The 71,532-nt window shown below is 35.4% G+C and overlaps 7 protein-coding genes across 8 annotated transcripts; 2 read left to right on the top strand and 5 right to left on the bottom strand.

Annotated features, from left to right (window-relative positions):
- The first annotated feature begins 8,642 nt into the window (after positions 1–8,642).
- LOC142615406 (WD repeat-containing protein LWD1) lies at positions 8,643–12,209 on the top strand. Of its 2 annotated transcripts, none has more exons than XM_075788157.1 (2): positions 8,643–9,927; positions 11,723–12,209. In XM_075788157.1, exon 1 carries the CDS (start codon positions 8,874–8,876, stop codon positions 9,906–9,908), a length of 1,035 nt encoding a protein of 344 aa, XP_075644272.1. In that variant the 5' UTR covers positions 8,643–8,873; the 3' UTR covers positions 9,909–9,927; positions 11,723–12,209. The 2 variants fall into 2 exon arrangements, with proteins under 2 accessions (XP_075644272.1, XP_075644279.1); XM_075788164.1 differs by having other exon boundaries at positions 11,727–12,209.
- A 3,570-nt stretch (positions 12,210–15,779) lies between these two features.
- LOC142641415 (uncharacterized) lies at positions 15,780–16,994 on the bottom strand. The gene is made up of 3 exons (XM_075815853.1): positions 16,883–16,994; positions 16,683–16,761; positions 15,780–16,588 (listed from the first exon to the last, which is right to left on the bottom strand). Exons 1-3 carry the CDS (start codon positions 16,904–16,906, stop codon positions 15,954–15,956), a joined length of 738 nt encoding a protein of 245 aa, XP_075671968.1. The 5' UTR covers positions 16,907–16,994; the 3' UTR covers positions 15,780–15,953.
- Positions 16,995–21,502: 4,508 nt separating this feature from the next.
- On the bottom strand, positions 21,503–22,066 carry LOC142631428 (uncharacterized). The gene has a single exon (XM_075805594.1). The coding sequence runs from the start codon at positions 22,064–22,066 to the stop codon at positions 21,503–21,505; it is 564 nt and encodes a 187-aa protein (XP_075661709.1).
- Positions 22,067–28,911: 6,845 nt separating this feature from the next.
- On the top strand, positions 28,912–32,313 carry LOC142622237 (glyceraldehyde-3-phosphate dehydrogenase A, chloroplastic). Its single transcript, XM_075795683.1, has 5 exons — positions 28,912–29,271; positions 29,446–29,562; positions 30,612–30,913; positions 31,029–31,273; positions 31,627–32,313. The coding sequence occupies exons 1-5, from the start codon at positions 29,230–29,232 to the stop codon at positions 32,127–32,129; spliced, it is 1,209 nt and encodes a 402-aa protein (XP_075651798.1). The 5' UTR covers positions 28,912–29,229; the 3' UTR covers positions 32,130–32,313.
- A 2,925-nt stretch (positions 32,314–35,238) lies between these two features.
- LOC142621714 (xyloglucan endotransglucosylase protein 2-like) lies at positions 35,239–36,856 on the bottom strand. Its single transcript, XM_075795061.1, has 4 exons — positions 36,486–36,856; positions 36,301–36,401; positions 36,017–36,210; positions 35,239–35,737 (listed from the first exon to the last, which is right to left on the bottom strand). The coding sequence occupies exons 1-4, from the start codon at positions 36,670–36,672 to the stop codon at positions 35,338–35,340; spliced, it is 882 nt and encodes a 293-aa protein (XP_075651176.1). The 5' UTR covers positions 36,673–36,856; the 3' UTR covers positions 35,239–35,337.
- A 3,474-nt stretch (positions 36,857–40,330) lies between these two features.
- LOC142622238 (OVARIAN TUMOR DOMAIN-containing deubiquitinating enzyme 12) lies at positions 40,331–47,800 on the bottom strand. Its single transcript, XM_075795684.1, has 10 exons — positions 47,507–47,800; positions 46,349–46,596; positions 45,927–46,000; positions 43,950–44,004; positions 43,777–43,851; positions 42,249–42,322; positions 42,017–42,065; positions 41,526–41,610; positions 40,798–40,854; positions 40,331–40,686 (listed from the first exon to the last, which is right to left on the bottom strand). Exons 2-10 carry the CDS (start codon positions 46,523–46,525, stop codon positions 40,640–40,642), a joined length of 693 nt encoding a protein of 230 aa, XP_075651799.1. The 5' UTR covers positions 46,526–46,596; positions 47,507–47,800; the 3' UTR covers positions 40,331–40,639.
- A 6,717-nt stretch (positions 47,801–54,517) lies between these two features.
- Positions 54,518–58,133, bottom strand: LOC142628159 (DEAD-box ATP-dependent RNA helicase 41). Its single transcript, XM_075802184.1, has 3 exons — positions 58,000–58,133; positions 57,492–57,627; positions 54,518–56,992 (listed from the first exon to the last, which is right to left on the bottom strand). The coding sequence occupies exons 2-3, from the start codon at positions 57,559–57,561 to the stop codon at positions 55,449–55,451; spliced, it is 1,614 nt and encodes a 537-aa protein (XP_075658299.1). The 5' UTR covers positions 57,562–57,627; positions 58,000–58,133; the 3' UTR covers positions 54,518–55,448.
- Positions 58,134–71,532: the final 13,399 nt, after the last annotated feature.

Consider the following 71,532-nt stretch of genomic DNA (forward strand, 5'->3'; position numbering starts at 1 on the left):
TTTGAAATCCTCATACAGTGTTATACAAAAATAAATTGGGCCCCTACAAATTATAATGATTGCCCCTTCAAAAAATTTCACAGAACCTTCTTGCTGTCAATGGAAGAAAATTGGTTTAGCATAGTTGGATAAGCCACCTAATACATGAGTCTAAACTACTCTTAATTCAATTTAAATTATAATAAAAAAGAAAGTAACCAAGTGGCCCACCTACTTGCAGAACATGCCAAGAACTTGGAGTTTCCAAACTATTAAACAGAAGATAGTCTCTGGTTTTAGAGTTCCAATTAGCTATGAATATTCATCATCTTCACAATTAATGTTTTTTTTTTTTTACTGTTGTTTTGTTTAGTTTTCTCTTTACTCTGATTTTCGATAATGACTTTCCTTTACAAAAAAATGTCATGGAGATCTGTTCATTGTTAGTTTTTATGTTATTTCCCTTTAAAATATAACAATGACTGCATTTAACCATTTACAATTTCAATATTTAGTTAATTTCTCAAGTGGACTCCACCCAAACAATACACACACTTCTACCAAAATCTTTTTAATCCCTAATCTCCAGTTGTCTTTCTTTTTATTTTTTCTAAGAATAGAAAAATGACGTTGTTCCTATTGTTTTCAATTTTTAAATGCAATGATCGTTGCTCGAATTGGTGTGTTTTTCTTTTCATTCTTAGCCTTCAAATTCATTTATTCAAGTCCCATCATCGTCATTTTTTCACAAAATTTGATCATTTTCTCATATTTTCAATTTTTTTCCTCATATGTTTTTCTCTCATTATCATCATCTTATTTTTATATATTTTTAGTTGATTTTTTGTTTTCCTCTAGAATCCAGGTGCCTTATAAGTTGTACCAACATTGATATGTTAAATTTGGCTATTATATATAAAATATAATTACTGTAATAATTATGAGTTATGACTAGCATATAAATATATAATTCGGCCCCCCAAGTGAAAAATCCTGGCTACGCCTCTGTCAGGAGTACATATTTGAAAGCAGGAGGTATGCATGAAACTGCTATCATTGATATGCTGCCATCTAGTCCTACTATAACGCTGATTCACCAAGATAGAATGAAGCCTTTTAATACAATACAGGTTGAAAGGAATGAAAAAGAGGCAGGTTAAGACAGAACCTTATCCTAAGACGTTGGTTTTATACTAAAGCCCATACAGTTAGCTCTACTCTGCCAAGTAATATATCTGCAAGGTGCATTCTGTTCACTTAAACTCTATATGCTCTGAACATAAAGCTAAGAAAAGTAACTCTAAAGACAGCATTATATTATAAATCTAGGCCGTGTTTGATGAAAAAATCTACTGACAGTGAAGCCACGTTCAAAGATAACCATTATCACTGCCTCACATGCTGATGCTAGCCAGCCTAGCCTCCATTTTGAAGCACATTGTTCTTTGGATCCATGATGGTAACAGCAGTCATCATTTGGCGGACTCTCCTTTAATGAGTCAATACACAATTTGGTTCAGCAAATTAGTATAAGCCTAGCCACATCAAATTCAAAGAATAATGATAAACTAAATGATGGGTCAAATCCAATATTCAGCTGTATTTGAGGATTTCAGATACCTAATGTTAATCAAAACCTGAAATCATTAAATGCCTAATGTTTCCTATGTTTGATTGACATTAGGTATCTGATTTTACCAAAACAGTAAATTAGTATAGCCAATTAGCCATATCAATTTCAAAGAATAATGATAAACCAAATGATGGATCAAATCTAATTCAGCTATATTTGATGATTTCAGATACTTAATTTACTGAATGACAAAAACTTGAAGGCTTTGAATCAATACCTGTGTTTGATTGACATTAGGAGGGCGTTTGGATTCAACGTCCAGCGTCCACGTTTTGGATTTTTTTTTTCAGCGTGCCTGTCACTGTTCATTGGCCATGAACAGTGATTTTAGGCCAATGAACAGTAATTTTTGGTATGAACAGTACTTTTTACTCATTTAAAAAATTATTTTACTACAGTATTTTCAGTTTTTAGCAATAAGTTCTATCCAAACAGACTCTAATAATGATCTTAATAATGATTTAGATCCTAGTGTGTTGACTAATATTCTTGATGATGACATTAATTGCAGGAACGAAGACCATGCTGATGCGGAGTTGTCAGCCAAGAATAGTGGTGGACCCATTTTGGAAGGGACGTTGGACCAAGTCCCACGTACAAAGGCCCTTCTCCATAATGGGCTTATGACAAATAATCCAAGTCCTAGAACTTGGAAAAGAATTAACACAGGGCTGAAGACTTCATTTCCAAATACTGAGGAAACTCATGCTGGAAGCAAAAGAGAAGCCCAAGACCACGAACATATTGAACTAGATACTGTTCAAAAGAAGAAGAAAACGGACACTGAGGTGGCTGAAATAAGCAGGTTGATGGTTATGGAATTCACAGGAACAGCGGTGACTGTTGTGCAGCACCGCCGAGATCAATGAGTGTGATAAGTTGGAACTGTTGGGGGCTTGGGAACCTCCGAAAAGTTCGAGCACTCCAAGAGGTGATAGCCTCTAAAGATCCCAGCTTAGTTTTCCTTATGGAAACTAAGTTGTCCAAAGAAGATATGACAAGAAAGAAATACACGTTAGGATTCATGGAAGGATTGGTTGTAGGCAACAATGGAAGTAAGGGAGGGCTGGCATTGCTGTGGAAGAAAGATGCAATGGTTGACGTCCAAACTTTTGGTCCGTGGCACATAGACGTTGAGGTAGGTGGGACGGATGGCACTGGAAGGTGGTGGTTCACGGGGTTTTACAGGCAACTAGACAAGTAAAAGGGAGGAGACATGGCAGATTCTTGAGAGGTTGGGTTTTTCCAATTATCTTCCTTGGTTATGTATTGGAGACTATAATAAAATACTCAGTGATGATGAAAACTGGGTGGTAATCTGAGAGCCCCAAAACAAATGGAATGATTCAGAGAGGCAATAAATAGATGTTGCTTTAGAGACTTGGGTTACGTAGGACCACGGTTTACCTGGAACAAGGTTTTACGAATGGAGATAGTTGGTGGGTAAGGTTGGACCGTGCTTTGGCCACTCCGGAATGGAATTCTCGCTTTTTAAATGCGAAGTTGCACCACTTGTCCACCATAGCCTCAGACCATTGCATGCTCGCGTTAAGATGGGGTCAGAGTGTGAGATGAAGGAAAGCTGGCGAAATTTTTTTTAGATTTGAGGCCATGTGGCTCCACGACCCTCGTTGCGAGGAGGTAGTACGTGATGCATGGGAGAATGGTCTATGTACCTCCACGGGTCACCCACTGAAGAATTGTATTTCTTCATGTCAGGCTTATCTCACTCAGTGGAACAAAAGAAATTTGGTCATGTTGGCCACCAGATTAAATTGCTACGGAATAAACATCAGGTCCTAGAGGCTTCTCTAGAACACAACATGGACAATATTCGGCAGGTTAGGCTAGCTCTTAACTCTTGGCTAGACATGGAGGAGGTAATGTGGAAACAAAGATTGGGAAACAACTATCTGAAGGAGGGAGATAGGGATACAAGCTTCTTCCATACCAAGGCTTCTAACAAGAAACAATGAAACTGGGTTCAGGGTTTGGAGGATGAAGATGGTCTATGGCAGGAGGGGTTGGATAATATTGAGCATATCGCCACGAAGTATTTTTCTTCTCTGTTCACTTCTTCTCGGCCAAGAGAAATGGCAGAGCTCCTTGACGCACTCTTCCCTTCGGTCTCAGATGCAATGAACCAACTCCTAGCAAGAGACTTCCAAGCTTCAGAGATAGCCCTAGTAGTAAAGCAAATGCACCCTCACACTGCACCAGGACCTGATGGTTTGCCCCCTTTATTCTACCAAAGGTTTTGGTCCCTCACTAGCAATTATGTCACTCGAGCTACGCTGGACTTCCTTAATCATGGTATTGTTCCTCCAAACTATAATGACACCCATATCATTCTCATTCCTAAAGTTCAAAATCCTAGAAAAATCACTGATTACAGACCTATCAGTTTATGTAATGTGGCTTACAAAATAGCTTCTAAAGCAGTAGCTAATAGATTGAAAATTGTACTCTCTGTTATTGTTAGTGAGAACCAAAGTGCTTTCACAAAAGGGCGCTTTATAACTAATAATGTCTTGGTGGCTTTTGAAACTATGCATCATATTAGCCAAAAAAAGACTGGAAAAGTGGGCGAGATCGCGTTAAAATTAGATATGAGTAAGGCATATGATAGGATCGAATGGAACTGCTTAGAGAATATTATGAGAAAATTGGGTGTTCATCAGAAAATGATTGAGGTGATTATGAGATGTATAACAACAGTCACATATTCTATTCACATTAATGGGCAAACCTGAGGCAAAATTGTGCCCTCCAGGGGCCTTCGCCAAGGGGACCCGCTATCACCTTATTTATTTCTCTTTTGTGTAGAAGGCCTTTCAGCTCTCTTGCACCGTGCTGCAGAACGACGAGCCATCCATGGAATTGCAGTGTGCCAGAAAGCCCCAAGAATTTCCCACCTTTTCTTTGCTGATGACAGCTTGGTATTTTGTCAGGCGAAGCTGGAGGAATGTAATGAGCTCCAACGAATTTTCACCCTATATGAAGCAACGTTGGGCCAGCAACTTAATAAAGCCAAGACCGCTCTCTTCTTCGGTAATAATACACCACGTGCATTGCAGGAAGAGATCAAAAATAAATTTGGAGCCTAAGTCATCCGCCAACATGAAAAATACTTGGGCCTTCCGTCCTTGGTGGGCAGATCCAAAAAGAATACTTTCCATGACCTCAAGGATAAGCTTGGGAAGAAGCTTTCAGGTTGGAAGGAGAAGCTCTTGTCGAATGCAGGGAAAGAAATCCTAATAAAATCAGTAGGCCAAGCAATTCCTTCATATACTATGAGCTGCTTCAAGTTACCCGATTCATTATGCGATGAGCTAGCTGGGATGGTTCGCAAATTTTGGTGGGGGCAAAATAATGGGGTGGACAAGATGGCTTGGCTTAGTTGGGAGAAAATGTGCTCACCTAAGGAAAGTGGCGGAATGGGCTTCAGGGATTTAAAGGCTTTTAACTTGGCCTTATTAGCTAAGCAGGGGTGGCGGCTCCAAACATGCACTAGCTCCTTGTTTTGCCGTGTTTTTCAAGCAAAATATTTTCCTGAAGGAGACTTCCTTTCTGCAAATTTTGGCACAAAACCGTCGTACGCCTGGAGAAGTATATTTTCTGCGCAACAGATTATCCAAAAAGGAAGCTGCTGGAGGATAGGAAATGGGTCTAAGGTACGAGTCTGGGGTGACCGGTGGCTCCCCCTGTCATCTACCTACCGAGTTGTCACTCCTTGCCCAGATGGTGGAGATGACATGCTAGTGTCCGCACTTATTGACCAACAGAAAGGAGAGTGGGACTTAGAGACCATTCAACACACTTTCATGCCTATAGATGTAGATTCTATCCTATCTATTGCGCTCAGCCCAACTCTGTCTGAAGATCGCCTCATATGGGCTTCTACTCCTACGGGGAAATTTACAATGAAGTCAGCCTATAGAAGTGCATGGCAGGATAGGGGTGACCATGCAGCTGAGGAAAGCTCCAGCGCTACATGCGTGAAGGAATTTCGGAAGCTTATATGGTGCCTGCGGGTTCCAAATAAAATCCGGAGCTTCACGTGGGGGGCATGCAAGAACATCTTGCCCACGAAAGCTAATCTCTTTCGTCGACGAGTAGCACAAGACAGCATTTGCAAACCATGTGGAAATCCAGAGGAAACAACGGGACATGTACTTTGGCACTGTCAGCGTGCTAAGGAGGTGTGGAATGAGGTGGGCTTTGATAAGGATGATGTTATGGACAGCTGCCCAGAATTTTTGGATTTGTTGTGGTATGCCCGAAACGTAAAACAGTGGGTAGAGGAGGATATCGGGTTGATGGTCACGAGGGCGTGGGGTATTTGGATGAATCGGAATGAGGCCCGACACGGAAAAGGTAGGAAGCCGGCCTCTGTTCTTGCTAGGTGGACAAAAGGATACTTGGAGGAATATTCACTAGCTAACCATGTCATGCGACCTTACCGAGAACCAAGGGAAGAAATATGGCAACCTCCTAAACCTCCGTGGTACAAAGTGAATATGGACAGCGCTGTCTTCAAACAACAGAAGGAGGCTGGAGTTGGCTTAGTGATCCGGGATCACAAGGGTGCAGTTGTGGCGGCCTTAAGCAAGAAGCTGTCAGCCCCATTAGGTGCTCTTAAGGTAGAAGCAAAGGTGATGGAGGAAGCAGTCACATTTGCATGGGACATGGGGATCCGCGATTGCATCTTTGAGAGCGACGCACTAACAATAGTAAACGCAATGCTTCGCCTCACCGACCCACCTTCGTCCATAAATAATAACATAGCGGGTGCTTTCTCCAATCTTTATAGGTTTCGCGATGTCCAGTTTACCCATGTTCCACGTTCAGGGAATAAAGCAGCTCACACACTAGCACAATTTGCTAGAGGAATAGTGACCATGCAAGCTTGGGTTTAAGAAACATCGAGTTGTATTGGGAACCTGGTGTCCCAGGATGTAATGTTTTGTCATGTTGCTGAATAAAGTCATTTGTTTCCCATAAAAAAAAAAAAAGATAGAAATTGTGTATATGATTAAGATATCGTGGTGATTACAATGTACTAGATATATCCTTAATGTAGTGTCTGGTACGGGATAATATTTTAAGATTCTTAGGAATGTTTAAAGATTCTTATATTTAGTTACAAATCACACTAAGGAATCAAATGCTAAGAAAATCTGGATACCCCTCTAACTTCCTTTTAGTAGCAATTTGGATTCCCTTTAAAACGGGTGAGTATTCAGATTCCCAAACTTAAAAAAAAAAATTGTATTTTTAATAAATTGAAAATTTTAACTACTTTTTCTTATTGTTTAAGCAATTGAGATAAAATATAAAACAAATCATCAATATCTTTTCCTTTGTCTTTATCTCTTCTTGCCAAAACAACATTATTTCTTTCTGCCAAAACAACATAAATAAGATAGATAACTCTGTTGATATATTTATTAATAAAGTTCTATTTAGGTTTCGCGTGTGAGAAAAAAAAGTTTGAAGGGACCCTCCATTGTTGCAAAGTCTTCACTTTTATTGTTTTGTTCAACAAATTATTAATAGATCTATTTTCATGGAAATTTGTTAATGTATGATGTATCTAATGGACATATGACCACCATTGCATCTTGCTTCAAGAATGAGTTAGAGGAAGTTGAGAGCAGAATGAAAGTATTCAATGAACTATTGAAAATCGAAGGACTTTCTATATCAGAAAGAATCAAAGCTGGATAATTGCTTATGGTTGATACACGTAAATGTGATTATTTTTACTCATTATTTGGGGATGTTAGGTATGACTATGTTATTCAAGTGCTCACAATGCAGGGGTTACTATATTATATATGTAATAGACCACATTTGTTTCATTGCTACTTCTATGGTCTTATAGACCTAAATGTTGTCAAGTTGTTTTGTTATGGTTTAAACTCTTTTAAAATTATTATTTATACAACTAGTTAAGGGGTTTCTCCTGTTTGAATCAGATTTTTTGTTGTTGTTCTAAAATACCTCTACATTCTTATGTTTAAGTAGAGACAAAACTAGAGGACAATTCGGTAAAAATACAACCCTAACTTCTACTAAAACATTGCCTAAAAAAAGTGTCACTTTCCTATTGATTTTCAAATTTATTTATCCACTTATAAATTAGATTCTCAAACTAAAAATTATATATATAATAAAAAATATAGATTTTTTTTTGCTACTACCACTAAAAAAAAGAAAGAAAGCCTCATTGCACGCGTGAAGCACGTGTGATAAGGCTAGTTAAGAATAAAGCATTTGAGAATTTAAATAATTATTTTTGTATTGTACTTGTTATTTTGAAATGTTAGACTATAGTTTTAATGAATATGCAATAATTTATAATTTATATTTTGTTTTCCATTATTTATTTAGAGGAATATTAAAAAAAAAAAGACTTATATTGAATTTACAAATCTAATGATATAATGAGAAAAATAAATAATTTAGTTAAGATGCATAAAAATAAACCAAATATTATAATTTCACATTCCTTATGAATAGTTACATTTCTAGGCATTTAGATTGTAAGACATCACATCCTAGTAATTTGGATGCTAGAAGTAATGTGGATCAATATGTGTCTAAAAAGACTTCTCGGAGACTTGTGGATAACCATTACGTCAAGAGTGTGTGGTGGTGAAATTTTTTTTGTTAAATTAGGAAAAATTGATTGGGAAAGTATTTATGAAGGAAAATTTTAATTGATACTTTAAAGGCATTAATTTAGGAACTATTTTTAAAAACATTTTTATGAAAAAAGTGATAAAGTAATTAATTTTTTAGTCAGTTTTTATATTTCTCATAAAAGTAGTGTTAAAACATTCCTATAATAGTTTGTTGACAATTACTTAAAGGCACCCGTTAACATAATCCATTTATAAATTATCCATTTTATTTATTTGGTAATAAATATTTAAAATTATTTTATTTTATTTTATTTTGTACCTATCTTTTGGATAACATAACATTAATTGGTGAGGGAGGATGTTGAATGATCCACTTGTATGTTGTGGTCTTGTGGATAGGGATGGTCAAAATGGACGGCCCAGATTGAAGCGGACATTCCAGTAGACAGTAGTAGACTAAAATCGCAAGTCGCAACTCGCAAATTCGGGGAAGAAGGAAGGAAGAAAGGTGTGAAACCCTCACTGGTCATTCTCAGCTCAGACCACCCAACTTCATTCTTTCCTCCCCTCCCATCCTCCAAAAAAATACTCAAAAGTTGTCGCAAAAGAAAATGGGTGCGAGCAGCGATCCGACCCAAGACGGCTCCGACGAGCAACAAAAGCGGTCAGAAATATACACTTACGAGGCTCCATGGCACGTCTACGCCATGAACTGGAGCGTCCGCCGCGACAAGAAGTACCGTCTAGCCATCGCGAGCCTCCTCGAGCAGTTCCCCAACCGGGTCGAGATAGTCCAGCTCGACGACTCCAACGGCGAGATCCGATCCGACCCGAACCTCTCTTTCGAGCACCCGTACCCGCCTACGAAAACCATCTTCATCCCCGACAAGGAGTGCACCAAGCCCGACCTCCTCGCCACCTCCAGCGACTTCCTCCGCGTTTGGCGGATCTCCGACGACCGCGTCGAGCTCAAGAGCCTCCTTAACGGGAACAAGAACAGCGATTTCTGCGGGCCTTTGACCTCGTTCGATTGGAACGAGGCTGAGCCGAAGCGAATCGGGACTTCCAGCATTGACACCACGTGTACCATCTGGGACATCGAGCGCGAAGTTGTGGACACCCAACTCATCGCCCATGACAAAGAGGTGTACGATATTGCTTGGGGTGGTGTTGGGGTTTTCGCTTCTGTTTCAGCCGATGGGTCTGTTCGTGTTTTCGATCTTCGCGACAAGGAACACTCGACTATCATCTATGAAAGCTCTGAGCCCGACACGCCTTTGGTTCGACTAGGATGGAACAAGCAGGATCCTAGGTACATGGCCACTATTATCATGGACAGTGCTAAGGTTGTTGTGCTTGACATTCGCTTTCCTACGTTGCCTGTTGTGGAATTGCAGAGACACCAAGCTTCTGTCAATGCGATTGCTTGGGCTCCACATAGTTCTTGCCACATCTGTACGGCTGGGGATGATTCTCAGGCTTTGATTTGGGACTTGTCCTCTATGGGTCAGCCTGTCGAGGGTGGATTGGATCCCATTCTTGCTTACACTGCTGGGGCCGAGATTGAGCAGCTTCAGTGGTCGTCGTCTCAGCCTGATTGGGTTGCCATTGCTTTCTCCACCAAGCTTCAGATACTTAGGGTATGATGTTTATGATAATTGTGAGGTGAGGTGAGGTGAGTTTCGATTGAAACTATCTCTGCCCTTGTCTTAAAAAACTGTCTCTGTTCGTCTTTTCTAGATTCAACATTAATGATGACTGTAGTTTGTCTATTCCAAACCTTTTTTTTTTACCTATTGTGATGGTGTCTTTTAAAAGAAGTTTCCAAATGTGAGTTTCTGCCTGATGGTTACTGGACATTTATCCAAACAAAACACAATGAGGAGCTTACACCAATTCAAAACTTAGCAAGAATCTCTACGTTCTCATAACTCATAAATAGCTACACTTTTGTTTAAATGTTGCTTCAAAGATTATCATTGGGATTATCTCGGATGCAAGGAGCTATTTCCTTATAGCTCAACTGGTTCTAGGGTTCAAATCCCCCACCCCGAATTATCAAAAAAAAAAAAAATTTCGAGGCAAGGATTGGAGGAATTTTTAGACTTTTTAAGACATGGATGGGTTTCTGGAATGTTTTATGTTTTAAGGAATTATGATCAATTTGCATGTTTTCCTCTTGGGTATTTACTCCTTAGAATCTGAAGCTTTTGCCTTTTCTAGCACTTTGTGACATTGCTGAGATGATTTTAGATATATGTGCAGTAAGGGAAGTATCTAGTATTGGGTTGATTGTGAGCATATGACGAAGAATGTAAATTTCAGAAAACTTAGAGATAGCATCATTAGCTGACTACATGAGAGTCATTTACAATGGTTTTCTCATATGAAGATTTATGATAGGGAAACCTTGGGTCAATACTAGAACAAGTTGTTAGCTAAAATAACCTAATGAAGTAAAGGAAAAAACAATGTTTTAAGCAACTGATTCGATAACAGGAGTTGCTGAAATGGGGAGTCAATTGAAAATTCAAAATGGTGGTCATATGAAGTGAAGATTGATTAACGTGTTGATATGAGTGAGCAAGGAAAAGGTGGAGGCTGAAAATGGCCTGATGAATAAAATGGATCTATGTTGATCAATTTGCTTATATATAATATTGTGAAAACAATCAAGGATCTTCAGTTTTTTGAGTAATGATATTTTTACCTAAAAAACTATAATGGGTAACCATACTTCCTTGTGAATGCTGAAGACACTATTTCTTTAGATTTCTGGTCTCTTAAAATTATATATGTAAAATAAGAAGGGAGGGGATTTGTTCCTTACTCGGCAGCGGCTCTCTTCATGTTGAACAGCCATGTTTGCCATGTTTGTCTGTATCGCGTTCAACCATGACTTGTCTTACAAAACAAGCTGTCTTAGAGTTTATTGTGTTTATTTATCATGCTCCTCATCACGTTTCAGTGTCTAATGAGAGTATTTAATGGTTAATATGATTCTCGCATAATGACTTGTTTTATCATTATGTTCTGTCACTACCCTATTCGTAGAGGGCAATAACCATATTGGCAACTGCTAATGTTGACACAAGATCTCAAATTCTATGGCATTCCCACTCTATTACTCCAACACACTGCTTGCTTGACTAAGTTCAATAGTGCTGCACCTCTACACCCACTTAACTCAGACATTGGTAATAAATCACATCTTATATTTGTGCTTTTAATTAGATTTCCATATTCTTCTGCAATAAAGCTCCAAATTGGGAGGTAATGCAAAGATGAAATATTTTGGTGCAAATTTTTCACAATAACTTTAGGTTTGTGTTCAAGCAAAAAAGCTTAGGCTGTGCAATTAAATAATAATTAAGAACTACAAGAAGATGCTCAGTGCCATTGCATATCTTAAATAAGTTGCATAACTGGACACGCCTTTGGTTTGACTCGGATGGAACAGGCAGGATCCTAGGTACATGGCCACTATCATCATGGACAGTGCCAAGGTTGTTGTCCTTGACATTCGTTTTCCTACTTTACCTGTCGTACACCAAGCTTCTGTCAATGTGATTGCTTGGGCTCCACATAGTTCCTGTCATATCTGTACAGCTGGGGAAGATTCACAGGCTTTGATTCGGGACTTGTCCTCTATGAGACAGCCTGTTGAGGGTGCCTTGGATCCCATTCTTGCCTACACGGCTGGGGCTGAGATCAAGCAGCATTAGTGGTCATTGTCTCAGCTCGATTGGGTTGCCATTGCTTTCTCTACCAAGCTTCAGAGTTCAGATACTTAGGGTATGATGTCTGTCTACTCTTTTTTTTTTTTAATAATATTTATAATATTGTGAGGTGAGTTTGCAATGAAACCATCTCTGCGTTGTCTGGAAAATTGTCTCTGTTTGTCGTTTTTAGATTCAACATCAATGATAATTGTAGTTTGTCTATTCCAATGTTTTTTGTGATGATGTCTTTCAAGCTTCCAAATGTAAGTTTCTACCTGTTGGTGGCTGAACAAAACATAATCAGGAGCTTACATCAATTGAAAACTTTCAACGGAAGAATCTCTACATTCCTATATCTCATAAATAGCTATTCTTTTGTTTGAATGTTGCTTTGAAGATTATCATTGGGATTATTTCAGCTACAAGGAGTAGAGGAATTTTAGGACTTATAAGGACATGGAAGGGTTTTGCAATGTTACATGTTTTAGGAATTAGGATCTATTTAATTCTTTTCCTCTTGGGTGTTTACCCCTTATAATCCAAAGCGTTATTTTTTTCTAGCACTTTGTGACACTGCTGAGGTGGTATTAGAATAGGTGAGCAGTAAGGGAAGTATCTAGTATTGGGTTGGTTGTATGCATATGAAAAATAATGTAAATTTCAGAAAACATAGAGATAGTGTCATTAGCTGACTACATGATGGTCAATTACAATGGTTTTATTGTATGAAGTGAAGGTTTATGATAGGGTAACCTCGGGGCAATTCTAGAAAAACTTGGAAGATGAAAATAACCTAATGAAATTCAGGAAGGAACAAGGTCTTTTGTTACTGGTTAGATAACAGGAATTGCTGAAAAGTAGAGTCAATCGAAAATTCAAAATGGTTTTGTCATATGAAGTGAAGATTAATTACTGTGGCAGTATGAGTGAGCAATAACCTGTAAGGCAGTCTAGGAAAAGTTGGAGGCCGGAAGGGCCCATATGAATAAAAAGGATTTATGTTGATAAATTTGCTTATGTATATAATATTGCGACCAATAGAGCAAAATAGCAAGGAGTTCTGGATGGGCTCATCGCAGTTTTGAGCCAAGGCATTGTTTTCAGCTATATTTGTTGGCTGGACCTGTCACAATGCCCTTCAACTCTCCTGCTTTTCTAGGGGTGGTTTGTAATTTACGTGAACCTGATAAGTGGTAACATTGGTAAATATCAATGCTCACTCTGTGATCTAAATGCTCCAAAATAGACCTAACTCTGCAGTCTGTTAGATTTTTTTGTTGGATATCACTCGCTCTGGATTTTCATTCTCAAAATTGCATGCATTCTCAATTATGAAACCACTATGGGGATAATGAAAACAATCAAGGATCTTCAGGCTTTTGAGTAATGATATTTTTACCTGTACTTCCTTGTGAGTGCTGATGGCATTATTTATTTAGATTTCTGGTCTCTTGAATATTTAAAAGAAAAGGGAGGGGATTTGTTCCTTCCTTTTTCTGAACTCGGCAGCGTCTCTCTTCATGTCATACAATCATGTTTGCCATGTTTGTCTGTATCACATTCAACTATCACTTGTCTTAAAAAAACAAGCTGTCTTTGAGTTTCTTGTGTTTATTTATCATGCTCCTCATCACCGTTCAGTATCTGATGAGATTATTTAATGATTAATATGATTCTCGCATAATGACTTATTTTATGTTCTGTCATTATTCTTGCATAATCATTATTATGTTCTGTCAATACTCTTCTTATTTATTAAAAAAAAAAAAAAAACCTCAATTGGTAGAGGGCAATCAATATATTGGTTGCTAATGTTGATGCAATGTCTCAAATTTTATGTGATTCCCACTCTATTACTCTATACTTGAACACACTGCTCGCTTGACTCAGTTCCCGCTTAACTCAGACACTGGTAAAAAATCTCATGTTATATTAGTGTTTTTGGAATTCTTTGTGCTTTTTATAGTAGAAAGTCTGAATTTGTTTCTTAAAACTAAAAAAATCACAAAATATCTGGGAATACAGTGATATTATGGATTATTTTTAACCTTTTGAATTATACTAGAATAGGCTATGGTAAAACATGGACTTCACAAATGCGGTTGGTCCACATACCCTCTTCTAGTCCTATACTTCTTTATTAAAGGGCAAATGGAAATCATTATCATTGCGAATGTTCTGTGTTTTTGCAACCTTGCTTACCAATACCTATCTAATCCAATGGTGCTTATTTTTTGAGAACTCCAATGGTGCTTATTAAGAATATATCAATCCAAAAATCTTTATTTAATATATAGTCAAAAGCAGTTCTACCGTTGGGAATCGAAAGGCTCGGTCAATATTTTGAGTTCAACCCCATTGAAAGCACTGCATAAGCATTGTTCCACACACTGGCTTTTTTTTTTATAGATTTCCATATTCTCTTCTAATAAAGCGCCAAATTGGGAGGTAATGCGAAGATGAAATATTCGGGTGCAACTTTTTCCACAATAAGTTTAGGCTTTGTGTATCTCAAAAAAATAGTTTGGGCTTTGTGTTCAGAGAGGTGCTACGTCCACAACATTTTTACAACAAATCATAGGTGGTTAGTTGTTATTGGTTCAAATTTGAACCTAACACTAAAATTACTTTTTTGCCCCAACAATAACAACCAGTAACATTCTGCCACTTAAGATTTGTTGTAAAAATGTTGTGGACATATCATTTCTCTTGTGTTCAAGCCAAAAAAAAAGTTTAGGCTGTGTAATTAAATAATAATTCAGAACTAAAAGAAGATGCTCAGTTCCATTGAATATCTTAAATAAGGCCGGAAACTAGACACTATCTCAATAAAAATTGGTGCTGAAGAGTGAAATTAATTTAATATGTGTGTTTAATAAGACTTATGAGTCCTATTAACGGGTCCTTTTAAAATTGTTAATAAACTATTTTAAGAAAATATAGACATCACTTTTATGAGAAATATAAAAAGTCATCAAAAAATTAAATTTTTTTTTTTTTGGATAAGAAGTTTCTAAAAATATTTCTTAAACTAATGCTTTTAGGGCATCCGTCAACTCCCTTAAACCAATATAAGCTAAGCTTAATTGGTAAAGAGCCTTATTATCAAAAGGTTTGGAATTCAAACTGCATGTATACCAAAAATAAAAATCATGTCTGATGATAAGAATAATTATTATGAAGTGTATGCTAAGCTTACCAAATATAAGCTAACCAAACATGCTCTGAACGTATGCTTATGCGTCATAGTGCACTGATACAATTAGCTTGTCAATGGTATTGGCATCTACAACGCACATGCAAGTTGAATGGATAGTGGCAGTTTACTTGTGCCTTCTAAAAATATTCGTATTGCATACTTGAACCCAGTGAATCAAGAAATCCACTTTATTTTACTCATGTTACAATTACGTACGATTCCCCTTTCTTTGTCCTACGGATATTTTAGGTCAGCTTGCCTTATTACTTGTAGCATAACAGTTGTAATTGCATCCAATGGCATTGACTTTGGTCTTGGCCTAGTAGGCCCTTTCACACACTACCATCTCCCTCTCACTCTCTCTCTCTCTCTCTCTGATTCAGGGTGCATATAAATTGGCATTATCATGAACTTGAAGTTTAGTTCTTCTTCAAATCAGTCCCTCTTCCAAAATTGTATTTATTAAGATTAGAAGTGCAGTGAAAAGAAGGAATTAGTTAGTCAAGAATTCAGTATACCAATAGACTAATCTGCATAATTATATGGTTCTAATTACCCATGAAAGGGAGGTGCAAAATCTCATAAAGTAGACCACAAAAATGACTTGCCACCCTCTCTCTCTTACTCTTATATGTCTCATATTGTTATAGACTACAAAATGACTAGCGAACTTCCCACTTAAAATGAATACTAGAATCAAAAAAAGGAAAACCCTCTCCTTTCCAACTCTTTTGAGCCATAGTGATTGATTGTGCTGGAGGTCTCACAAGTCACATCACGGAGCATCCCACAGTATTATCATCACTGAAATAATCCCCAACTTCCGTTGCTGGTGTCTGGAATGGTGGTTGAGATATTGAGTATGAGTTGTAGAATTCCTGACCATTATAAGTTGGTGGGAAAGGAGCCATATAAGAAGGTATTACATAGTAGGGCATGGAGGTGACAGCAGAAGGCCCGACCATGTAAAAACATTGAGTCTGTGTCTTGACATTGCCACCATCATTCATCAGGATTGGATGATCGGTGCTATTTGTGTATGGTTGAGGATTTGAAGGAATTTCATTCTTAAGGACTTCAATACTAGAAATTTTTGCAGCACTCACCATTTCCTTCTGATCATTCTTTAATGTTTTGTTCTTGTTTCCATCCCCAGTATCTGTTCTCTCCCTAGTTTTATCAGTTATTGTGGCATGTGAATCTAGGCACTTGGCTTTTTGACACTCGGTTTTTGTCACTGCCACTTCTGATTCTTTCTTTGCCTTTCCAGCATTCTGATTCCCGGAATTCCACATTTCTGCTTGTTTTCCAACTTTCAGAAGCTTCTTGATTAAAACTTTTGAATCCACATTCCCTAGGACTGTCACTTTTGGCTGCAAAGGGTCGATTTCTGTCTTTAACACACCTGATAATATGTGTTTTTCTTTCATGATTAGCAGGAGGAGAAAAGCAAGGTAGTGTAAAGAACAAGAGAAATGTAAAGGCCTTGAATTTATTACCCTCAATGCCTTGTAACACCTTCTTTACTTTCTTCTTGCAACCATCACAGCAGTTGACAGAAACCTTCAACTCAACTTTCTGAAATAAAGTCAACGTAATTTGGTTTCAGACCGTACTAATTTAGAGTTATGAATAGAAAAAGAAGTGAACAAAAATAAAGAACTAGTAATAAATATTGAGCATGAACGCGCTTCAGCACCTTTAAGTCTACTTCCTTAGCCATGTTTCCTGGCTGCTCTGATTTCTGGAGGAAACAGAGATGTAAGGCTTGGATATATAGAAGAACTAAGGAGGAAAAAAGAAAACAAGAATGTGAAAACAAAAGGACCTTCTGCAATTAGCTGTTGGATCTGCAAGCTCTATTTATAAGCACAAAAAGAACGCAGGAACTGGAATCAACAATCACTATAGTGCACTGTGTTTAATGACCTTCGCTTTTTTCTGTATTATAATATACTGATTATGTTGTTCCAACGCAAAAGCATTTTTTTAGGGACAGCTTTCTCCTTAAGCAAAAGAAATTGCAATTTCACCCTTTGGGTGTCCACAAGTGCTCCCATTTCCTTTGGCCCTTTGTGCAGTGTTCCCCGTAACTATTGTAATTACTTCCATGAGGGGTAAGATCACACAGGCTCAGGATGGGTAGGCCCACGAGCAAGCGCAGGGCACTCGATTTGAGCAAACCTAGCCTCGTTGAACCAGCCCGACAGGTATGGTCAAAACTACAACCCTTGGCCAACTTGAAGGCATTCAACCAAACCCCAAAATTAGGGCAATCTACATTGGGTCCAATCCATAAAACCCTACACAGATGTAAACAATCGGCCTTATCAACCTAAAAAAGAGCGTGTTCAAATGACTATCTCTCTTCACATAAACATTTATTATAGTTCACCTATTGTTGTTTGTATTTAATTTAATGCAACAATAGTCCACCCCTTACTATAGCAGAGAAGGTGCCCTAAGGCCACATCATCAACCATCCTAAGAGGGTGACTTGATGTTCGAATCCCATCTTGACGGCATTGTGAAGCATCCACCGGCCTTCATTGGTAGAATCTTTATAAATACCCTACATAATCAAGAAGAAAGGGACTCCATCAACCTATATCTTTGTTATTTTTCTCTCAACTTGTTAATGATATGTTTGGTTGGGGTGAAAGAAGAGAGGATGGAAAATGAAGGAAGAAATTAAAATTTAGAAAATGCAATTCTCTATTATTTAGTTGGACTAAAAATGGAGAGGAAAGAAAGTGCGGTAAATATTGTTTCCAGTTTCCAGCCAGGTCCACCATTTCCCTTTCCTTCTAAATTGGGGGGGGGGGGGGGAAGAAGAAAAAGAAAACGACATTGTGAAGAAAAAGTAAAAAATTATTCTCATTTTTTCATCATTTTACTTTTAATAATAAGGGTATATAGTAATTTCTTATCTATTCTTCCACTTTTCTGCCCCTCTGCAAAACACACATAGTAGAAAATAGAAATATTTTCTATTCTCCTATTTTTCTATTCTACCAATATTTTATATCCTCTTAGTTTTTCATCCTCTAACCAAAAAAGAACTTGAATCTCTTCATTAACTTAAACATCTGAGTATCTCTAACCAATCTCATTGAAGGGAGGGAGGTTTGAACTACAAATATGGACCACAAGAAATAATATCATTACCATAGAACTATCCCATAAACTTAGGGACAGAGCTATAGTTGAACATGGGGGAGGGGGAGGAGGCATTGGCCCCCTAATTTTTAAAAAAAAAAAGAGTATATATATAATATAATATTTTTAGCAATTTATTTCAATAAAATTGCACAACAATATTATTGATATTTTTAAAAGTTATGAAAAAAATTAGTGCAACAACAAAAATGAAGCCCAAACATCACCCCCAAAACAAACACATGCAAAAAAAAAAAAAAAAAAAAAAAATCAAAGCCGATTCTAACTAGAGATCTAACTAGCCTAGGAGTAGAAGAACACCCAACTTATGACAAGACACACATATACTAAAAGGGAAAAAGAACACCTGTGTAAGACAACACCCATCCCCATGTGATGTTTTGTGTATTTTATTGTAGTTTTGTCTGTTAGTGTTTTTTATTTATTAGTGTCTTTTAAAAAATTTAAGAGATTTTTTTTTTGGGTAAATAATTAAAGAGATTAAATGCAACTTTGAAATTTATTGGTTAGTTGTTGAGTACTTGTGTGCATAGTGCTTGTTGAAGATTAAAAAAAATGGTGAGTTCCATTTTCATAAATAATTGCATTGTAATATTTTAAAAAACAATAAATTCTGTATTTTTCTTTATTGATGGTTTATTAAATGAATGTTTATTTGGAATTTCAATTTTTTTTTTTTTTGTTTATACTTCTGCTCCCTAAATTTAAGTCCTGGCTTTGTCCTGCATAAACCTGAGTAAGGATTAAATAGTTTGTCATATATATTAGTACATAATGAATGAAAGTGGTAACTATATTCATATAATCTTGTTCCAGCTTGCTCTGTTTCTTTATTCTAATTGATTGAGGGCTAAGTAATGACAAAAACGATTCCATAATCGTTTTTTTTTCCTCCCTTCTTTTGCTAGCATTGAAGCAACAATCATTCCTTCCTTTAGCTTTATTTATTTTATAATCACCAAATTGTACATCTCAATCAATCAAACACCTTCCTGTAAAAGAAAGAAGGGAATATGCTGTAGTCCTATGTTCGTGACTTGTGAGAGAAAATGATAGTACATTAGATTTATGGATGTATAATGTTAAGCTATAAATATAACACTAATAAAGAAATTAAAGAACAGATCCAACCTCCTTGAACTTGCACTCTAACAACAGTGAATAAACTGTTATGATTGCAAAGCATATATTGATTCCATATGACTAAGATTGGTATAGCTTTGAACCGCAATGGTACAGCTGTGTGTAGGAAACTAGGAATAGCTAAGCCCACTACGTTCAACAATATGCACTAGAATTGGAACAAAAGACCAGAAAATATATAAAAATGGAATAGATATTACATGCTTTCCATATGTCCATCTGGGGTTGCACACCTCTCCTTTGCCCTTGTTCGGATCCTCCACATACATGTACCTTTCTTTACTTCTGACTACAAAGAAGAAGAAGAACTATTTGCCTCTTAACTTAAAAAGTTTCAAAAGATACTTAGCTTTTCTACTACCATCTATGGCTGATTATTTTTAGTTTAGGAAATTGTCAAAAGTGTCTCTCTCACCCTTTGCCACAAACACTAGCTTGACTTGTATCTTTCTGGGTCCAAAGGGAGGGTTTGAATTGAGTTGTGCTAGGACCACCAAATATTGCACAACTTTGTGCCACAACTTGCCATGTGGCGAGTTGTGACTGAGGAAGGGGTGTTTGTGGGCTATGTGGAGACACACCTTTACCAATCACAACTCGTCACGTGGCGAGTTGTGGCACAAGGTTGCGCCATTTTTTGTAATTCCAGCATTTTCCTTTTGAATTTGAATCCTAGCCTTTAATGCATTAGTTTCGTACCATGAGAATGTTGGTACGTGTGTTCTCAGTGAATACAAATTTTTACCATTTGAAAATTTGTAAAATGATAATAAAATTAATATGGTGATTTTTTCCAATTAAACAAAAATTAATATGGTGAATGTGGTAAGTAAAGCCAATCTCTCGTGCAGCCAAATGGTTCTTTCATGGCTTGACAAGTGGCACTTTCATGCCTACCCACGCCAAAACCTCTCGTTGTGAATTTGTATGCATGAGGAATGAGGATGAGGTATTTCAAACATGTTGAGCTATTAGGTTTTTTATTACTTTGATTTTTTTTTTAATGAAAACATAATTCATTTGTCATCCAATTAAGCATTACCCTATTGGCCTATTTTATTCCAATTTCTTATCTATGTGTGGATTTTTAGTTTGAATTTTCTCCCTTGATATATTGTTTTGGCCAGGTTTAGCTTAAGCGTAGAATTGAATTTCTTATAATAGAGAATGAAATGTGATCTAAGAAGAAACATTTTAGAGTCGTTTAAGGTAAATTACCTTTTTTTTTCTTTGTAAAACCATGATGTTACTTAAAATATTGTCACCCTAAACTTTTAATCTTAACAATCAATTGTATAAATTGAGAAAATTTATTTTTAGAAGATAAATTGTGGAATTAGTTTCAATGTCTCCCTGCGGATAAGGTTTGTCTACCTTATGTTTTTCGTTACCTTAATATTTTTATGTTAAAGTTTGACTAGACTAAATTTAGTTAAATTTTATTCTCTTATGAGTTCTAGTTAGCTTAAGCAGTAATATCTCTTAAGGTTGAATAAGAGATTTTTTTTTTTGTTTTTTTTTTTTTGTTTTTGTTTTTTTGTTTGTTTTTTGGGATAGATATACAAACATACAACAAAAGACTTGATCAATTTTAAGTATACAACCTTCTCAAAAAAAAAAAAAAAAAAATTTAAGTATACAAAATATATGAACAATTGATTCAATGAATGGAAAATGTGAGAAGACAGAGAGAAATTGAAAATCTAATAGGAAAAAAAAATGATTTGTGGACATTTAATTGTAGTCTCAGTTATCTGTATATATAATAATAGGTGAAACTAAGAGAAACTGAAATCTTTTTTTTTTTTTTTTGATAGTGAAAACTCATAGCATTCTCATTACGTAGGACAAAAGTCCTCACAAATTACATCCAATTGACCTTGGTTTGCTATTATAGGGGGGTGTCTTCCACCCAAATATGACATTCTAGATTATTACTAGCTTCCCTAGCCATAATATGTGTAGCGTTGTTACACTGTCTGTGAACATGGCTAACCTACCAGAACCTGAAGGAACTCAACCCCATTCTTATCCCTTCCACCACCTTCATGATTGAACTTGGCCCTGATTCTGCCCTTGTGACTGCCTTGACTACCACCTGAGCATCACTTTCTAATTCCACTTCCCACAAACCAAGGTCCCGAGCCAAAGTAAGCCCCTCTTCCATAGCTATAGCTTCCACCTCCAAAGCTCCCAATGGAAGGGGCAAATTTTTGCTCAACGCTCCTATAATCTGACCACCTTTATTCCTGATGACCACCCTGATTCCACAGCTTTTCAAACCTATGAACACAGCCCCATCAACATTAATTTTGTACACCCCATGTCGAGGTGGACGCCATTTTGTTCTAACAGGGGCTAAACCGCGGCTAGGGGGCAGAAACTCATCTGCCACGTCCTTTGCATACTCTCTGGCTTCCATTGCAATTCTCTTTGGGTCTTTGCACCTCCCTTCATGCTTGAACACATTCCTATTGTTCCACACCATCCAAGCTGTGATGGCAAACAACTCCCAATCCGAGACACCATCCTTTTCTTTTAGCGTCCACCCACTTCTCATTTGCCACCATTCTATCTAGTTTAATGAGAGTCCTTTGCTCCCCTAATCTCCCATTGCACCAAGTAAATCTCTACCCCATAAAACCCAAATCATTAAGCCCACATGCATTTAAGCACTCGCTAAAACTCCTCATTTGATTTGCATCACGCTCCACCCAACCCAACTTCTCATATGGATGGGTGATTTTGTTAAAATCCCCAAAAACTATCCATGGTATATCACACTGATTTTTTAAGGAATTCAACAACTCCCAAGAAACATACCTTTTTCTTGCATTCGGATGCCCATAAAAGCCCGATGCCCTCCACGGCTTTGCCCACCATCGCCATAGACCACCACATCGATGTGGGAGTGAGAGAAGCTTTTGAACCTCACGTCCACCCCTTCTCACCACAGCATTGCCAGTCCTCCACTTCGACCATCACACGGCATCGTAATCCTTTGAGTGTACTCCATTTTCCTCTTCAAACCTTTGATTCTACTCGGACTCGCTTTGGTCTCCACAAGGAAAACCAAAACCGGGTTTTTGGATTTCACCTCATTGGTGAGATTCAGGATCGCCGAGGGTGACCTTAAACCCCGACAGTTCCATGCGAGCACACTTATGAGGCTTGGCGGTGCTGCTCCATAGCCACCACCTCACTGCCATCCCTCACTTCACTGTGTTCATGTGCCTTGCTATTCTCCTGGTGTTTTTTTCGTTTCTAAGTAGTAATGTTAGGTTCTAACTCTTGTAATGGACTCGGTCCATGTCTTTTTCCCAATCTTATTTCCTCCTTTGTTTCTTTAGTTTGACTTGCACCATGGGCCTCTCTAGCCATGCATTTCCAATGGCCACTTTTTGGGCCAAGTGTCTCCACAACCCAGCCCAAATTCTCATCGAAGAACATCGCCATTGGGCCAATTTCCTTATCCACACTCACTGGGCCCGCTTCATCTCTATTACCTTCCGCCTTTGGCACCATACGAAACTTAAAAGGTTTCTCTCCCTTAGGTTCTGTCCCTTTCTCCCACTGCATCACTTCCTCCGTTTGTTTTTGAGCCTAGAGCCTCTCCCTGTTTTCTTCTTCCAAATTGGAAATGATTCCATAAGGGTGCTCACTAAGGCTAGTCTCCTTTCCCTTTTCATGATCCTCCCTTTGTTTTCTGCTTTCCTGACCACCCTTGATATGCTCTTCCCCTCTGTCACTAGCTCCCAAGTATGGCAGCGGTGATTCCGTGACTTTTTGATGCTCAGGACTCTTCCCCGGCGTGTGCAGAGACTTTCTTTGACCCCCCACCACGTCCCTTGTCAGACCCCCCTTTGCATACCAGCCATCCTCTGTTTCGAGCAATACTAAGTCACCACCGCCTCTCCTCGGCACCTCACCCCTCAGCCACGCCCCATACTGTAACACTAGTAGCTCTGACAGAACTTCCACCCTCCCCTTCGGACAGTCCCGCAGCCTGTGACTGAGCATATCGCACCTGTAACAAAAGTTTGGAAGACGTTCATATTTGAAAGCTATCCACCGTTGTTCCCCACCCTCAATGGCTATCTTTTTCCCTTGTATCAGCTTTTTCGTGACATCAAGCTGCACCTTTACTCTGAGGCATTTTCCCTATTGGACACCCAATTCTGCGTCATCCATTTCCACAACCTCTCCTAACTTTGATCCGATTGCCCACCTTGTCTCTCTAGTCATATTTTTGAGAGGTAGATTGTGTATTTGCACCCAAAAGGGTGATTGCCATAGTTGGATGTCTTTTGGCACTTGTTCACCCTCAAACTCCTTCAAAAGAATAAGTTGTTTCTCGTAAGTCCACGGGCTCATATCCATAATCCTCTTCTTATCTCTTCCATCTCCAAACTCCACCAAGAACACCTCATCCCCAATCTCGTTTATTTGCATCCCTTTGTTTGATTTCCATAGCATTCTCATGTGTTTTTGACGGGCCTCAATGTTCATATATTTATGTGACAGAACCTTCATTACAATACAGTTCTTTCCAATCAACTTTGCTACCTTCGTGGTACTACTCCCTAGTGATATACTCTCATCTTCTTCCTCTGTAAAGGAAAGCTTCTTCCACAGTTCCTCTAGTTCGTCCTCCATCTCACCACCCCCTCTGCTGGTCTTACAGCCTGAAGACCACTCCACTCTTGCAAGGACGCAGCTTGCAAGACTCTAACAATTTCCATGCCCAACACACGGCACTCGAGAGCACCTTAGGTTGTGCGAGAGCACTACCAGACCGTATTTATTCCAAACTATACATGGCTTAGCCTAACTAGTCTATAGAGAAACTTAAATCAGAATTATAAATTAGAATTCTAATTTTGCGTCATGTGTCGTAAATTATTTATTCTTAAAGAGTTTTATTTCTTAATTTTAGAATCAAATGTGAGACCACATCATAAATATTTATCTAAATGAGTTATTAAGTACAAAACCAAAGAGTCTAGAATAAATGAATCGTAAAAAAAAAGTGTTTCACAATAATTAAGAAAAATGGACAATTTACATTTTATATCTAATAATATCCTTAAAATTTTTTTTAAAGAATTAACAAAATATAAAAATGACTATCAATAGTATTTAAATTATATATATAGAAATTATATTATGCGTCTTATTATATATCTTTAAGTATATTCATGCATATGCATGCGGTTACAAGTTAGTTACGTATAGTAGAGATGCATATAAATATATGGTATGAATTATTTTGTTATTGTTGTCTACTTGTTAAAAACTAGACACTAAAATGTTAATGAATAATATCTTACTTCAATAAAAAGCATGGCTTCAGATGTTCTTCTCTTTCTCTAATTGTCTAATTATTTAGATATTGTAGGACACGCAAGGAGAGTCCATCAAGAACATTTTCAAATTAGTGAGAAATTCACGAGGAGATGTTAGATGTCGGAGCACTTATGATATCTTACGTTGTACTTTATCTTGTATCGAAGGGGACAACACAATATTAGGAAAAAACCCGTCAGGTTTTATTTGTGCTATGAACTCAAGTGTTGCATATAATAATTATTTTTATGGTAGTTTTATTAAATTTTTATTTTACAATTTAAACTAATTTAATAATGATTAATGTATTTCATAATCATATTTTTATTTATTGTAAGTGTAATATAGGAACAATCATAAATCATAAATATAAATTTTATCGTACAAAAATGAAAATAATACAAATTTTCTCAGAAATTTAGAAGGCAAGTTAACGAAAATATTCATTTTATAATAAAATTTATTTATAACATTTTGTAAATCTTTAAAATGAATATAAAATTTAGAAATTCTTCTTTTAGTTTTAAATAAACTTTCTCAAACATTATTTTTTTGCCTACAATCCAAAACACTAAAAAGTGTAACTAAAAAAAATTAATAAAACTTAACAATGTTTAATTGGACAAATTAGGATAAAAATTTGTTATTGATAATCTATTAAAGTTATTTTCTTTGCAAATATTGTAATTTCTTCCACCCAAAACATATTATCAAATAAAAAATTATTAGAAGAATCTAAGAGTTAAATTTCTATACGTGCATTGTTATAAAACAACAACAACAACAACAACAACAATAATAATAATAATAGAGATAGGTTCAAGTTACACCTAGTGTAACTTTACAAAAGTTACACATTTTTTATACCGTAGATTTTTATAAGATCTAATGGTTGAAAAAAAAAAATCCTCAAATGCTATTCCTTTTCCCCTCATTACCTAATTAATACTACAATTTTTTTCTCTCTCCTTATTAAATTCTTTCCATACCTTTTTTTTTTAATTCCTTTTTCTTTCTATCCGTAGAGCATAATATCATTTTGGTGTGGGCAAAAACTTTAGTACAAATCTATTTGCAAGAAATTCAAATGGTACTAGATAAGTTAAGAGACATAATAAGTACAAATCTATTCACAAGAAATTCAAATGATCTAATCATGGCTATCCCTGAACTTGATTTTTTTTTTGTTGAGAAATTTTTAGGAATTCAGATACTAAATAGTACTTGCTCCTTTAAAATTTTATTTTGTTCTTTTCATTAATTTGCTTTATCCAAACAAACATGCTCTCAGTTAACATGTTGAAGAAGAAGAAGAAATTGGAACTGCAGGTTGCTAGGTCTGTCAAACGTAGAAAAGCTTCTGATGGTGTTGCCAAGGAGTCCAACCATGAAGAATCATCCAGTGAGGACGACAGTGATGATGATTTTGCAGTTGATTGGAGAGCCCAACACTTGTGAATGTGCTTAGCAGATGTTTTGGTATCTACGAGGGTATGATCTTAAAATGTTATAACCAGAAAATGTGATCTCTCGTCTGACCCAAACTGGAATCCACCATATCAATCTTTTCTTTAGATTTTAAGCTAAAAAAAAAACCAAGCCGCTAAACAATAATAAACAAGGAATCATAATAGCCACACCACTGTAAACAAGTAAGTCCTTAACAACGAAACCACTTCTAAGTTCTATCGTTAACTAGTAGGAAAAAATAAAAAAAAAAATGGAATCCAACTTGTTGGAGAAAATAATAAAAAATTGACACCTACTTGAAACTAACTTCTCCATAGTACTTTCTCAAAAAAAAAAAAAAAAAATTCTCCATAGCATCAGGTAGCCGCACTAATTTTCAAATTGAGTAGAAACATACGAGGAATTGTAAAGAAAAAGTTTCTAAAAAAAAAAAAAGAAAAGAAAAGAAAAGAATTTCAAAGAAAAAGGAAAGAATGAATTAATAAAGAGAGAAAGAGAGACAAGAGAAATATTTAATGAGGAGAGAGATAATGTGGAAACTATTAATTAGGTAAGTATTTAATGATATAATAGATAAATATGTCTTCTTTTTTGACCGTTTGATCTTTGGAAAATCTATGGTTTAAAAAAAGTGTAACTCTTGTGGAGTTACACAAGGTGTAACTTGAACCCATTTCATAATAATAATAATAATAATAATAAAATTGTAAAAGCTAAAATTTGTCACCCATTCGATTATTTTCGTTTGGCTTAGGGACGGAGCCAAGACTTGAGGTTAGGGGGGAAATTTTGCTGTTGATTGCATGCGGCGACTCTAGCCTTTGGCTTTATTGCTTAACAGCTAATGGTTATTTATTTATTTATGTTTTTTTTGTGTGTGTCTAGATATGAACAAAATTTTTTAAAGGGTCGGGTTGTTTGTTTTGGGTAAAATTAGTTGATTGGGCTTAATTGTTTTAGCTTAACTATTTGTAATTTTTGTTGTTGGGTAATTTTTAGGGCTTTTTTATTTTGTTTTACATTTAGATCTGGCCTTTAAAAGGAAGAAAATGTTAAAGTTACAAATTTTTTTACATCTCTCTTGAGGATGAGTAGCTTTCTCTAACAAGATAGGCGTCGTAAAAACCGCTCTCTAGGGTTTTCTTCTTAATAGTCTCCTTACAATTTTGTGGGTAATGAGAGCATATATAGTATGGATGAACGGTATAAGAGTCACACTTAAAATCCCAGCTGTTAGTGTATCTTGTGGGTCATCTTGTGAGTTGGCCTAGTCGCAAGATACATTGACTCTTCAGCTTTTGGCATGTGCTCTTCATGTGACCTTCAACTGTTTTGATCAAAACTTCACCAACTTAATACTAAACCCATTACAATTAAATCCCACAAAATACAAGGAAATAAATTAATGCAACCACAACACTTTTTTTCATAGATTAAAGCCAACATAAATGTTATGTGAAAAACTATAACTTAATAATCTCTCCCTTTGACTATTCCGTGACAAAACACCTTATAATAGACTTTAGACTTAAACGTGAGTTTGAGAACAATGACAAAACTCACTCACACATAAATCTAAAACCTGTAATGAACTTGGAACAAAATGCCTATATCTAGAAACACTTGCACAAAACACATTATACTCTCAAGGTAAAGCAAGTAATAAAAGACAAGTATAAAGTGAAAAGTAAATTGCAATAAAGTAAACAAGATGTGAAATATATGAGCAACTTGATCAAACACATGACAGTTATATGGAAATGACTACAATGATCACTTAACAAAGCAAATGATTATCCAAACATGTAATCAATAAGACTAGTCATGTGAGTGAGTCTCACTCATTTTCTTTATTTTACAAAAATTTCACTGAAACTCAATTCTCATCACTAGAGAACATCAAAATGTTGTTCTTAGTTTTCACAACTCAAATTCAATTTTTTGAGTATTGAGTTATAGAAATGAGTTAGGAAAAGACAAAGCAAGTTCATGTAGGGCCTACAAAATTTGGAAATTGAGCGATGAAAACCTATAAACCAAACATGGTCTAAATTACTTTCACAGGCAGCTCGATCCACTCTAATACGATTTGTCCTTACATCCATTCCAGCTTATTGAATGTCCTCCTTTCAATTTCTAACATCCACTTGTTCCCAAATTAATGCAAAAATGCGTGACTTCTTTTGGGGTTTAATGGACTCAAAGCACCATCTTCATCCCAACGCTCGGGATTCCATATGCAAACCAAAAACTTCAGGAGGTCTTGGATTCAGAAGAGCTCACGACTTAATCAAGGCATTCATCTCCAAATTAGGTTGGCGCATAGCTTTAAAGGCATATAAACCTTGGGCCAATCTCTTCATATCCAAATATTTGAGGGGGCATAACTTGATAAATGCCGCAATGAAACCCACAAGTAGTACTACTACAAGTAGCAAAAAAAAAAAAAACATATACAATGAAAATTGCAGAGCCATAATTTGGCCCACTTAAAGAAGAATGAGGGCTTAGGCCCAAAAGTCCAAAAACAGGGAACCGAAAGATAGCCAGACGATAAAAATGGGGGAGTTTCTGTCCAGTCCACAACAATCTCCTAAACCCAAAAAAAAAAAAAAAAAAAAAAATTAAGAAAGAAAAGAAAAAGAGATCAGTGGTGGAGAGGGGAAAGCAGGCACACAAGAAATCAGCAACCACAACCATTCGTTGAATGAGAGGGCTATCCAAAATCTCATCCTCTCATTATTTCCCAAACGTCCACACCGTAACCACTTCTGCTACTTATTAATAAGATAATGCAACGTTGATGGCCATGGTTTTTGCTACTTGTGGTAGTACTACTACTTGTGCTGCATCAGCCACGCTTTTTAATTTACTACTATACATTAAATCTCGCTTTGGCTGCCATCCATGGCTTCGGCTACTCTTTCTGTAGCCAAACCATCTCTTCAGGTTCATGCACCTCTCTCTCTCTCTTCAAATATATAAGAAGGAATACAATATACTTGGTCGTTAATCCAAAACAAAAAATAAGAAAACAATGCTTCTTTGATCATGTTGTAGCTTGTTTTGATTATGATCGAATTGCTAAACGAATGCTATATGCTCTATACTTTCTTTCTTCAGGCAAATGGAAAAGGATTTGCAGAATTCTCAGGCCTACGCAACTCATCAGCTTGCCTTTCCTTTGGGAGGAAAAGCTCAGATGACATATTTTCAATCGTCGCTATCCAGACACATGCTGTGAGTTACTAGCCAAATGCATAATTGACCATTACTGTTCCACTTCCAGTCGTACTTCTCTTGTCCATAGCATACAATTATAATAGCATAATCCTCTCGTATTTTATGTTCCACCATTATATCACAATGGTTTGGTAAAATTATTAACCATACCAGTTCGAACCTTTTTTTTATTTATTTAAATTTTATAAATACGATATGATTTGGAATTTATAACATTGGTTCTACGGTAATTGTTATTTATATTACTTAATCTTTTTGATCCAATAATATATGTTAATGAAGAATGTGTTATGAATACTTTTAACTAATATAAAGGACAACAATGGACATTTATATATTGTTAAGGTTTGTTCCACACATTCGCACACATATTTTAGAAATTATGTTTTAACGGTTATAATTTTGAAGTTGTGTTTTGAAAATAAGATTTTTCAAGTTTAATTGTGTTTTGAAGACATGATTTCAGCTGATATGATATATACACTATGTACACACCAGTGTATACTAATTAGTACTCTTTAAATATTTTTAATAAATAGAGATTTGAAGGGTGACAAATGACAATCATCACCTACAAAAAATATATGCCCTTGTACATAAATCATTGGAATTTATGAAAATCTAGGAGGGTCTTGAGTAGCTAACACAACTAACAAAAGGTTCCGATTTAAACTTCTCTATCATATATAGAATATTGATATCATTAAATAGTCAAGTTACATTTGCTTGAAAACAAAAAATTCTTTAAAATTGCAGCATGTAAATTACGATTCCTAAATTCCATACAGCACTCTAACCTAGACAGACACATGATAAAAAGTGAATGGCCTTTAACTTGAGCATGTGTGATGTGTGACTGTTCGTTTAAAAAACTTAATTGGGCGCCGGAGCTTCACTGTGTATATGCCACACACTTGAATTGGTCAATTAGCAGTGTAGAGTGAAGATAGTATTTAAACTCAAGAACACATTTTGATATCAGTTATCTCAAAAAAATTATAAATGAAGTTAATCATTTCAATTATTGGTCTAACATGATGAATTAGGCTGGAAGTGGAGGATACAGAAGAGGGGTAGTGGAAGCTAAGCTAAAGGTGGCCATAAATGGGTTCGGTAGAATAGGCAGAAATTTCTTGAGGTGCTGGCATGGCCGCAAGGACTCCCCTTTGGATGTCATTGCCATCAATGACACCGGAGGTGTGAAGCAGGCATCCCACCTCCTCAAGTACGACTCCACCCTCGGCATCTTCGACGCTGATGTCAAGCCTTCTGGCAACGAAGCCATCTCCGTTGATGGCAAGATCATCAAGGTCGTATCAAACCGTAACCCCGTCAACCTACCCTGGAAGTAAGTTCACTTCTTTGTTCAGTAATTTAGTGATTGGATGGCTTTGGCATTGAGATTTTGGAAATTTTTAGAGACTTAAGTAATGAAAAGGAAATTTCCACTACCTCAAGTGCAGGGACTTGGAGATCGACCTTGTAATCGAAGGGACCGGGGTGTTTGTGGATAGAGAGGGTGCAGGGAAGCACATTCAGGCTGGGGCTAAGAAGGTGCTTATTACTGCCCCTGGGAAGGGTGACATCCCAACCTACGTGGTAGGAGTCAATGCAGACGCCTACAACCCAGCTGAGGCCATCATCAGCAATGCTTCTTGCACCACTAATTGCCTTGCTCCCTTTGTCAAGGTCCTTGACCAGAAGTTTGGTAATTCACATTTCATCCCATTCCCTTAACCTCTAGATTTTTGAAAAGTCTGAAAGACAATATTTTTTTATAAGGGTTAACATGTTATGATTGATTCATGATGAAATTGATGTTATTAGTGGATCGAAGTGAAAGTGATGTCACTTCAATAACGATAGATCATGTCAGTAATTATAGTTAAAATTCACCTTTTAATAGTAGAGTAATCTGTGTTAAAAGGTGAATTTAAATTATAGGTCTATTATGATTTATGAAGCTTATTTTCAAATGGTACAACAGAAAATTTCATACTCAAATTTGAAAATTTTAATCTCCCATTTTTTATAAATAATAGAAATGCAAATATGTGACAGGCATCATCAAGGGTACCATGACTACCACTCACTCATATACCGGTGACCAGAGGCTACTTGATGCCAGCCACCGCGACCTTAGACGTGCAAGAGCTGCTGCTCTAAACATTGTTCCCACTTCAACAGGTGCAGCAAAGGCTGTGGCCCTTGTCCTACCATCACTTAAAGGCAAACTCAATGGGATTGCCCTGCGTGTGCCTACTCCAAATGTGTCTGTGGTCGACCTTGTTGTCCAGGTATCTAAGAAGACCTTTGCCGAAGAGGTGAATGCTGCTTTCAGAGAAAGTGCTGAGAAGGAGCTCAATGGTATTCTTTCTGTTTGCGATGAGCCCCTTGTTTCAGTGGATTTCAGGTGCACTGATGTATCCTCAACTGTTGACTCATCATTGACATTGGTCATGGGAGATGACATGGTGAAGGTAATTGCTTGGTACGATAACGAGTGGGGTTACTCTCAAAGGGTTGTGGATTTGGCTCACATTGTTGCCAACAACTGGAAGTGATAAAAACTAGTTGTCAACTGCATCGTTGTCTCTATTTTTGCCCCTCTCATTTTATGTTTTGTTTTCTGAATTACATTTCTTTTTTTCCCTTTTCATTGAAGCAATACCACCTAATATTGATGTAGGTCCTAGGGATGTATCTTTGACCCTCAATAATTTTGAATGAAAAGAGTTGTTGAAGCTATTGTCTAATGAGTTGCATTTACTTACTTCAAAGTATCATCTTACAAAGAAGGTATCTCATGTATCTGATATATGTATCATCTTCCCATATTGTATGAGTCTCACATGATTGTGAGATTCACAAATTGTGAGAAGAATAATGTATACATCAAATAATTATTGTATATTATGGCATGGTTATAGCTCTATATAAGCTTTTAGTTGTGCACTTATGCTAATGTAATTAAGCAATAAACACAAGGTAAGCAGAATATATATATTTTGATTATTTTCCTAGTACATCAAATGTTTTTGAAATGGCTAAGTTTGAAGTTTCAAATGTAATTAACTACAAATCAAAGCTTGTTGGACCTAGTGATTGATCCACTTAATAAGAGATATCAAGGCCCAATCCTAGTTAAGGTTCAAGATTTTTTTGCTAACCTAGTTAAGGTTCAAGCTAGTTATATAACTCTCATCCAAGTTTATTGTATCTAATTCTACTTCAAGTGCAGTTAAAGTAATTATAATTTTACTTGGACTGCAAGTAATCATAATTCTACTTATAGTGCAAGTATTAGAATCTCTTGTTAGTCTATGGTCGGTCTATAATCCACCTATAAATATCCTTCAATATCACTTTAAAACATAAAGATTAATAGCAAAGTGTAATCATCAAAAACCATTTTCTGCGGACCTTTAAAGCCGAATCATTCTCTCTCTCTCTCTCTCTCTCTCTCTCTCTCTCTCTCTCTCTCTCTCTCTCTTAGCTTTCTTTATATCTCTCATGCACATTAACATGTGTCCAAGCTATGTCTCACATTTTCTAACATGATATCAAAGCTATATTTTACTAATATAATATGGTATTAATGTCAGACTTTTGTGAGCTCCAATAATTATCAAATTCGAACTTCTACGATCTCCAATAATCCATATTTTTACTTGCAAGATTATCCTAATCTATTCCCTATCATGACAACATTAAGGTGCTAATTCGCCAATGCTACTGGTCACTATGTAAGCCACTATATAATTAAGTTCATCTTGATTTATTCCCTATCATGTACAACATCTTGATAACCTCATACGCGTTTTCTCAAATATAAATTTTTATTACAAGTTGACCTTCGTAATTTCAACCATATTCGATGGGCATGTGCATCTTTTTTCTACACCTGATATTCAGATTTCTTTATGATCACACATCACACCCATCTTGGCTAAGTATTATCAACAACGCTATAATTAGTAACCTCCTCTAGTACTCTCTTAACACATTTATCATCTCCACAGGACCTTTCTTCCATATCTATTGAGTCCTTTATTATATTGCTTATATATTAGATTTTCAAATCCTATTTATTGGTGGATAAAAAAAAAACCAATTACTTTTTTAGCAAGTAACTCATTACTTCTTGATAATAATAAAAAGACTTTCATTTCATTCAAAGAAAGCCAAATAGACAAGTGTGCACACAATTTTCGTAAAAGATAAATCATACAATCACGAAATAATGTAACAAATTATCAATTTATATTAATTTGTATATATGTGAGTACAATCCTTTGTGTGACTTTTTACAAATGAAAAAAATATAATAAACTCCTTTGATTTGATCTCTAAGAAACTTTACGGTTTGAAGGGCTATAAAGCTTGATCTTGAATCTTGTCTTAATGTCTCCAAGTTGAATAAGTAGTTGAACGCACTTGATTTGATGTGAGGGCTGTTGGCTTGATCTCGATTTAAATTGAAAAAAAAAAAATCCCTACTTTGATTTGAAGAAGTAGGAATGAGCTTGATTTTTGAGGGGGCAAGGGTGCTCTTTTGGACTTAGAAATGACTCTTTATTTTGGCAGAGAGTGTCAGTAGAGTTTTTCTCTCCAAGTTTCTGTCCCATTTTCTCATATGAGAAGCCCCCATTTATAGGCAACTCAATAGTATTTAATTTGAAACTTTCTCTCAGCATTTATTGAGAATTAATTTTGAATTTAATTTGGTCTTTTATGTAATAAGAACTTTCCATATAGGTTTTTTCTTCTGACATTACCATATGGCTTTCTTCATTTGACGTTGCCACGTGGCTGAACACGTGTCATTTATATGAGTCATGGTAACTCAAAAACTTGGCATGTGGCTTGATTTCATTCGCTAATTGTCCATTGTTGACACGTCATCAAATGCACACTAATTTGACCACATGGTATTTGATCATAATTAATCAAACAACTGTAAATATATTATAAAATTTTGATGTCTACAATAAACAATAAAATTTTTTAGCCAAGGCACTATAAGAATCAAAGTCCTTTTCAAAAATTTGCATGGTTAAAACCATCATCTATGAAGATTTATTACTCCAAATTGGAATTGTAATTAACTATGATTGTACCAAGAGTTTTATAATATATTGGCACTATTTGTTCTTTTTTACCATGAGAAGTAGGGGTGCGGATCTCATCTCCCATAGTTTTAGCTATCGAATAATAAATAAATTTAACAACAACAACAAAAAATTATGATTGCACCAAGAGCCTTATAGCTTAGAGAAATTACTTACTCCCCTTTAAAAGAAAAACCATGGTACAAATCATTTTCCTCATTGTTATTACTACTGAAATTATAAAATATAAAATATAAAAAAAGTTACGATGTGTGATTCATGTTCTCTACTTTGTTAATGGATGTAATTTGGCAAAAGAGCGTCAAAATTAAGTCACCAAAGAAACCCCCCTCCATGTGCTTGATGCAAGAACCGGTGAAATATTCACTAGAGACAAACCTTGAAATTTAACTTGGAACTATCAAGTTGGTGTTGTGGACGCAAATCTTGAAACTATGAGGTTGTTGTCTAGTGCAGCCACATCCTATATGCAGAGAGTGTATGTAAATCAATGTAACCTAAAGAGTTTGTGCCTCTGAGACACTGACAGAGGAATCAGATGTATGTGAAAACAGATAATGATATAAAATGTAGTAGTAGTACAAAAGAACATCATTAATAAATAGCAGTAGTAGTAAAACTAAAAAAAAACTTCTAAGTTCTAAACATCGCGGTCTCGTTTGCACTCGGGTGGGAGGCTAGGGAAGCGAACACGATCTGTACAGTAGTTGTAGATGGTGTATCTATGGCGGACCCAACTGAGCCTTCTGTATTGGAAGGCATCAAGATCCTGAAACTCCTTCTGGTCCCACCATCTCTTCCCTTGAGTCTGGCAGAACCTTGCATTCACTGATGCCTCACATGCATCAATGCGGAAGCTCTTGTAAGAGGCTACAAAGGGAGCCTTGGACCAGTCTGTCTTCTCCAAGCCACCCCTTGTGGCCCAGTCGTCTGCGTTCCAAAGGCTTGAATATATCTTCATGGGTTGGTTAAATGGGAATCTTACCCCCAAGTCTTTGTTGTTCTTGAACACCCTTATTGGCACATCATCCACAAAGAACCTGCATCATATTCATATGCCTTCATTTTTGTTAGTTTGTACATGACCATGGAAAGTGCTAGTCACATGTGTTCTTATATCTAAAAGAACTCATTATCAAGTTATAATTAGTTTATATGCAAGTATGACTTAATAAACACTCGATATAAGAATCAAAATACATGCTTATCCAATCAAATTTACACAATCAAACTATAATTGGTGTAGTATAAAGTGGAACACAAAAAGTGCGACCTTCAAAGAAAGAGAAAGTGGTCAAAGGGCAAAAGGGAAGGCTTACACAATCTGATACAAGTTCCATAGGACAGAATAAGTGTGGTAGGCTTTGGTTGGATCAAACCAAAGATAAATTCTCTGCTCTCGATTTCCCTTCCCTCCGCTGTACACATTTGTTTGCAAAATATAAGGTTGCCCTGTTCTGTTCCCCAAGAACTCAAAGTCTATCTCATCGTGCTCCGAATTTTGTGAAGATAACTGTGACCAGACCAACAAAAATCACTCAATAGCTTTATCTACTATGTATATGTATGCTCCTATACTAAAGAATAGAGAACCAGATTTTACATAGAAAGCGGTAACTGTTCCAGCTGAATCTCCTGGAACCATTTTTATTTGCATGCTGAAGTGACCGAACAAGTAAGATCCTTTGAATTGAAAGCCAGTTCCTATTCAATATTGCAGAAGGAAGTTTAAAACATAAGAACTTGTTAAAATGCTGAGATTTCAATTAGCAATGGTAATTGCCTTACCTGTGAATTTGTCCAGTGAGAGCTGAATCTCTGAACCGCCATTGAAGTACTTGATGTGGTCCAAAGCCCACGTTGGTACATAGTTTCGCCCGAATGGTACGTCTATAACTTTCCTAGGCGTTGCACTTATAGAACCAGAGGCCAAAAGCAAGAAACTTAGGCATAGACTCCACAAATGAGAAGCCATGATAATATTTTTGTTTTCGTTGCAACGAGAGGTGTGATCTTGTCTAGTTTCACTTTCTCCAGGTAAAATTTATGTATAAGCAAATAGTCTTTATATTATATAACCATAGTACTAACATAAAACACACACATATATATAAGGTGTGCAACTTAACACAGGAAGAGTGTCTCGAAATTGTGTTTCTTTATTAGTGTCAGAGGCAACCTGTCATAGAGATCGCAGCCCACTTCAGCATCATCATCATCCGGTATGATTTAAAAATGTAACAACAATCTCACTTCATCATTAATGATATTAATTTGGGAATCCTTATATCAAGCTCTAATCATGTGGTTCATATGAGAAAAATATTTAATCTTAAGCATGAGTCTCATGACCACTATCTTTCCAATGATAGAATCTTTTATTACTAAAAACTAAGAAGTAAATTAGAAGTCCCCTTACCTAGTTACATAAACTTCGGCTACAACAATCTATTAGAGCATTATTATTATTTTTTAATACATGCATAACATGAACAGGTTTTGGGTTTATCCATGACCATCTACACACATGAGGACATCAACTAAAAGGGATAAGATGTTCTTCTCTTATCCATATTTCTAAATTAGGATAAAGACAAGACTGAATCCTCTAGTAAAATATATATGCCAAAAAAAATAGTACCAAGCTGTCGGTATATTATGGTTCTAGTTTCAGGCCTAGTAAATGGAGTCACGGAAGGGCCATGAGGGCTATCATCACCTAATGTTAACCCATCTAACAAGCTTAATGTGCTGAGTGCTGAGTGCAGAGTGCAGAGACAATTGGACAAGCTTGAATTGTCTAATTGATTAAGAACTTTTGAAAATTGTGACTAGAATTCTTCTACTAGTATAGGCGGTGATGTGTTAGCCAATGCAAGATGAATTAAGGGGCGTCATGCTGTCATGACATGTGCTGTGCCTGGCATGCAATTTGGATCCCCACATGAGCTCTTTTGTTCTATTCTTTTTTAAATTATCAGCAACAGAGATCATGTGAAACTTTTCCATTGCCGATCACATAAAGTTTCTCAAAACTCCATTTCGTAATGATAAGGTTATATACCCAATTGATGATAACACCAAATTTTGTTTTTAAGCATTAATGTTGTGTGGCCTGTTGCTTTAAAACAGTAATAAGTTCCATCAAATAACAACAGAATGTCTGGCACTTCTTATTGAGAAACCAGATGTACCAGATGTGTAAATCTATCAAAATCCAGTCACTTCTTTAAAAATTTCACCATCATATTCCGATGTGGTACTGGTATGCATAGTCATCTCATAGTCAGTAAAAACTTATTAAATTGATCATACCAGGCCCAGCCAACAAAAGAAACTCCATTTATCTGCAAGATGACCAGTTAACTGTTGTTTGTTTTATTGTATTTGAAAGTATCTTTGGTAAGTGGCATTGGTTTTGAAAAGGCATGAAGTTTACCAATCTGTTGTATGATAATCTGGACGAAAAACCACCCCCACTCGCAAAGAGTTTACAAGAAAGTCAACCAAACTAACATCTATTTATTAGTATTTAAAAGTTAAAACGTAGCATCTGCTACACTCCTGTTCAACCACTTTATCAACCATATCACCATTTTGTTAATGATTTATTCCTCAAATATTTTGATAATATTAAATATATTAAACCCTCCAAGATATTATTCAAAAAAAGGAAAACAGTCCAAGATGAAGGTGTAAAGTAATATATTTAATATTATTAAAAAAATTAGAAGAACAAATCAATAAATATATAAAAATGGTGATGTGGCTGATGATTTGGTCCAATTTGGTTTACTTCGGTCCATTTTGGTTCATTTCAGTCCATGCAGTCCATTTCAATCTATTCAATGCATCAGTCTGATTTGGTCCACTTCGGTCTATTTTGGTGAACTTGAGAATAGAAAGAGATAGGTTTAGGTTAAAATTACCTATTTTAAATCCGAATTTATTAGAAAATAGTGGGTTGAACCCACATTTTCAGTTGCAAAACACAAGTGTGTAACAAACACTTCCCTAATAAATAAATTTGTTGTCATCTCCATTCTCTATAAAAAATGATTATATATTTTTTTCGCAAAAACACTCAAAATAGTTGAGATAAAGAAACAATATCACACGAAATAAGCTCTTTATGTTATAACTCTGTTGCGTGATTGTAAGAAGCACCAAACTTTTTACTAAACAAAAAATAAATAAATACAAAATAATATCAATGCAAAAAATTGTAATGTAGACAACTAAAAAATAAGATGTAATTGTCAAAAACTGTTGCCAATCCATGCATTTGAGTTTCAATAATGGAGATCTCTAGGATTTTCTGACATTTTCACATTAATAACTGAGAGTGATTCACAGACTCAAGACAGATAACAACCATAACACCATAGAGTAATGTAAACGCTGCAGATTGCTTGTCCCAACACAGATGATCACCTGGACATGCATGACAAGATTTTTCTATTCTTGTTTTCCTTTTCTTATCAGAATTGTTGGATCTTGCAACAACACAGAGAGAAGACAACACCCCCCCCCCCCCTTCCTAGGTAAATGAAAAAAAGACGGACACATACATAGTAGATTGGCTAATTTCTAAATGAATCCATCTTTTAGTGTTTGTGATGCTTTTCAACTCAGTTGGCGAACTTACTACCCAGTTTTGCTCTTGGTCTCATTCTGAATCTCAAGACACTATTTATCATTCATGATCACTATGAGAGTATGCACACGTGTGTTTAGTGTGAACCCTACTAAATGAACTTTCTAAACTTAAAAATGTATACAAATGCATTTATATATATTATTTAAGCATGGACCATGACAGTAATATCCTTGATATATTAATAGCCAACAAATCCCAAAGCATTCCAACTCAAAAATTTATTTTGGAAAATGTTAAAAATATAAACTTTTTTTATTAAAAAAAACTTTACAAATGGTTGATATGATAAGTGAAGGCTTATATATATATATATAAAGAGCAGTTACTAAAAAGTAAAAAAAGTTATATGTGATAGGGCCAAATGAGATCGAGGAACTAATAAGAATTTTCCCACTCAGTTTGTAAAAAAGTTATGGCTATAGCATTTGCTCGTTCATTTGTTTCAAGGACTTGCTATTTCTAAGTGTAGTGTAAACTGACCATACACTTAAAAAATATATGTAGAATTGGCTGTCATAATAGGAAAATGGTATGGTTTATCTTCTAAAGAAAATATGCAACCATACAGTCCACAAGGTTCATCAGATCAATGAAGTCATCAGCTTAACAAGACTCCCACGATTTATACAAAGATTAATTGATGTTAATACCTAAAAGCCATAATTCCATGTAATCCACCATAAAGACAGCCAAACCCAGTTTGATAAGCTCAAGAAGACTGAAAGGTTTGAGGGCAGGGCCACAGAATCTTACATAAATGTTCCCATGTAGTACAGATTTGAAATTCTTTCACCTTGTAATAACTTTCCTCTGTTTTCTTTATATCTTTTAAGCTGAGATAGCAATAAAAGATATTAAGAAAAATATTTTTACATTGTCATAGTCAACATAGATTAACTGCACATTTATTTAGGATAAATCAATCTGATTTCGTTGAAACAAAGAAAAGAATCCATCTTAGAAAAAAAAAAAAAATACAAAACTCGCTGTTTAAAATTTATAGTAGTAAAACTGTAACAGACATAATTACAAACAGAAAAAACAATTAAACGGAAACAATGAGTTAACAATTACATCATGATAACAATACGCACTGTATAAAATTTATAGTAGTAAAACTAACTACACAAAAAAAAAAAAATTTAAATGGGATGAAAAAAGAAAAGAATAAAGAAAGAGTATAAAATTAAAGAAAAAAAGGTGGAGGGGGTGATGTTGGAAAATATGCACAATAATCTCTCAAAATCCTGAATGCTATACCAAAATGAACAATCTGCTTCACCTAGAACAACCAGTGTTTCTTCTTAGGCTTTGACTGAGGTGGAGCATCTGCAAAGCAACAAGTAATTCAAAAAATTATTAAACTATTCGATATTCCTTGATAACCCAATAACTATGAAGTTCACTGCTAGAAATTCAGGTCTTAAAGGCAATACACACCTCGAATCTCATATAGTGAATTGTAATGAACCTCAGACCAGAAACTTAACCACAACTCTGCACCATTTTGTTTAAAGAAAATGGAAACTGTTAGAATATGAAATTTGTAAGGAACAATACTTCAAAGATAAGAAATAAAAAAGAATAGAAATTTGTAAGGAATACTGAAAGTTACTATATCTTAAATGACCATTTCTAGAGATAAAGCTTGTCCCCATACCCTAACATATTGAGTTACATTTTTCCTTTCCACCTAATACCCAGGTACATAAAAAATCTTTGCCGGAAGTGCATGTCAATAAAATAGGTCTGCTATTATAACTCATTCAAGACAAATTTTCTTGCTCAAATACTACTAAAAAAGTAACTACCTATTAATGTTGATTCCAGGAGCAATTTAGAGAAAGAAGTCAATTGTTAAAGTTCTAACTCAGAAATACAAAGGAACTACTAAACCCTACACATAGAGAGCACTTGGAACTTAATTAAAATAAAAATTCTAAAACATGCAAGTTCAATGACCCACATGGCGAATAGTTCAGAAAAAGTAATGGCTATAGAAGAGTTAGACGAACAGGATTTATTTGGAGATCTTGGAGGCTGTGTGGTGGCCAGCAATTTTAGGCATCTTAAATACAATGCGAGTGTGCACACATAGTTTTCATAAGATGTAATTTTTAAGCAACAGAATAAAATCATATGGTGATGGCAGTATTTTTATGTCTTACCTCGTTTAGGTGCCTGGGATCGAGGTATGATCTCAATAAAACATGTATCTCTGAATGATGTCAAAAGGCATATCTTTGCTGCAAACTGCATATTAATAAGCAACTGTTTATTACCTGCTGATGTTGAAGTACATGAAATGACAGTACACAATAAAAGTTAACACCATTGCACCAAAAAGAAGAAGAAGAGAAGCTTGACAGTGCGCTGTGTCAATTCTATTGAAACCAGGGGCATTCCTAGGTGAACCCCATAACTATTAGGATACTTCCATGAAAGTATATAAAAAGCCTCCCCAATGTCACACAATTTTTCAATATGGCACTCCCAAATGACACATTTTTATTTTACCTTTGTTCCATGCTAAAATTTGCAACACATAATAACTCTACAAACACAAAATATTACTACCTCCCCCAATGAAATAGTATTACTAACTAAATCTTCTACAAACAAAATACAACTTATGATGCTTTAGGAAAAAATACCAGACCTTATCAGCTGCTGCTTGTAAGGTAATATGGTCCCCCCACTCACCAGATCTGCATCATTCAATATATTAGAAAGTGAAGATACAAATCTTTTCCACCAGCAACTTGATGAAGTACTACCAGACCACAGCATAAACGCATCCATAAATTTAAATGCTTACTACACCAAACAATGGAAGAAATGACCTTTAACCAACATACTTTTCCATATGTATCCAAAATAAATAAACTTACTTTGCCATTTTCTTGTAATAACGTTTGTACTTCATTGGGACATAGCCTTCATATAAAGTACGGTACTCTTTGAGCTGTAACAGGAAAAAGTAGTGCAACATAAGCAAACTTGAATTAGCCACTCCTGACTATCTATTTCAATGAAACGACCACTGTTAAGACAGATAGAGGGATTTGTAACCATTCACAACTTATTAATATATCACATGGTGCATTTGTGACAACTACAGTCCCCTATACCAAAACAGCATAAAAAAGTTGGCGTGACTTCCACAAGTATCTATTAAAAATTGTGAAAGCAACCACTATGTTTAGTTCCAAAAATTATCAAAGGTCTTTACAAATTTCATCCAAAAAGTTTGAAATCTTGGAATAGGAAAGTAACACACACCCAATGGGTTTTGAAATCACCTCCTCACCTTGTTTTTTTTATAAGGGGGTGGAGATGAGCAACTTGAGTTAAAGTTCATTGGCATTATAAAAAAATTGTTCTTTGGATAGATCATTTTGATTCCCATCTGGTTGGGACCTGCCCATGAGTTGGTAAATTTAAATATTTTCTTACACATTTTGGAATCTAAAATTGATAAGGAAAAAGTAAATGAGTGCAATATATCCCATATAAAAGTGGTAAACCCAAATCCATACAAAAACTAAGGAGGTGTGAGAATCCCTATAAATAAGGGTGGCAGTATAACTTTTTTTGTTAGTGTTTGAGAACTGAAAAACAAAAGTTTGTCTAGTGTATGAGGTAGAGTGAGAGCACCATCGAATGTATTTAGGTCTTCAGTTTGAGAATGTTAGTTTATGAGTTTTAGAGTTGAAATTTTGTAATCCTTATCATTGATGGTCGATTTACCAAGGATGTAAGCAATTGGCAGAACCTTGTTAAAAATATGTGGCTTGTAATGTTTCTACTTTGTTGTTTTGTGTGCTAATCATAATACATCCTTCTCCAAGTTTGTGTAGAGGTGGTGGTGTTTCCTATTAGCTGAAACCAGTGTACTTTCCATTGTCAGAGGTAGAGGTAATTAGGGATGAATGCTGATTGTGGTGGCCATGGTAGATTGCCGATGGTTATATAGTGGTAATGACAAGTCATGGCAGGAGGTGGTGATAAGCAATGCCAGTGGTAATAGTGACAGAATGTTGACAAAGGAAAATGGAGATTGCGGTAATGAAGGTCACTGGAGATTGTGGTATAGTGTGGTGGTGATGGCCTACGGATAGGAAATGAGGAAGGAAGGAGGTGGTAGTGCTGATATCAACCACAGCAATTTTGGTATTGTTCTAGGATAACAGCAAGAGTAATGGTATTGACAGCAATGGTGGCAGAGGTATTAAAATCAACAATAAAGTAATGGTGGTGACCGTGTCAGCAATATTAAGTTTTTCTTTTTAGTTGTTCATTCTCCCTTCTCTAGAAGTCTTGTTATAAGGTAATGAATTAAAATCTCATCGAATGAAGTTCTAGTTATTCATCTGTCAATCAATCTCCCATGCATTTGGCCTTTCAAATCCACCCTACCTGTTTCACAATATCCTTCCGAACATGCTTGTGATACTCAGGTGACTTGTACAGCTGGTCTGAAAGTGCACGAAACTGCAATATAAGGGAAACATCAATAATAATAATAAAATAATAAAAAAATAAAAACAGAAAAGAAAAAAATGGCATTTCTTGAGTATCATTGCACATGCCTGACAGTTTCCATCCCCAGAAACCTTCACTTCATATAAACCATAGATGTTCAGCCTGAGAGAAAATGAGAAGAATTTTACTTAATACTAAACCAAGATTGCACAGCATCTAACAAGACTTCCGTATCAATAATTTATAGCATTAATAATTTCTAGCATAAGCTTAGATACTCCAAAGGCCATATCTTCGCGTTCACACAACAAAAAAGACCCAGTATCAAGAATATATTAATTGGTTGACTCAATATGAATACTTAAAAAGGGAAAACAAATCACAATGTATGTTTCAGTATATGAACAATTTCAAAGATGAACTTAATGAAATTCCCACCCAGATAATAACATCTAACCCATCTTGAAAAATACCATGATATGAAATTTAGAGATATAAATTCATACTCACTAATATTAAAATAAAAACTAACATGACTTAGAGCTACACACACACACACATTGAAATTTTTAGAGGTTTGGCCCAGAAAAAAGAACTGCACCTTCCCCCTTCCAAAAGAGTTGGCTCCCCAAGGTCACAACAAATATTTAGGAATTTTTTATAAAGTTAAAAATGAAACTAAGCTCTAGGAGAAAGAGAGATGCAGCTACACTATTGCCGCCCCCCCCCCACCCTCTCCTCCCCTCTTCTTTTTTTCTCACTGAATCAACTAACACCTTTGGTGCCAAAGACCCAATGAATTTTTTTATTGAAAATTTAGTAATTATATTGAAAAGGAAATTGCTTTCACTACAAAGATGATAACAGGTAAATTTTATGCTACGACAAATCATCGTTAAGCACAACTTTCAAAGGAGATGTTAACTTCTTTTTCAAATATTAAATTCACATATTTATAGCAAACTAGACAATTATGTATATTTATAAGAGTTTTCGAAGATTATAAATCCTTTTCAGGCATTAATTTGTAAATGTATATGGCAAAGTTGAAATCTTTTTATACCTGTATGAGTTATGACTTAAAAGCAACTTAATTAATGTTCAAGCACTTAAATCAATGCTCATTCATGTGAGTGATCCTATGAAGCACGGGTGCGTTTCCGGATTCGGGTGTGGGTGTAGGTGCGGGTGTGGTTGCGGGATTTGGCAATTTTTGAAAAAATAGGGTGCGGGTGCGGCAATTAAAAAATTATTAAAAATATTTTTATTTATATTTTCTATATATTGCTAAGCATACTTTTTCATATAATTGTAAATATATATCAAATAATACAAAGTATTTAGTCATTACATAAAAAGATTTATAACAAATCATTATTCATAACAAGACTTAACAGAGTGTATATATATATTATTCGCTCTTTAGTCATTCCACTTTAAAACCGGCCCCACCTACCAATTCTTTTATGTATTTCTCTATCTTCTCTTTCTTATGTATTCCCTTATCTTCCTTTTTCTCTTAAGTCCTATCTCCCACGTCCCAATTCCCAAATCCCATCCCAGCCGTGTATTCAAAATTTTCTTTGAAGTCCCCTTCTTCTTTTTAGCTTTTAGGACTTTAGTTCTCTAAACAGTCTAGACTCTCTCTTCTTCCTGATGGTAGTCAGCTACTGGCCTCTATCTCCCTCTCCTCTCCCGTTATAATCAGCTCCAAAGAGTGCCTCTACTTGTGCTGCAGAATTCACTTCAAGAAATGCTTGAGCTAATCTCTTTTCCAGAAACTTTCAGAGACAAGGATAAAGCTAAAGGAGAGACAGTGGCTTTGAGGATTGGGGAAAAAAAAAAAAAAGGCGAATCGGCACGTGGAGGAGCGTTGCCACGAGTCCGGTGAGGATGCGGCGGCCCTGGAGCCACACCCGTGCTTTCTAGGAGTGAACAAGCATGCCTATAAATATTAAAGTGTCATTTTACATCCTACTACTAGTACTATTTTCCAGCAATAAAATCTATTCAATACTTCGACAAGATTCACCCTCAAGATATCTGTAGAAATTTTTTTTTAACTGTCAAGTGTAAAAAAATACCTCTGGAGAAGCCGTTGGTGATCCAAACTTGCATCATTAAAGTCGGGGATGAAAGTATTTATTCGTGGGACATGCTGGAATTTCAAGAAGTTAAAAGCAAAGAAAAATCTGTAAGGGAATTTTCTTTCATTGAATAAGAAGTGCTCCACATCAAAGAAGCAATGAATAATCAGAGAAGTCGAGGATTTATTCTACAACAATCAGATCATGTAAAACATAAGAAATAAATCTTCTCCATCATAATCTTTTTTTTTTTTTAATTTCTATAGGAATTATGAAAATGATTTTGAATTCAATACAGAACTAAGTTCTAGATACATATCCACAAAAAGATAACTGAATATAATTTATTCTTAAATAACTAAAATTAAAAGCGTAGTTACAATATAACACGAAAAGAAAAAATCTTGAAGTATTCTTACAGGAATAGATGCCAAACTAGAAAGGCGTCTACCCACTGCACCATCTAACTTAGCATACTCTTCAGATAGCACAGCAGCAATCATCCGGTCATCCTCATTATCCTGCTGACTGCTCATTGAAGTTGAACTAGAACTTTCACCCACACTGTGAGTTCCATTCTGAGCTCTGTTCCACATAATGTACCTCGGAAACTACTAATAACTTCTTCACGTGAAATCAGAGACTAAAAGAATCCTCTGCTGCTGAACTGCCAGAGTTAAAAGCTTATCACTGTTACAAACACTTCAAATACCATATTGGAATGCAAAGTACCAATAGAAACCAAGTACAAGGTTTCCAACTGCACCATCTAACTTGGCAAATAGTCAAATACCATATTGGAACACAAGGTACAAGTTTTGACCAAGATATTTTCTCAGAATTTATAAGGTTTGTACAAAAATAGAGAAACCAAGGCAGGTTTAACCGGCTATTGTTACAAATTGATCTAACAAATTATGTAAGTGAAGTTAGTTACTAACATCTCATATAGCACCAAGCCTATTCATATTATAAGCGCGTTGTTGAATAAGGTGTAACTATGGATGACTAATCATATAAACTAATCCTATTCAACAGAAAGACGATGCCTCTGTACCCAAATAAATAAATAAATAAAAAGCTTAAGGTTGCCGATCAATCACCTCTCTTAGACTCCACCCAAAAAAACGGAAGCTTTGTGAACTGGGTACATCCTTTTTTATAAAATTTTTAATTTTTATAATCGATTAGATACATTTGATTCGGATTAATACAGCTCTTAACATCTAATATAAATAAATAAAAGATGCAAATATAAAATATTTCCAAGACCCATATCTTAAATAAAATCACAAAAACACAGACTGCACCAAATGAAAATTATAAATATAATATACAATCTGAGGAAGAGCATCATCCAAATTCAACCCAATCATCTATAAACTACGATAAAGCACAGCAAGAGAGAGATGGAAAACCCAAAAAAAGCTAAAAAAGTAAAAGCCAAAAAAAAGAGAGACAGAAACAACGAGTTACATATGCAAACAAGTTTGATCCTGAATCTGGGTCGGTGCAGTAATAGCAATCAGAAAAGAAAAAAGGCAAAAGAAAATGAAAATGAAACAAGACATGAATACCTGGGAATGCGATGGACTATCTTGAAAAAAAGGTTTGTTTTGATTGTATTGTAAGATCTTTTTTTTTTTTTTTTTCTTTTTTGAAGGACAAAGAGTGACACTTTTTGTAACACGAGAGATTCGTATTGACTTTTCTTTTCTTTTCTTTTTTCTTGTGTATGTGTGTGTGTGTGTGGACTGGAGATAGATATAAATATGATGATGGGTTGTTTTGGGTTGGTTGAGCAAAAAGGTTTAAGAGAAAGGAGGAAGAAGAAGAGAAGGAGGTGATGATTTCATGACCAAATCATGAATGGAAAGAAGTGGGATAGATTATAGTTTATAGATAGATTAGACCAATTCGTAAAAACACCTATTAATTTAATTAATTAATTAATTAATTAATAATATAAATATTGGGCGGTTGGTTAGCTTTCAGATTCCTGGAAGAAACAGAACACACGGTCGCGGATGTTTTGGTACTACCCTTGCTTCATGTCATATCCTACCTTTTGTGAGCATGAGGTGGACCCACAACTCTTTTGCCCATTCATTTTTTTTTTTCAGAATAATGTCAAATACCATTTAAAAAAAAAAAATTTAACAAGAAAAATTCATTGCTTCCAATTTTTTTTTTTCTTTTTTTTGATAGGAGGAATATCATTTTTAAAGGAGTATACCATTAAATATATATATATATATATATATATATATATATATATATATTAATACGCAAAGTTTAGAGAAAATTTAGCTAGAATTTGAATCTAATTTTGCGTCATATATTTAAATTTATATAGGAACCACATCATAATTATCCACTTAAGTTTGTACCATATATTACTTTAGTTTTTTAATTTTTGTGCCAAATGAGTTAATGAGTATATAGGAAGCAAAATTTTAAGCCAATTATAAAATGCCACATCAAAATTGACAAATTTTAAATTAATATGTCATTAAATTAAATGATGACATGTGTCATCCAAATTGATATCAGATTGGCATATTGAAATTTGCCACGTGTCATTTGACGCACAAGATAAATATAAATTTTTTATTCAAAATATATAGATAATTATCTTTATTAAAATAAATATATAAATAAAGATAAATTTTCTATTCAAAATTTATAGATAATTATCTTTATTAAAATAAATTAAATAGAGATAATGATTTATCTTTGTTGATTGTTATTTTTATTAAAATATGATATAGAAAAATAGAGATAATTATCTCTAAGAAGAATTTGGGTCAATCAAAAGTCTACTACATACTTTCAAGCATATCAATTCAAATTGGAGTTTATCTTCTAAAATCATTATAAACAGAGGACATCCCCTCTCATTTTGAAAAAGAAGTTTTCATGAGGTCCAAGCTCTGGAGAAATTTTGTCTAAAAAATCTTTGAAAACATTCAAAGGGATTTCTTGAAGAACTAGAGATTCATTGTAAAGACCGTTCAATCTATCTTCCAACCAAAGTCAAGAAGAACTCTTATTCGAGTTCTTTGAAGTTCTACTGGAAGTAAGCTAAAAAGCCTCCATAAACTTCAACAAACCCAAATCTTTGAAGCTCAACGGATCAAGCCTCTAAAGCCCTGAAGAACTTCAACCTAAGAGCCTTCACATTCGAAGACTTCAAGAACAATAAATCTCTAATAAGCTCAAAGCTAGAGATTTGTTGTGAAGACCATTCAATTCATCTTCCAACTAGAGGCAAGAAGATTCCTTGTTCAAGTCAAGTTCAATGAAGATAGAATCAGAAGGTATTCTTTTGTAAAAGAATTGAAATAGAGATTGTACTTATTATTCATCGATACAAATTTATATTTGCAAACCATATTTCTTTTCAATTATTTGATTTTCTACAATTGAGAAATTTTGTGTTTACAGAGTGCAAAATACTAAAGTTATGTTTGGTAACAGTTTCTGTTTTCTATTTTCAAAATTTTGTTTTTGGGAATATAAAGAAAAAACAAATTTCTTTTATTTTTGAAATTAAAACATGTTTGGTTAGTTGAAATTAAAAAAAAAAAAGTTTTTGAAGAAAAAATATAAAATAATAAAATATGTTGTTATTAGGATTTGAATTCTAATGCTAACTCATTAAATGAGACGGATTTATTAATTTAAATGCATGTTTTCATTGACTTTTGAAAAATAGACACTGAAAATAGCTTTTTGCATGTTTTCAGTTTCCTTCACAAATTAAGTTTTAAGAATAATTTTTGTTTTTTGTCCATTTTGGGTTGCCAAACAAGTTTTTTAATCTAAAAAATAGAAAATTATTTTTAAAAATATAAAATAAGGGGAAAAACAATTACCAAACATACCCTAAGAATCTAATATTAATGAATTAAAAAATTTTAAAAAATCACATATACTCAATAATAATCATCACACAACAAAAATCATCACACGTTTTATTTTATTAAAAATTAGAAAAAAAAATGATCATAAGTAGTATTAAATTTATGTAAGAATTATAATATGTGACTAATTTCGTTTACTTTAAAAATAATAATTTGACTCATTATTTATATTTTTATGATAAAAATTGTGTTTAATCTTAAATGTATCTATATGTATGCATGTGTTACATGCTACTTTTTTTTTAATAATTTGACTAATTATTTATATTTTTATAATAAAAATTGTGTTTAATTTTAAATGCATATATGTGTTTTACATGTTGGTTTGAATAATGATTATAAGTCTTTTAACTCCACTAGGTAGCAATTCTGACTAATTTTAACAGAAACATCTAGAATTCAAATTCTTTTTTATCTTTTAACTATTAAATTATTAACAAAAAAAAAGTTAATGAAAAATTAGTATCACTTGATTTATTGTTTGATAAACGCCACTTAGTCATGGGTAAAACTTAGATACACTTCTATATGTAGGTGTACCTTCAATTTCCAAAATAAATTCAACCATAAAATTGTATTATCAATTAATCACATTCTTGAATTTAATTGCGTTTATTCCTTAGAAGTTAGAACAAATAACATGGTTTCTATTGTTGTGACCAATATTGAGAAATGTTAGGGATATATATATATATATATATATATATATATATATATATATATATATATATATATATATAAAAAGAGGCAAGACTTAAGTACTATTCCTTAGGTTCCACTCTTAAAATTCTGTCACGTGAATTTTATCTCATAGGATAGAAGTGTATTTTTTTAATTAAGTAGTTAAACAGCTAGATCTCAAAAGGAAAAGGAGAACTTAAAAAACTGCACTTAAAGTAATGTACCTAAACTTTATCCAAAATAAAAAGTCCACAACTTGCTTAACTAAATTTTGTCCAAATAATAAATAAATAAAAAGTCCACAACTTTTGCACAACTCACCACGTGGTGAGTTATGGCAAAAATTGTGGACTTTTTTGTATCCCTAACATTTTCGAATCAATACAACCATGTGATTGAATTGGATTAGGAAACCTAAGCATTTCACCTAATCACCTTATGTCAATATAGTTTATCCCATTTTCTAATATTGTCTTTAGAGTTTCAAAAGTAGCAATAAAATTCTTATATTTGCAAAGTGATCCATATCCTAATAATGATACTAGTGTATCATGTGATTGTGCACATTTGTAATGATTAAAAGAAAAAAAAAATATCATCTGTAAGTGCACAATTGCACCTGGACCCAAAGAAAATTATGGGCTCAGGCCCAATAAGCCTTAAACAATAAAATTTGTAGAGCGTGAGCTTGAAATCTAGATTAAAGGTACTGAGAACTTGATAACAGGCTTTGGTGTGCAAACACTTGTAAATAATGAATGATAATTGCCGATGGACCTCCTCGGACGTGAGCCGAGGACTACTGTTCTATTATTTCTCTTTCTTTCTTTAAGATTACAATTCTTAAATCCCCCCCCTCTAGTTACAGACTGCCCCCTTTAAATACTTCCTTTCCTGACACTTTATCCACGTGTTGCTCAAACCCCCTCCCCCCTAGATATTTCTTCTCTTAGTGCCTTTGAATAGTGACCAAAAGTTTCAACTCCACTGTTCAGGGGTCACTTCCCCATTAATGCAGCCAGAGAGGTAGGTGCAGAGTCTTTAATGTGGAGGTGGCAGCCTTGGCTCATGATACTTTTCTAACATCAGTGTATCTAGAAGGTTCAGGGCTTCTCCCTCTTAACCAACAGTCTTTCCAGAGTTCTGCCTTGACCTTCGTACTGAATCTACGAGTTTTCTTGGGTCTGTCCGAGGAGAAACTCACCCTCGGATATGTCCTCGGACCCTCGGCGTATGGGCCGATCCGCAGTTCTAACAAATTCTTAGCCCAAGAACAGATCGGCCCTCTTTGCTAGAGCCCAAGGGCCCAAATGCCCGCTTGAGTCCTTTTACTCCCCACATCATCTATCTTAAAAATGTACCCAAATAATGTAGTTTAGGTAATTTTAAAAAGTACCATGTGACCGCCATGATGGCTCACTTTCTTCTTGTGTCACTGGAATAAAAGAGAATTTTTTACACTTAATCTAAGCTTAAATATGCTAAATAATTCTATATTCCATATTAGGCTTACGAGAAACTGTTGAAAATATAAGAATATAAAATAGAATATAAAATGGGACAATTATTTTATTGCTAAATTGGAAAATAGAGTTTACAAACGTTTGAGTGATTTGATTACTATTTTGAAACGGAAGGGAATTAGAAAATTAGTTGAAAAAAAAAGGGTCAAACTGTAATACCTATTCGCCTATTTGTTAATAACATGACGAATGTTCTAAGATGCAGAATATGCCATGACTTGGTAATAATAATTTGAACCGATTCGTTAATTTGACCTTAAAAGGCATTTGACATAATCCAAATTTTGGAAGCCGAAACTAAGTAAGAGACAAAAGAAAATTATATGCTTCTTTTCCTTTGAACAAGCAAGAGTATCTTGTTTTTAAGAAGAAACTTCATATGTTCAAAAAACGATTTCACCATTTGGGAAACACCATAAATTTATATATAGAGTAATACAGCAAAGACAAGGTCAACAAATGCTCTAACAAATTTATCATCAATTCTTAATCAGCCCATAATGGAAGACTGTTGTACAGCTATGACTCTATATACTAAGAATATAAAGACCGTGCATTAAATATTTAGATTGGGGACATGCTCACAAACCATTTTTGTGTATACAAAAGCTGTCACATTACATTGCTGTTTGAACCCACAAAAAATTATATAAATATATTTTTTTGATAAGTAAGAATGATATATAAACGAAAGGCTACTTTGTGCAAGAAAAGCATAGAGCAAACCAACAAACTACAAGAAGAAAAAAGGAAAACAAGGAAATTACAAAAAAAGAAAACCAAACAACAAAATAATTACGAAAGAGAAAGAAAGCTCAGAAAAGAAGGGAGAGAATCAGTAGTCGTGAGTCCCCAAGCCTAAGACCAATAAAAAAGAGTTCCACTGAAAGATGCAAGTATCTGATCCTCAGAACTATGTAACTCCTCAAACGTCCGTCGATTTCGCTCCTCCAAAGACATCATAAAATGCACAACGGAACTAAATTCCAAATTTGAGAGGGATGCTTCCCTAACCAGTTCCACCAGCCAAAAAGCATATCTGGAATCAATTTAGGGATGACCCACAAGACTCCAAGAGTTCTAAAAGCAAAACTCCATAACCGATACGCCATCTCACAACCTCACAATGTTGACACATAATGCACCAATCCACAAAATTCAAGCCCCTCAATCTTAGATTATCACCCGTTAGGATCTTATTCCAAGCTACACACCAAACAAAGAAAAAAACACGTCTAGGAACCTTAACTCTCCATATACCTTTCCAAGGAAAGACAATTGAGGGAGAATTCCACAACTTATTAAAATAAGACCGGATGTCAAAATCCCCATTAGGTCCAACATCCATTGGAGGCGTATTGGCACCCAAGATACGAAGAAAATGCAGCCCTTCATCCATCTCCCAATCATTGAATTCCCGAACAAAACGAACATTCCAAATTCTTCTATTCTCCTCCCCTTGCCTTGCCAAAGAAGTTTCAACAGAGGCCTCTTTGTTAATAGCAATACCATACAGCCTCAGGATAGCCACCTGAAAAGGATGATCACCATACCACCCATCTTGCCAAAATCTCACTCTATTCCCCAACCCCACAAGAAGCTGAGTATTTTTGCTAAAATCCTCTCAACCCATACGAATACCTCTACACAGACCACATCCATGGGCTCCCCTACCTAACTTAGAAGTCCATCCCCCCCACTCTTCCCCAAACTTTGAAGCTATCACCCTCCTCCACAGCCAATTCTCCTCTTTCCCAAACCACCACAACCATTTTCCCAATAAAGCCTTGTTGAAGGTAGTAAGTTTCCTTATACCTAAACCATGAGCACTTGAGCAGGGCAAGTGGCAAATCTATGCCCTTTCACAACTGCATTGAAGGCTTGAATACGCTTCCACATCTTGGTGACTTTCAAATCAGACCATATCATTCACCCAATCTTAAGCAAAGCTCTTAGTCAACACGTTGTTGAGCAGATTAAAAAATTTGGGAATTTAGATTGATATTGTTGCTTAGCTTCAAATCCACTACTACCACCATAAGTACTTTCCCTTCACATTGCAAAAGATTTAGTGCTAGGAAATATCATCAGTCTAAATTAACAAATTTATGTAGTCCTCACTTAAAATCAGTATGTGTGGTACAGTCAAGAGCGTTTGGTACATAGCATCTGCCCATTTATCTCAAACAATCAACTTCCCAAGCTCAACAACCCACCACATATGCTCCTCGTTTTCTCCCCTTGGTCTAGGCACAAGAAAGGATAACAAGAAAAAAAAAATGGAGTACTTTGATCACCCAATGCTAGGTCTGAATTCTTTTAGACTACTTACCATTCAGAAAATTTTCAAACAAAAATAGTAACCTACATTCCAACTATATACCACATTACAATGCAGGGGCAGAATTTCAAACAAGAAGACAATCCAGCATTTCGTAAACTCTGAAAGTGATACGGAGAGAGAAAATGGGTTCATTTAAAACTACACAAGTAAATAGATTAGTTAGTGGATTCACATAGATAGATTGGAAACAACCAATCCGCTGGAAGGTCTTATGTCTGTGAAACATAAAACAATGAAGCCAGCTGACAAGCTAAAAAATTCCTGTTGTTAATGTTCTATTAGAGATCTTACAATCATCTGAAGTGGCTCATTGTTTGGCATACAAAGCTCTAGAAGGTCAATGGGAAATTTACGTACTAATGCCTATAAATATTAACTTACAAGCCCAAACAAAAAGCCTTGACATAGGTTCTACGTGCTCTAGACAACTCACCATGAAATTTGTCTATTAATGCTTTATCACATAACAAATCCATCAACCTGGTGTAGACAAATTTATTCAGCATACCTTACTTGCAATTGCAGAAAGGATACACCCCAATTTTGTATCAATGTCCAAATCCAACAGAATTGCTAACTGCACTGAGCAACTTGAAAAAAGCCCCCCCATTGTGCACTCTATTTGATTCACTATGCATTCGAAACAGTCCCAGAACAGCAAATTTACAAACGGAAGAATCTTTCTCATCAAAGTATTTTTTGGCTATACATTGAACTCTACACTGTGTGCCCACAACTGCCCAGCATAATTATTTTAACTCTGATTTTTCCAGACCACGGGATGTAGAAGTGAAATAAGTTTATCAACCCCAAACATGAAAGTTATCGATGTGTGTAGAAAGTGCTATCAGCATTATCTCTGGCCCCATGCAGATATCCAGTGAGTTCACTTGTTGTAATAATCATGACTAATGCAGCTACACAGGGAGTTCAGCAGAGCAAAACATCATTTTTCCTTCTTCTAGTAGCAAAATGTCCATTTGGGTCATGTAACATGTCCACGGTACCGAATTGAAGCAAAAAATTCTATAAAGCATTTGAGACTTCAGCGACCATACTTTCTCTTTTTCTGGCCCTTGCCAACAGAGAAAGAACCAACTGCATACCGTGAATTAACAAGCTCCCGAGGTACTGCTGCTCCAGAGGATTTTAAAATTTCAATCAGCTCTGGAAACATATTCTTGTTTTCCTCATTCAAAAACACAATTGCTGTACCCTCATCTCCCAATCTGGACGCCCTCCCAATCTGATGGATGTACTCTTTAATGGAATTGGGCATGTCAAACACTATTACCTGTCTCACACCCAAAAGATCAACACCCCGACCCAAAACTCCAGTGGCCACAACAACGGGAATCTCTCCCACCAAAAATGACCTCATGATTTCTCTCCTCTCCTTCATGGACTTCTCCCCATGGATTGATAAAGTTTTCATCCCAGTGGTGACTGTAATTGCATTAGATAGTAGATCTGCCCCAAGTCTTGAACCCACATACACCAAAACAGGGGGCATAAAATGCTGCTTACTCATTAAAATATCAAAAAGCTTTTGCTTTTTGTGCTTTGATTCAACCCAGATAGCCAGCTGCTTCACAGACTTACTTGGCCTATTAGGATTGCCAACAGAGACGACAACAATACCTTTTGCCATAGAGCTAGCCATCTTCTCTACCTCAGGTGAGATTGTTGCTGAATACATTAAGACCTGCGGTTGTGATAGAGCCCTAAAGATTTGCATTACCTGATCTCGGAAACCCCTTTGGAGCATCGAGTCGACCTCATCCAGAACAAAAAAGATTACAGCATCTAGTTCAATATCATGCTTGGTTAAAAGATCAATAAGCCTGCCTGGAGTTCCGACAATTAATTCCACTCCTCCCTCAATGCGATGTCGTTGTCCAGCCATGGGATCACCACCAACAACAAGTGCAGTTTTAAAAGGCAAACCCTTTGCAAGTAACTTAGCATGTTCCTCAACCTGTATACAGAGCTCTCTAGTTGGTGTTAGAATTATTGCCAATGGCTTTTTCTGGTTTGTGGAGCTCTCAAGGTGAACACTTGCACAACGAGAAACAATTGGAACTAGAAAGGAAGCAGTTTTCCCCGATCCTGTGTCAGCTGAAACAAGCAGGCTTTTGCCTGTCAAAGCAGCAGGGATTGCTTGCATCTGCACAGGTGTGGGCATTTCATATCCTGCAGCTTCTATATTTTGCAGAAGCTTCTTAGGAAGATTAGATGAAGAGAATGATATAATGGGTGCTGCAGTTAATTCACCCTTCACATGAATTTCAAGTTTCTTTCTGAGAAGTTCAGCCTGATCGATAGGTAAAGATAGAGATCCCGATTTATCATCAGAATCTCTAACATAAAAGCACTCATCAGTTGCAGGTAATTTTTTAGCAGGTGGGAGACGAACTGGCTTCTGTGAGTTGGCAACCCTGCATAGTAGAGTGTTTTTACATTCCAAGCTGCATATATCATCCTCTGTCTGGTCACATATATACTCACCATAGCGGCCACATATGACACATTTAGGCTCCCCTAGTACAGCTTCTCTCTGGTCCCAACACCTCTCTTTAATTTTATCTTCTGCATCATGAATTATAAACAAATTCATAACTCACAACTCACAAGTCTAAAGTGAGAATTCTTTCACGAGCTGCCTATAGACTTAAAAAACTCCATACATGCATTAACTAGTTCTTGCAGTATTTCTGTCGCTCTTAAAAAATAAAGAGTAATAGTTTTAAAGTTTAAAAGGCTCTAATCAAAATGGTATTAAGTAATAAGGATGCCAGAGTTGACATTCCACCTATAACTATTCAATTTGAAATCATATTAAAGAAATTTCTAAAGTCCTTATCATTAAAAATTTTACTTACTAAAAAGAAAAGAAAAAATCAAAACAAAACAAGACACGATTAACAGGTTACAACTAAATATATGGCAAAGTAAAAATGCAATTAGACTTGTAAATTGTGGCAATCAGCCAAGGAAATCATAGGAGTTAAAGCAAAATAAGATTTTCTAAATCTTGTTTATGATTTTAAATTTAATGATTAAGATTAACATAGTTCTATGATATTACCATTAGATTCTTCACCATCTGTTGATAATATTGGACTCTTGCATCGAGTATCACAGTTCCCATCTTCCATGGATTGTACTTAATGAAGACCCCAGTTAACAAAAAAAATTCAGGAACAGGCAGTCTCAGCCAAATCCTATAAAAATGCAACAACCCCACACAAACAAAAACAGTTATCAGCACAGCAAGACTTGCTTTGACGATTCAAAGCTAAGGTAGAGTTCGTCTACACTAAGATAAACTTATCCACATATGTCTAACAAATGACAAAACCATTTTGTCCTAAAACAAAAAATGAGAATTAACAATTATAAATAGCCAAAAGGGTGTTCAAAATGTTCAATAGATCATTCAGATTGTATAGAAATACATTAACTCAATCGAATAGTCCCTAAATTTACTCGAATCCATAGCATAGAATCAGAATAAGAAGTTTACTATACAAATTTGCGATTTAAATGATTGGAATTGTGGGAGGATGCTTTGAACAAATGAAAAAGAGGCATACCAATCTAGGAAAACGCTCTCTCTCTCTCGAATTGTCAGTGTCGCCGACGACGATGGTGAATTTGTGATACGCTTTCCAAACTTTTCACCTTCGGAAGACACTTCTTTTGCTTATGCCAAATGAATGAGTAGGCCTCACAATAGGGTCGAGTGGGACCGGATTTGGTTTGACCCAAAACAATCGAATTGGAAAATTAAGATTTGCTGTAATCGGTATCAGTTTGGAGAAAGTCGATTCCACTGTATTTTTACAACACTTTTTCCAAAAAATTCTAGTTATTAGGTTGGTACAGATATTTTTTATATATTTAAATTCACTGTTAAAATTACTTTTTTATCCACTAGTACAGCAAGTAACAATCTGCAACATAAGATTTGTTATAAAAATATTGTGGATATAACATTTTTATATACGAAGATAATTTTGAAAATTAATTATTGCCTTTTTTTTTTTTTTTTTTTTTTCCAAGAACATCCTAATTTAATTCACTTATTTTATTCTTAAAACTTGAGAAATGAGGTTAAAACTGCAAATTAACAAAAAAAAAAATCTACCGGTAAAAACTCCTCATAGATACTAGATAGTAGGTAAATACTAAATATAAAGCTCCTACCCAATGTTTATCATAAAAAATAAATTAAAATGAAAAAAAAATAAAACTAACTAACTATCTATCCCACATTCTTATAACATATATGTTAGGAAATTTAGACTCCGATTGATACAATTAACAAGTTTTAAACCTAAGTTGTTAATTAGATTTATTATGCATAAAATTTGTTAAAACAAACATCAATATTATGTCAAAACTAAGTGCAGCAGAAAAATAAATAAGACAAGATATGATGACCCAAGAAAACCAATGAAACCAACCAGTTTCACAATAAAAAAACTTGGGGAAGAAACCTTCCCGAAAAGCAATTCACTATAGTAAAGAGAAATTTCAGATCTAGTATAAAACATTTGTCCCTGGACTCTACAATCTCTGTAGATGAACTCACAGTAGAAACCTTCTGCCGCTTCAGAACCTTTGAATTCTTCAATATATGAACGCCACCATTTTGATGCACGGATCCTAGTACGTGACTAATTCTTTTGCACGAATCCCAGTACGTGAGTCACTCAACAACTTGAGAAAGAAGAATGTTGGCTGCAAAGTTCTTCATTTCATCAACAATGAAGATCAAAAAGCACTTGGTTACAAAACTCTAAGGCGCAAAGACGCAATAACTTCTTTTAGAGAGAATAAGGCTTCAGTCATCTTTTGCATATGTTTTCCTTGTATTCTCCTATGTGATGGCCTCTAAAATAAGCTTTATATATGTCTAGGGTTGTGAGAAAAGAAACCCTACACAAATACATAAACTTGGGCCGAAAATCAAATCTGGAAACCTGAATTCCCGCAACCTCAATAGATACCTCGATCGATCGAGAAGCTGTCGAGCTTCATTAAACCTCGATAGATAGAGGCGTCGAGCAGCTGTCTGCAGGTGTCCAGCTTTAGTAAACACATTTTCTTCACTTGTTTCTTGGTCCAATTTTCATGGCTTTAATACTAGACTTGAACAACATGTTCTTTGAAGTATTAAATACATCCTAGATCTATCCAAATACAAGTAAAGTGCGTTTTGTCAAAGGATTAGCCAACTACATAAAATATGTCCTTAACAATCTCCCCCTTTGGCAATCCGTAACAAAATCACAACAAACAAATGAGCATATGAGAGAAGTCATAAATCACTCAACTCATACTCACTTGATGAATACAATAAAATTTACCATAACACAAACTCTTGAAAAACTTTGCAAGAAGAGAGTTCATGGTATAGAAGACTTTGACAACCTGCATTTCTGAAACACTTTAAACAAAACTCACCAAGGCATCTTAATGTGAAACAAAAATTAAAAAGATTGCATACAATTAAAGAAACATGTGTATAAAGAGAGAAAAGAAACAACAATATAGAGATAGGTGAAGAAAACATACATCATCACATATACCACTCGATAAGCATCATGTATGTAAGAATGGTCACAAGACCTAAGGTACAAGAACAAGAAGCTAAAAGTAGCTCCTACAACAACAAGGAGGTAAACACTCCCCCTACCTAACAAGATGAAACACAACTCCCCCTTACAAGGGCATGTATTTCTCCCCCTAACTTGTAGAATCTTAAAGAAAGAAACCACAAATTCTCCAATTTCTCCCCCTTTTTGTCACGATTGACAGAGAGTACAGGAAGTTATTAAGCTTCACCCGAGAAACATAAAGATAATTAAGGATGATCAAGGGGGCACAAAGAATCCATAAAAATGCATGAATGTAATGAAATAAGATGCAATGGATGACAAGATAAGAGAAACATGCAAAACATGTGAAAAATAATGCATGCAGAGAATCTCAATGGATTGAGAGGTGTCGAGTCATCTGTCGAGGAATGTGTCGAGAAAAGCAACGTCGATAGATAGAGCTATCGAGAAGGCGTCGAGGAACAAAGCAAAGACACGAGAACAGAAGCTCGATTGATCCACCAGGTGTCAAGAAGCTATTGAGAGGACAGAAGTTTTCTCGATTGATCCACCAGGTGTCGAGAAGATGTCGAGATTGCGATAAGAAAAACCTAAGAAGTTCGACAGACAGCCAGGTATTGAGGAGATGTCGAGGAGGTGTCGAGCCAGCTTTTAAAAGCAGTTTTTCGAGAAGGGAAAAACACAGATATGAATGCAATCACACGTGCAACTCAACCAATGATCCAATCAACATATTAACCTCTCAAAATCATCTCTTAACAACAATTTTAAGCACATGGATCCCAAAACACACACACACACACACACACACACACACTAAATAAGTCTAACCGATTTTATATTTCAAAAACAAGTCAAGACAGTTTAGTGAGAATATATCAACAAATGTAAACCTTGAGATGGCCAAATCACATTGTACCTGCTCATGCATCAAAAGTAGCAAAGAATATTGTGTGTTGTATGTGAAAACATCGCAAGATTGCATAAGTGTCTCTATGTTATGACGATTTGAGATATGAGAAAATCACTTTAACTCACACACAACCATAACTGTTTAATGGGGACTATCACCTTCGAGGTACATCCTATAACTTCTACATCTCCTAGAAATTACGCTTGCAATCATATTTAAAGCATTTTGTTTTTTTAGCTTTTATTTTCTTTGCATATTTTCTTGTATTAAGCAAACCATGCATGGGTATATAAAGGAGAGAAAAGAAATACTCAATTATGTTAGGCTTTTTGACATTGCACTTTTGCTATGCCGAAGCATACAGATGTCATATCATAATTGGCGGGTAACAGTGGTGAGATGGTTATTTATGCCTTTCTCTTAGGATTTTCTAGTCCTTCCAGTCAAAAAGAGTGATACGAGTGTTAAGTACAAGAGATCACTTAACCTTACTCATCACAAATAAAGAGCTACAAAGCTCACTTACTTAGTTGTGCATAGAGATGTTCATCTAAGTTACAATCGATACAAAGTTTAGAAAACTCTGTTTCAATAGCCATTTTAAGGTTCACAAGAACCAATGTACACATACATACACTGTTTTTGTATTTTTCTGATTTTTCCTTTTTATTTTTATTTTGAAGACAAAACAAAATAAAAAACTAAACAACCAAACAAAAACAGACAAACAATCATGAATGCATGAAAGAAAGATGCAAATGCATGAAAGAAAGATGCAAATGCATGAAGGCATGATAGAAAGATGCAGATGCATGAAAGCATGATTTCGAAAGCAGAAAAAAAAATCAAGCAAAGAAAGTTCTACTTCAGATAGAAAGAATTAAAGCAGAGGACAAACAAAAAAGACAATTAAGTCTTAGGCTCCCTTCTCACCCACACAGCACGAGTCTTTGGCCATGAAGATGAAAAAGCACGTGTCCTAGTATGTTTACCAAAGGACATAAGAGAATTAAAATTCTTCAGAAATTGAATTAAAAAACTCAAAACTTTTAATAACTCACCAAAAGATTCCATGACAACGGGAGTCAAGGATCACACTCAGGAAATTAATCTAATCAGAGTGTACCCGCCCTGATATCACTTGTTGAGAATTTTAGACCCCAGTTGATACAATTAACAAGTTTTAAACCTAAGTTGTTAATTAGATTTATTATGCATAAAACTTGTTAAAATAAACAAACATCAATATCATGTCCAAACTAAGTGCAGCGAAAAAATGAATAAGACAAGATATGATGACACAAGAAAACCAATGAAACCAACCAGTTTCACAGTAAAAAAACCTGGGGGGAAACCTTCCCGAAAAGCAATTCACTATAGTAAAGAGAAATTTCAGATCTAGTGTAAAACCTTTGTCTCTAGACTCTACAATCCTCGTAGATGAACTCACAGCAGAAACCTTCTGCCGCTTCAGAACCTCTAAACTCTTCAATATATGAACGCCACCCTTTTGATGCATGGATCCCAGTACGTGACTAACTCCATTGCACGAATCTCAGTACGTGACTCACTCACCAACTTGAGAAAGAAGAATGTTGGCTGCAAGGTTCTTCACTTCATCAACAATGAAGATCAAGAAGCACTTGGTTACAAAACTTTAAGGTGCAAAGACGCAGTAGCTTCTTTTAGAGAGAATAAGGTTTTGGTCACCTTTTACATATATTCTCCTTGTATTCTCCTTGTATTCTCCTATGTTACGGCCTTTAAAATAAGCCTTATATATGTCTAGGGTTGTGAGAAAAGAAACCCTACACAAATACATAAACGTGGGCCGAAAATCAGATCTGGAAACCTGAATTCCCGTAACCTTGATAGATACCTCGATCAATTGAGAAGCTGTCGAACTTCATTAAACCTCGATAGATAGAGGTGTCGAGTAGCTGTCGAGCACCTATCTGCAGGTGTCCAGTTTTAGTAAACACATTTTCTTTACTTGTTTCTTAGTCCAATCTTCATGACTTTAATACTAGACTTGAACAAAATGTTCTTTGAAATAATAAATAGATCCTAGATCTATCCAAATACAAGTAAAGTGCGTTTTATCAAAGGATTAGCCAACTACATAAAATATGTTCTTAACAATCTCCCCCTTTGGCAATTCGTGACAAAACCACAACAAACAAATAAGCATATGAGAGAAGTCATAAATCATTCAACTTATACTAACTTGTTGAATACAATAAAATCTACCCAACACAAATTCTTGAAAAACTTTGCAAGAAGAGAGTTCATGGCATGGAAGATTTTGACAACCTGCATTTCTGAAATACTTTAAACAAAACTCATCAAGGCATCTTAGTGTGAAACAGAAATTAAAAAGATTGCATACAATTAAAGAAACATGTGTATAAAGAGAGAAAAGAAACAACATATGTAGAGATAGGTGAAGAAAATATACATCATCACATATACCACTTGATAAGTATCATGTATGTAACAATGGTCACAAGACCTAATGTACAAGAACAAGAAGCTAAAAGTAGCTCCTACAACAACAAGGAGGTAAACGCTCCCCCTAACAAGATGAAACATAGCTCCCCCTTACAAGGGCATGTATTTCTCCCCCTAACTTGTAGAATTTTAAAAAAAGAAACCACAAATTCTCCAAATCCAATCATTGGGATATTTGTTGGACGGAGCAACTCTCTATCAATCTTCATTTACTGGAAGGCCAAGTAGTAGAGGATATTTACTAGCTCTCTTTTTACTGTGTAATTTGCAATCGTCAAAGTGATGACAATTGCATTGTCATAAGGATAATGTAGCCTCCTCGTGTCTTCATTAGTGAAGGTTATGGCTGGTTCGTCCATCCTTAGTACTCTAGGTGGATGACCAGTAAGTTGAACATTTTGAACCACTCAAAGGTAGGTCTTCTTGGATTTGGAAAAGCTGGCAGCTGATGTTCCTACAACAATAACCCTTATTTCTCCAAAGGGTGGATGAACTCGCTCTTCTACTTTGCCTTTTTGTGGTGGTCTTTCGTCCTTGCTCTCTCGTCCAATAAAGTTCTTTAATTTCCCTTGTTTGATAAGGAATTCAATTTGTTGCTTTAGATCATAACATTTGTCAGTGTCGTGCTCATGATCTTATTGGAAATGACAATACTTGCTTCTATTCTACTTGCTAGGATCTCCCTTAAGCTTTTCAGGCCATTTCAAGGATGGATCGTCCTTGATTTGCATCAACACTTGGTCAAGTGAAGTGTTCAAAGGTGTGTAGTTAGAGTGTTGTCCTAAGGACGATCTTGCCTTCTTGCTATCTCGATCTCTTTTTTCTCCTGTCTTAGCCTTCTTTGGACGAGGCCCTTGCTTTGAATGATGTGTGTATCCCGTCTCCACCCGTTTAGCCTTCTTCTTCTTCTTGGCGATAATTGAGTCCTTAGCATTCATGAAACTTTGGGCAAGTGTATCAACTCGGCCATCATCTGTGGCTCTTGGCCATACAGCTTATGAATGAACAAATTAGAGGTAACTCCATTGTAGAAGGCTACCAAGAGGATTTTTTTGTTCATCTCATCCATTAACAAGACTGTGGACACAACGGAGAGTCCCCACCTAACTTCTACAATGGTCTAGGAACCATATATATAGTTGTTGATGAAAATTGTTAACCCATGTTTAACAATAATTGTTAGATTATAATTAACAAACGTTGTCAAATTATGTTTAACAAGAATTGTTAAATTATGTTTAACAAAAATTGTTATTTAGTCAAATTCACCAAACATAATTTCACCCATAGGCATTTTGGCATATGAGTTTTATTGATGTGAGTAGCCTATTCAAGACCATGTATCTTTTAATTACAATCCCTTGTTTCAAGGGAAGACTCTTTGATTCCAACCACGTCATCTTTGTACATAAGTTTATTTATTTTCATGTTTAAGGGGATATGTGTTTTTTATTTATTTATTTGCGGTTGCACCTAATAATTTGTTTAGGTTGCCTATGTACCCTTTACGGGGATCAAGTCAATTCGTAGTTCTTAATTTGAGGTTTTAGATTTAAAATCCTCAAATTGATTTGACCCAATTTAAATGATGGACATTTAAGTCAAATACTTTGTATTTAATTAAGCATCGACTTAATTTTGCTTTTGGGTGAGATAATTGGTTTTAATCTCAAGGATAAGTCAAGGACCATGTTTTTATGAAAATTGAATAAAGGATTCTCTCTTTGAGAAGTTGAATGTCCAAACAATTTTCCCTTTTCTTTCATTTGCTACTTTGTAGGAATTTTAATAATATTTTGATTGAGGTTCCTAAATTTAATTAAGGGAAAGAAAACTCCTTTGAAGCAATTTTATTTTTTATGAACATGTTTTAGGAATTGGGAATTGGAAAATTTTCTCAAATAAATTTTTATGGTCATTTTATTTTGTAAACTATTAACTCCAATCTTGATTAAGAAATTAGGAATCCCCAAAAAATTAGTCGTGTTGGAATTTGAAGGAATTATAATCCCCACTTTATTTAAAATAATTTTGGGAGCCAAGGACTCTATTAATTGGGTAGAGTCTAGGACTCCATTGATGTGGTAGAGTCAATGACTCCATTAATTGGGTAGAGTGAAGGACTCCATTAATTTAGTAGAGTCAATGATTCTAGTGGAGAAAACGTTGAATCAACACTTGAGAGAATTTTTATTTGGTAATTTTCAAATTGGATTTACGAGTCGGGGACTCGTATATAAAGCTTCATGTATAGAGTTAGGAACTCCTCATGAAACCCAACCCTATTTGTTTTACCAAATAAAAATTTAGATTTGAAGAAAAGGGAGAGGTAGAGATTTAGAGCAGAAAGGGACTGATACAATCTCAACCTAATGTTGTGTGTTCCTCCTCTACTTATTGCTCTCTATCTCTGTTTGTGTCTTTTTTTTCTTCTTTTTTTCTCTCTCTCTATGATTTGCTGTGCTTTTCTTCTTTTGTGCGTGCCTCTCCTTTCTTCCTTTTTTTTGCTTGCTGAGGCCCCTTTTATAGAGGAATTGAGAAACCGTTTTTCCCTATTTTTTCTCTTAACTGATCAATTCTTGTGCCAAAACTACAAGGAAAGTGTTGTATTGCACTAGCATTTTTCTAGAACCATTAACTTATTTCACGTGTTCATGCCATCACCCATTTTTTCAGCTTTTCAATTTTTTTATATATTATTTTTGTTCCTGCCGTGGCCACCTTTTCAACCTTTATCTCCTTTTTTTTGGGATAATGGCAGACTAGTTTTTCATATTGTTGTGCCCACCTTTCCTTTAGCTCCTTATTTTTCTCTTTTTAGTCCTTTCTTATAGGTAATGGCAGACTAGGTAGCTTTTCAACCTCATGTGGACCCCTATTTTTTTACACACACACACACACACACACACATATATATATATATTAATCACCTTTTTGTAGATGACTATACACTTGGTCTCATCCTATGACACAGCATTAGTGTCATTGTTGTTTGTGTTGTCGTGTAGGTGTATGTACCTATGACACATTTTTTTTTAGTTTCAATAATAGCATTCTCTCGAAGAAGGACCTTTTGATTTTACTACCATAGATATTGGTTCAGAGTTAAGGTATAGTCTTGGGAAGTTGTTAGGCACCCAAAATCGCCCAACCCTAAGGTTGGCTTCCCTTCATTGTGTCTTAGATCTTGACCCTATTAAAGACAACTCAATATTGTATCTATACTCACACACACACACACACACAGAGACACACACACACTAGCATATATCTAAACACACAACATGACATCAGTCATCCCTAACCATACATCCATCATGCTTGTCAACCAAAGCCTAACATTCATCTACCATGACATATCCCAACTCAAACATAGCATACATGTCATATTAACCTAGCATTCATCTAACATGACATCTCATAACACATTACATCATCCAAGGCAGCAACAAAACAAAGCAGCAAGATAGGCATGACAAACAAACATATATCATCACATGCATTCCAAACTTCTAGACATAAAATCAAACAAACATATTACATTATTAAAATGCATGTTCATACCAATGCATGACTTACCTCACTTACCTTGAAGCAACTCAGCACCTATGGCATTATGCATAAACATGTGAATGCATGTTCATAGCATTGAAACAAAAAAAAAAAAACACAAAAAACCCTAACTCTAACATGTGAAAGTCAAACAAATAATTGAACATATGAAATAGAAGCTTAAAACCATAAATATATGAAAAAGAATCTAAGACAGAAGTTTTGCATGTTGAATTAGAAACGAAATAAAAAAAAATTAGGGTTTCTGGGCAGGATCATGCGCACGTATGAACATGCCTCCGTGCACATAATCAAGCCTGTGTATGCAGCCAAGATTATGCGCACGTGGGTTTCAACCTAGAAACCCTAGCAAGACAAAAACTAAAGCAGAGCTTCAAAACTATAAATCTGACATCCTAACATGCTTCTAATATAAATCTAAACAACCAAAACTAAGAACAAATATATCAAAGGTGCACAAAACAAAAATTATTCCTAACATGCATTGGATCTAACAAAAAACGAAAGCAACACTTAGCACATCAAAATATATTCATCAATATATCAAATCATATCAACTCATTAATCAAAACATGATGAGACACAACAAATTGAACACAAACAAATCAAATCATATTTATAATAAAATATAATGCATAAATAAAATTAAGCACAACAAGAACACAAAAATAATCCAAATCAAGAAAAAGCTATGAAGAAGGGCCCACGTTGTTGATGGAACATAACATGATTGATATTTTAACTAGCCCCTCAGTGCCTACACAACAAGATCGAATGACAATCAAGGGAATCAAATATATTAATAGTTCATTAGTAATCACAACTCAAAAATAAAATGTTTTGAAAATGTTTTGAGAAGTCCCCAATTAAGAATTAGTTTCTGCCTTTGTTTTTGAGTTAGAAAAAGGTTTTCAATCCCTGTAAAAAAAGTGGTGACTGCTACCCTAGAGTTTTTTAGATAGAAAATAGGGTTTAGAAAGCAAAGAGGCACTTTTTCTAGCTATGGTTTGAGTTTGGAGGCATAAAGATGTATTTATATGTTTAAACTAGGGTTTTCATGCTTATTTTTAGGGTTTTGGACGTTCCAAAGAGTCTAGGGGCCAGGTCCCATCAAAGAGGGAGGGTTTGGGCCCTAAAAACTAAAGTTCTAAGGTTCTGGAATGGGCCATGTGTACATAGGTTTGTGTATGCGTACGCAGGTTTGTGCATGCATGCACATGAAGTTTTATGCGTACGCATAACTCTAATGGCCCAAATTTAAATGGTCATAACTCACTCAATTTAAGTCTAAATTAGGCTAAATTTGTGTTCACATTTAAGACTGGGATGTCTAATTTTCAATGCAATAAACCTCACCCAAAAATTCTTTGTGGATCAAAAGTTATGGTCAAAACAATGAGCAAATGTCATTTTTCAGCATTATTTTCAAAGCGATTTGAGCACTTTTGAGTTATGATTTCTTCTAAACTATCAAAATAACTTCAATTACCTTTTGTAGATATGTCAAGCTCATCATTGGGATTAGAGACTAAAGTTTATTAACTGGGTACAAAATGAAATGTCTACAAGGACTTCTCTGTCAAAACTGCCAATGAAAGCTCGTAGACTTTCATTTTCCCTTTGTTCTATGTTCAATAGGCTAGACGAGGAGCGCTTATGTCTTTGACCTCTGACAAATTTGTTGACGAACAACTTACTTAACTCTTGGAATGAAGTTATAGTGTTTGGTGGTAGTTTGCCAAACCATACCCTAGTTGGGCCTTTCAACGTAATAGGAAAGGCCCTGCACATGATCTCATCTAGGATGCCTTGGAGGTGCATTTTCATTTTGAACGTATGTGATTACAAGGGTCTCGTGTTCCATCATATGAGTCCAAGGTGGGAATTTTGAATTTGGAAGGTAATGGATGACTCGCAATGGGCGCAGTAAAGAGAGAGTCAGTTTTTTGGACAAGATCATCCACATGATTTGTCCTCCTCATAGAGTCCTTCATCTCCTCCATGACTTTCTTCATCCGGTTCATCTTTTTCTCCAAGTATGACACCCTTCGAGTGACAGTGCCTCTGGACTGATTTCCACCTTTAGCACTGTTCTCTGCCCTTTTGTCTTCTGAGTTTTGCCCAGGCTCCTTTGTATGTTGATGTCGACGTTGCTTCTTTTTGTTGACCTCCCTAGTTAATTCCTGGTTTTGGTGTGTTAAGTCTGCCATTGCGGCTACTATGGACTACAACTGTTGTTGGATAGACACTAGTGGCGGTGCTGGTGCACGATTTGGATGACTGGAACCATTTCCATTCTCTAGGTGTTCTGGACTCATGGCCATCGACCTAGTTCGGACCATACAACCTTTTATGTTAGAAAGAAAGGTGGTTAACACTTGTACTTCCCTACAAACAGTGCCAACTGATGATGCTAGAAAATCAGTAGGCAGAATGCTACGAGCTTCTATGTTGGTTGGATGAATTGAAGAGAAAGAAAGAAACTATCGAAGGTGATGGGGATGAACTGACTAAGGACCCTCCGATGATTAAGTTAGTTTTCTCTCTAGAACTCAAATATAGTGAGTGGATGAATAGTAGAATATACCTTGATTAGGTGAGGCTTGATCTCTTTTATAGAAAGTTTGGAGTGAGTCTACTTGTTAGGTGCTAGTAACATCGTGGAAGATGTATGGACTTAGTGGGGTGAGTGGAGCGAATTTCGGGAAATTCACCCCACGTTTTGAGATAAGTGATCATGGTTTAACCATTTATGATTAGTAGAAAATATTTATAAATTTACCAAGTGTTTATTGATCGTCCATACCTTCTCATGGTGTGGACGACCAGAATCTCTTTGGATGACTAGTGACATGCTTGGACGTCCTTATTATATTTTTGTAGTGCACATTTCTCTTTTCTCCTTTTTAAAAATTTTCTTAGACTTCACTAATCTTGGACGACTGTTATGGACGAAGATTACTTATTGTAGATCACCATTAAACCTCTTAACTTTAACATCATTTAAATTTTAGCACTTTATTTTACTTGTCTTTAAATTTATATATGGCTGCAGCGGCTTCCTCCTTAAAGGAAAGGGGAGTACGCCTCAGCCAAATGGACTGGGGCGGAGAAAAGATGGAGTCGTCATCTAGACTAGGTCTAGGAACCATAAAATAGCGCACTTATGTAGAAGGATTGATCTTACTATTGAAGTATGGGTTCGAAGTTTAGGTATGGGGATGAGAATATGTCGGGCACCCAACTCCACCCAACTCGTGGGTTGGCTTCTAGTCATTGTGTCTTACGTCTTAATCTCATTAAAGGCTCATTCAATATTGCTATCTATACTCACACACACACTAGCATATATCTAGTAATCAACATGGTATTTCATCCCAAAAACCCTAACATACATCTATCATGGCAATTCACATCAAGCCTAGCATACATCTATCATGCATATCTTATCATCTCATCGAAGGCAACAAACAACAAGATATCACAAGGGCAAAAACATAGACATGACAACATCAAAGAAACATGTGATTGCATTCTAGACATCAAGAATACATCATCCAACCAACCATGTTCATACTCATCATTAGATATATATATATCCAATGCATGTTCATGTGAATGCATGACTTACCTTACTTACCTTACTGAGACCTATGCATCAATGAATGGACATGGGAATGCATGTTCATGGTATTAAAGCAAGAAAAGAAAAAGAAAACCCTAATCTAGCATGTTAAAGGCAAACAAACAATTAAACAGAGGAACAGAGACTCAAAAACATAAAAGGATCCAAAACAGAGGCATATGACACAAGGAAATAAAGAAAAAGAAGCAAAAAAAACTTGGATTAAGATTTCTAGGTTGAAGTATGTGTCCACATACATAAACCTGCGTACACGGGCTAGTTCTATGCGTACGTATACTTCAAGCTTGCGTGCACATACAGAATTATGCGTGCGCAGACATGCCCCCAGAAACCCTAACTTAGAAACTTAGAAACACAAAAATAAAGTAGAAACAAAAACTAAGGAAACTAACAACCTAACATGATTTTAAACATGAAAACTACATAAACTTAAACTACACACACATATTAAAACATATATAACAAATAAATCAATTAAGAACAAAAGGAACACAAATTATAAAATATCTAAATTAAGGGAGAACCATGAAGAGATACTCACCTTGCATATGGAACATAATTTGGTTGATATTTAACCGACCCCTTAATGCCTACAACACAAAGAGTAAGTTGAGAGAACAAGAGAATTAAAGAATACAATAGTTTTGAAAAAAGTTTTGAGAAATCTAATTGGAAAAATAGTTTCTGCCTTAGAACTAATTAAAGAGAGGTTTTTAATTTATAAAAAACGTGCTAAGGGGCTATGTGTGAGTTTTAGAAAAGTGAATTAGGGTTTTAGAGAAGATGGAAGCTAAAAAATCACTCTCTCTAGCTAGGGTTTTGATTGGAGACATAAAATGAGTATTTATAAGTTAAAATT

This window comes from Castanea sativa, chromosome 1, assembly GCF_040712315.1.
Source record: "Castanea sativa cultivar Marrone di Chiusa Pesio chromosome 1, ASM4071231v1".
In the NCBI taxonomy this organism is placed as follows: Eukaryota; Viridiplantae; Streptophyta; class Magnoliopsida; order Fagales; family Fagaceae; genus Castanea; species Castanea sativa.

Coding starts and splice junctions, on each gene's coding strand:
- LOC142615406 (XM_075788157.1), top strand. CDS start 8,874: ATGGGTGCGAGCAGCGATCCGACCCAAGACGGCTCCGACGAGCAACAA.
- LOC142641415 (XM_075815853.1), bottom strand. CDS start 16,906: ATGGCTAAGGAAGTAGACTTAAAG. Junction 16,762..16,882: donor CTAAGGAAGTAGACTTAAAG/GTGCTGAAGCGC, acceptor ACTTTATTTCAG/AAAGTTGAGTTGAAGGTTTC. Junction 16,589..16,682: donor GGTGTTACAAGGCATTGAGG/GTAATAAATTCA, acceptor ACATATTATCAG/GTGTGTTAAAGACAGAAATC.
- LOC142621714 (XM_075795061.1), bottom strand. CDS start 36,672: ATGGCTTCTCATTTGTGGAGTCTATGCCTAAGTTTCTTGCTTTTGGCC. Junction 36,211..36,300: donor GAACAGTTACCGCTTTCTAT/GTAAAATCTGGT, acceptor GTCTGGTCACAG/TTATCTTCACAAAATTCGGA. Junction 35,738..36,016: donor TGGAACTTGTATCAGATTGT/GTAAGCCTTCCC, acceptor AATATGATGCAG/GTTCTTTGTGGATGATGTGC.
- LOC142631428 (XM_075805594.1), bottom strand. CDS start 22,066: ATGAGAAGTGGGTGGACGCTAAAAGAAAAGGATGGTGTCTCGGATTGG.
- LOC142628159 (XM_075802184.1), bottom strand. CDS start 57,561: ATGGAAGATGGGAACTGTGATACTCGATGCAAGAGTCCAATATTATCA. Junction 56,993..57,491: donor AGATGGTGAAGAATCTAATG/GTAATATCATAG, acceptor TTCATGATGCAG/AAGATAAAATTAAAGAGAGG.
- LOC142622238 (XM_075795684.1), bottom strand. CDS start 46,525: ATGTGGAACAGAGCTCAGAATGGAACTCACAGTGTGGGTGAAAGTTCT. Junction 43,852..43,949: donor CTGGGGATGGAAACTGTCAG/GCATGTGCAATG, acceptor CTTATATTGCAG/TTTCGTGCACTTTCAGACCA. Junction 42,323..43,776: donor GGAAGGATATTGTGAAACAG/GTAGGGTGGATT, acceptor TTCCTGTTACAG/CTCAAAGAGTACCGTACTTT.
- LOC142622237 (XM_075795683.1), top strand. CDS start 29,230: ATGGCTTCGGCTACTCTTTCTGTAGCCAAACCATCTCTTCAG. Junction 30,914..31,028: donor CCCGTCAACCTACCCTGGAA/GTAAGTTCACTT, acceptor CCTCAAGTGCAG/GGACTTGGAGATCGACCTTG. Junction 31,274..31,626: donor GGTCCTTGACCAGAAGTTTG/GTAATTCACATT, acceptor AATATGTGACAG/GCATCATCAAGGGTACCATG.